This window comes from Helianthus annuus, chromosome 3 (assembly GCF_002127325.2).
Source record: "Helianthus annuus cultivar XRQ/B chromosome 3, HanXRQr2.0-SUNRISE, whole genome shotgun sequence".
Taxonomy (NCBI): Eukaryota; Viridiplantae; Streptophyta; class Magnoliopsida; order Asterales; family Asteraceae; genus Helianthus; species Helianthus annuus.
This window is the reverse complement of record NC_035435.2, coordinates 138,970,922-139,043,010: the sequence shown is the minus strand read 5'-3', so window position 1 is coordinate 139,043,010 and position 72,089 is coordinate 138,970,922. Positions and strand designations below refer to the sequence as shown.

Genomic DNA, 72,089 nt, shown 5'->3' with positions numbered 1-72,089 from the left:
TAGGTATCAAAACCGTTTGTTTTGATACCAAACCTGTTTTCTAAACTTAGTTAAGCATGTTTTAACATGCTTAGCTCGTCACTTTTAGTTTAGTGCTTATATAGGGTCGTAAGGTAAGCGATCTAAACAATCGCTTATACTTTCGAACCCGACCCATTTGGTCGATCTTTAGGATCTGACTAAACACATTAGGTGACCATAGTATATAGGGAATAACCTTCCGAGGTTATACCTTATGGTCACGACGTTTGTTTAGTTGTATGATAAGTAGTTTATATGCCTTAGGTAAATTACCAAAATGCCCTTTTTATGCCAAAATTCATATTAAGCATATGTAACATAACTTTTGATATCTAAACTGATTTGGCAACAATATTAGACATGTTAAGGCATATTTTACTTATCATAGGGCTAGTTAGGCGTTCCGAACGCGTTTTACGCGAACGACGCGTTAAAGTAGCATAAGCTACCTAAACGGGTCGTAATGGGTCGTAAGCACTTAGGTTAGGTTTCATTTTGGTATGTAGGCTTTGTTAAACCATATTACACGAGTCTCCATACTCGTTTGGTTTACGAACCCTCATTCTATCCAATCCTCCGATTTAGGTCCGGTATATTAACATAGTTACCTATATTAAGGTGCCATTTGATATCCGTGATCTCTAGCATTGTTTGGCTGTTACACAAGGACTTCTAAGCAATCTCAAGTGAGTACATATACCCCTCCCTTACTGTTTTCCAAACTATTTCGGGGTGTGACACAACAGATCTTCGTCTTCCACTTGTGCATCCATGTACTTTATGATTGTGCTGCCTTGTTGTCTATCATTTACATATTCTATGCATCTCAATGTTGGACCTTGTGTTGTTTCATATTCTTCTATGCATCTCAATGTTGGACATTGTGTTGTTTCAGTTGTGTACCATTCATAAAAAAGACACGTATATGTATATGTTACTGTAGTTAACTAGTTAAGAACCTACAACAAATGTTATATATAGTAAATTAGTAAATTACTAATTTTGCCCAACATTGAGATGCATTGTGTATAACAACTAGATTTTGCCCAGCCCACGTTGCGAGGTACTAAGCCGAATATTTATTACTCGTAACACGATCTCAAAAAAATTACATTTAGTCAACCAACTAAAATAAAACATTATCATACTTTTGCTAAAAAAACAAAAACAATGAAAAAACTATAATTTTAAACTGTGGGCAAAATTGTAATTTTTCAGGACAAATGGGTGTGTGTCGGGCATTAAAAGTCAAAGATGACTTGTTTATATGAAGTAGCTAAGGTTTACTTGATATCCTCCTATTTGATGCATTATAATGCAAGTATTAGCATCAGTGGCAAAGCTTGAGATTTCCGATCGGAGGGCGAAGTCACCGGACCTAAAAGTTTCTATAAAACCAGAGGGTCGAAAACGTATATACCCAAAAATTTCTATGCGGAAACTACATACTGTCCACTACTGAGCGAAAAGTTCGAGGGGTCGGCCACCCCCTCCCGCAGGGGCGGACTTAAAGTGTTAGTATGTGTAGCACGGGCTACCCCTCAACCCCGTCTACGTAGTGTAAAAATACCCTTTAACTTTATTTCCGTAGTGTAAAAATACCACTCAACTTCGTTTACTTTATATAAATGATACTCCTGATCCTAAAAAAAATTAGGATACCCCTAACCTTTTGGGCTACTTCCGCCACTGCCCTCCCGCCCCTTAAAAGTTTCGCACATGATTAGCATAGCCGACAAGACCAGTCCAGAGGTTTTCCTGGTGTATCATTCCCAAATGCAGCATAGCATATATACCTGAAATGAAACATCCACATCCAAGGGAAAAAACTCGTCACAAGAATCGCGATTGCTAAAGCCTTGTTTTCTGGTGGTACACTGAGTTCACATTATCCTTTAATACACCAAAAACTAAACTTTATACATGTGTATAACACAATTATAAAGCAACTGATCCTGAACGTAACGAATAACGATTTAACACAATTATGCGCATGCTACGTCTATAACTTATGAGCTACACTAATAGCTGGGAATCCTGTATGCTCCCAGCAATCTTTCCTTTTTTTCTGCAGTTTTTAAATGAGCCAGATCACACACGGTAACTAGAGAGTAATTGTGATATGAAAAAACTGTAACCAGATAATCACTTTCAAAAGGCCAAACACCCACTAAAACCCAAGCGGGGATAAAAATATAAAGGGGTTTGTACCGATAAGTTGAGTGAAACAGAGACCAAAACCAATAGAAGAGTAACAAGACGACATTACAGCTGCAACAATTGACACCAAAACCATGCTATGGAAACTGGTATCTGTGACATAAAAATCTGCACTACTCCTGTTGGATAGGATGTTCAATTGTCGATTAAGATTCAACGTTACCGTAAAGGTACGACCCAAAGAGTTACACTTTGGGCAACGAACATGTAACGGTGTTTTAATCGTTAATCACCGGATCACGAAATAATAAGCGTAATAAAAGAAACGTGTAATTATTTGGAATAATTACGTAGAGCTGGATAAATATTATAATTAATTTGTTAATTATAATTAATATCAGATAATTAAATATGTATATCCATATTGTTAGTTATTAGATAATTAATAAAATAAGGAGAGTTATTGTTTGACTATTAGATAGTTATGAAGGAGTTGTGATTAGATTACAATTCTTAATCCTTGTTTTGAAATGAGTTAATTACACAAATGCGTCCTGTGGTTTATACCTAATTTCGCCTTTGGGTACTAACTTTATTTTTTAACAGGTTTAGGTTCTATTGTTTCAATTTTGTAACACCTTTGGGTACTAACACCAAAATTAGTTAATTAATGACTAAAATACCCTTGCATTTTTTTAAGTTTATCAATGTAACACATTTGAGTACTAACACCTAATTTTATTTAAGTTTAAATCAATTTTACAAAATCTATTTTTTTTTATTTTCATCTTTTCATTATATCTCTTAATTAACATAAACTCTATTTATTTTTTTTATTTTCATATTTTTATTAAATTTCTTATTTAACATAAAATCTATATGTAAATTAAATTTCTTACTCATTTTAAATAATGTAAACCTTACTCGTTTTCAATTTTAGATTGAAATGATTGATAATAATAAATATCTTTCATGTAAAAAAAATTAAGCCTTTTTTAACTCGTTTTTTTTTTTCATTTACATTTTACTATTTTAGAAAGATATTTAATTTACATAAAACAATATAGTTAGGTATTTTAGATAAAACTATATAGCTAGGTATTTTAGATAAAACTAAAAAAAATTAAGCCTTTTTTTAACTCGTTTTTTTTTTGTAAAAAAGATATTTAATTTACATAAAACTATATAGCTAGTAGATTTTACTGGTGCAACTAGTAGATTTTATGTAAATTAAATATCTTTCTAAAATAGTAAAATGTAAATGAATAAAAAAACAAGTTAAAAATGGCTTAATTCTTTTTTACATGAAAGATATTTATTATTATTATTATCAATTATATATATCCAAAATTGAAAACGAGTAAGGTTTACATTATTTAAAACTAGTAAGAAATTTAATTTACATAAAACTATATAGCTAGTAGATTTTATTTAAAAAATCTATTTAAAAAAAATACTGGTGTAACAAGTAGATTTTATGTTAAATAAGAAATTTAATAAAAATATGAAAATAAAAAAAATAAATAGAGTTTATGTTAATTAAGAGATATAATAAAAAGATGAAAATAAAAAAATAAATAGATTTTGTAAAATTGATTTAAACTTAAATAAAATTAGGTGTTAGTACCCAAATGTGTTACATTGATAAACTTAAAAAAATGCAAGGGTATTTTAGTCATTAATAATTTTGGTGTTAGTACCCAAAGGTGTTACAAAATTGAAATCATAGAACCTAAATCTGTTAAAAAATAAAGTTAGTACCCAAAGGCGAAATTAGGTATAAACCACAGAACCCATTTGTGTAATTAACTCTTTTGAAATAAAAGATATATGTATATCTTTTAACAATAAAAAAGGGACTCTCTACCCATGACTCTCAAGGAATTGCTTCTGCTTGTTGCTTTTCAAGAGTGACAAAAATTGAAGGCAAAAAGGAACTCTTATTAAAATCAAGAGATAGAGATTTTGTTTTGGTTTTTTCCACTTGTGGACCACTCACGCAACAAGAACAAGAACAAGTTATTTCTACTTGCAATTTTTCAAGGGTCGCAACAAGTGTAGCTATTGTTTCATTTGAAATCATTTCAAACGAACAAATATGATTTTGTGGTTAACGATCATCTAGCGAGATCGTTCGTTGAACCAAGGTATCTTTCTTGGATGTCACGATTCTTTAATTTTATATAACATATTTTGATTGTAATGAGATCACTGGTGGAAACGGCCGAACCTCGTGTACATGTTTTCCGTTGCGTTCGGTTTGTTCGGTTACGCATACGGTAAAGTTTTGAACTTTTCTTTATAGATTAAGGCTTCGTTTGAAATCGTTTCAAAGGAAGAAATATGATTTCGTGGTTAACGATCATCTAGCGAGATTGTTCGTTGAACCAAGGTGTCTTTCTTGGATGTCACGATTCTTTAATTTTATATAACCTATTTTGATTGTAATGAGATCACTGGTGGAAACGGTTTAGAATCGAACCTCGTGTACATGTTTTTCACTGCGTTCGGTTTGTTTGACAAACTGACAAATAATTATTTTTCTAAAGTTACACGAAATTCCTGTTAGACTAATCTTGCATATTACGTGTAAGTTCGGGTTAAAAGTGACCGACTTACAAAGTTCGGGTAAAAAGTGACCGGGTTATAAACTTGGGGTTTTTTTTAGATAGTTTTTTAATCCTAGTTTGAGTCAAATAGATTTACTTGTTTAACAAGTTATTAGGCTTATAAATAGAAGGATTTATTTGTAGCCACCAATTATCAATAAACGAGTTTTGATTCAATACGTTCTTTGGTATCCAATTCTAACAAATTGGTATCAGAGCTTGCTTCTTGGGAGAACGATCGAGAGGGAGACGAGTCCGGCGAGAAGAGATCAATCAGCGAAGGTCAGCGATTGAAGTATCTTGCGACGGGTTCCGACGATCACAGAAGGCGGCGTTCGAAGAGAAGTGGTGCACAAGTGTTTGAAAAATCGATTGAGGAGAAGGTGCGCAATCAGGAACGAAATCAGTTTGGTTGATTCCGGGCTGCAATCGATTGGAGAATTGTTGATAGAACGTTCCACGTCTTCTCAAGGTTGTGTTTCTAAGATAAAGAACGAGAGAGACGACAGGAGCGATCAAAGAAAAAAGGGGAACATAAGGACCTGTAACCTACAATCAATTTTCTTTGCGGAGGCTGTGTTGACTTTTGTGTGAACAAAGCTCAAAGGGCGGTTGGTTTCTTAAAGTAATAAAAAAAGGATGTTGGGTTTTGTTTCTGTTTGAATTCTACTTGAAGCCACCGAAGAAACAGAGTTCTTTGGAGCAACAATTAGAAAATACTAACAAAAGGGGTTTGTTATTTATTTTAAAAGCTAGCTACGTTTAAACAAAAAAAAAAAGTTTTTATTTCTTCTTTTGTAAGCTGCCATTGAAAGAAATAAAAGGGACCTTGTTTCTTCCTTGAGCCACGATCAAAAGAAAGAAATCACAAAAGTCAACAAGAGTTGATTTTGTGTGTTGTAGTTAAAAACATTTATAAAAAAAACAGCAGAAGGATTTGTTGTTACTTCTTAAACCTGCGATTAGAAGGAAGTAGCAGGATTATTATTCGAGGGAATCAATTTGAGGAAAGAAAATTGATTTAAGTCCGAGCACTCCGTTAACATACAGTAGAAGAAATCAAAGGATGGGTGATAACGCGAACCGTGTTCCTCCAACGAAGGAACCAATGCCTAGTCTTCCATGCCCAATGCTTACGGATACAAACTACACCGTTTGGGCTATGAAGATGAAGGTAATCTTCAAGGTTTACAAGGTATGGGATGTGATTGACCCAGGAACGACCATCGATACTCACAAAGATTCTATAGCAATCGCTTTGCTATTCCAAGGGTTACCCGAAGAGCTAGTGTTGCAGATTGGGAACAATGATTCAGCAAAAGAGATGTGGGAAGCGGTGAAATCTCGCAATCAAGGTGCTGAACGTGTGAAAGAAGCAAGACTTCAAACCTTAATGTCGGAATTTGAGGGTTTGAAGATGAAGGAACTAAGTACGATCGCTGAGTTCGCAGGAAAGATTTCAGGGATTGCTTCTAGATCTGCTTCTCTTGGAACAGTGATTAAAGAAGAGAAACTGGTCAAAAGGTTTCTACATGGTTTGCCAAAAAGGTTTATTCACATGATTGCCTCTCTTGAGCAATCCATTGACCTTAAGACAGTTGGATTTGATGAGTCATAGGTCGTCTTATAGCCTATGAGGAATGCGTCAACCTTGAAGATAAGGAGCAACCGGTTAGAAGTGATCAGTTACTGTTGACTTATGAGGAGTGGGAAGCTAGAAAAAAGGAAGGGTACGATCGAGGCAAAGGAACGACCGAGTCTAGTCAAAGAGGTCGGGGTCGCGGTCGAGGAAAAACCGGGGGTCAAGATAAAGACAAGGAACCGGATCAAAAACCAAAGAAGGACCGTTCTAAGATAAGGTGCTTTCGATGTGATGAATTAGGGCATTTTTCTTCGGATTGTCCTACACGTAAAAAGGACGATGACGAGGAAAACAATCTTATTCAAAGGGTTGAACCGGTTCTTTACTTGCAAACACACGTTGAAGAGGCTAATGATGTGTTTCTAGACGAGGAAATGATTATTCCAAGGATGTATGCTTCGAGCCCAAGTGAACTCAATACATGGTTTCTTGACAACGGGGCGAGTAACCACATGACAGGTAAAAAAGAGTGGTTCACTAATCTCGATCACAACATCAAGGGAAAAGTGAAGTTTGGAGACGGGTCATGCGTAGAGATTAAAGGACAAGGGATGGTCGTCTTAGAAAGAAAATCTGGGGAACAAAGGGTGTTGCGAGATGTTTACTATATTCCAGCATTTGAAAGTAATATAATAAGCATTGGTCAGTTGGACGAGAAAGGGTACAAGATCGCAATCCAAGACGGTATACTTTGGATGTTTGAGCAAGGCGGAACTTTGCTAATGAAGGTACCTCGTTCACCTAATCGCATTTACAAGATTAATCTTGAGGTTGTATCTCCAGTTTGCATACCAACTAAAGATGACAAGGCTGAAATTAGCAACCAACCAGTCTCTATTGTGACAGAAGTTAGCGACCAAACAGATCAGTCAGCAACAGGAATTAGCGACCAATCTGGGCAGTCAGCGACACAGCAGACATATAGCGACCAGACTGACCAGTTAGCGACAGAATCTGACCGGTCAGCGACAGAATCTGATCAGCCAGTGACAGCTTTTAGCGACGAGTCTGCGACAGATCAGTTTTTCAGCACTTTAATACTTAAATGGATGCTCGGTTTATCAAATGAAGAGACAAGTTTGAAAGTCGAGAACTTATTGCAAGAGAAAGAAAAAGTGGAACGTATTAGCGGGGATTTGCAACGGACTGACATCCTCACAAAAGTCGTGCCACGAATGAAGATTATCAAGATGAGATATCTTCCCGGTATTGCAAGATTAGGGGGGGGTGATTGTTATACTAATCTTGCATATTACGTGTAAGTTCGGGTTAAAAGTGACCGACTTACAAAGTTCGGGTAAAAAGTGACCGGGTTATAAACTTGGGGTTTTTTTTGAGATAGTTTTTTAATCCTAGTTTGAGTCAAATAGATTTACTTGTTTAACAAGTTATTAGGCTTATAAATAGAAGGATTTATTTGTAGCCCTAATAGTACCAATTATCAATAAACGAGTTTTGATTCAATACGTTCTTTGGTATCCAATTCTAACAATTCCAACAGTGGTATCAGAGCCACCCTACAAATCAAAGTAGGTTATTTTATAGATGTGTTTGTAGATCTATGAAATAGTTATAGGATTGTATGCTTAAAATCGAGTAGATTTGGCATAGGAACCTTTCACGTATAATAGTTATAGGCTAGTTTGTATTAAGGCCAAAAACGAACACTTGTCAAAGTCCTCTTTGACAAAATACTTGGCCTTAATCTATTTCGTTTAGCTTAATGATCGTACTATGCAAATCCGGGTCTAGAATCGTTTTGTTTCATAACACGCGTACTAAATTAGTTTTTGGAGCTACGCGCGTTAAACACACAAAAAAAAAACGGATATATTAAAATAATGTTTTTTAATGTAAGCCAAACTAAAATATTAAACAAAAAAAAACGTAACTAAAGACTTTATTTTGAAAATAAAGTTAAAATTTTCTTAAGTCTTTTCGTTACAATATCTAAAGGAAATTTAGGTTTTCTTTTATGTTAAAGTTTAGGGTAAATTACTTTTTGAGTCCCTGTTTTTTATGTGTTTTAACTAGTTGAGTCCAAAAACAAAAAGTTTAACGACCTAAGTCCCTATAAGCATTTTCTTTAACCATTTGAGTCCAAATTTCTAACACTGTTAGAATTTTTTGGTTAAACATTGTTAAATGACCAAATTAGCCCTATAATTAAAAAATAAATAAAAAACTAATTTATTTTTAATTTTCTATTTCTCCTTCTCTCTCTTATAAACACCATGTCTCTGCATTTCTCTCAGTCTCTCTCATCTTTCCTTCTCTCTCTCTCTATAAACCTAAATCACCTCCATCCCATCACCACACCTCCACTGTTAACACCACCGTCGCCACTTCACCTCCACAGTCACCACCACCACTACACCGCCACCACCACAACACCTACCACCGCTACACCTCCATCGTTACGATCATCACCACTGCACCTCCATCACCACCACCACACCAGATCGGGAGCGAGAGAGGGATGAGAGATGGTTGTCAGCGGCGGCAGACATGGGCGGAGGCCGTTCTGAGCTCCAATGTTTCGGTCAGCGGCTAGGGTTCGATTTCGACCACGGTAAGTCTTGAGTTCCGACCACACTTGCCGGACGAATCAATCAAACACGTGTGCATGCTAATTATTGTGAATATGTGCTCTGATCATAGTGTTGAATAGATGGACGTTGGGGTCATTGACTTGGTGGAAGACTTTGACGGCGGAGGGAGTAAGAGGTGAGTAATTTGGGGATGATGAAGGGGTCTTGGTGGAGATTGTGTTTGTAAATTAGGGCATGAAGTTGGGTTAAGTGGTGTGGGTTACTGGCTACTGCAACATAAAAACAGTTGCTATAATTTGCTTTGTATTTGATTAGTAACTTACTTTATTCCTTTGCAGGGAACAAAATGGATACAAATCTTCTCTCTCGGAAAGACTGCCATTAAAAGATGCTGTAAGAACAAGTGTGTTATCTAGCAAATGTAAGAGCTTCAATTTGATGATAACTGTGTATCAGACGCCCATTACAGAGCACCTGCATAGACCAACTTGATAATCCGACGATGGTAGTGGGAGGCTGTGGTTAGTGGTGAGACAGGGATGGTGTTAGATCTGAAATCAATTTGGGGGTTAGGGTTCATCGATAGTGAAGATGGAGGGTAAGAGGGGAAGTGGTTTGTGTGTGCATGTGTATTTATTTACTTTTTTTAATAATAAGGGTATTTTGGTCATTTAACAATATTTAACCAAAAAATTCTAACAATGTTAGAAATTTGGACTCAAATGGTTAAAGAAAATGCTTATAGGGACTCAGGTCGTTAAACTTTTTGCTTTTGGACTCAAGTAGTTAAACCCCATAAAACACAGGGACTCAAAAAGTAATTTACCCTAAAGTTTATTTCTTTAATTGGATTAGATCTAAAATTAAGTGGGAGCACAAAAGGGTTTGTGCTACACTTAATGGGCTCGGTTCATGTTCTTGGGCTCGAACGAACCAAACATATTCTGAAACCGGAATTGCATATTTATTTATTTTATTATGCGTTTTGCCATGAGATGTTTGTATTAATAATTAATACACGATCATTAAAACGAAAATTTTAATAAAAGGTTTATTAAGTATTGGATAGGTAATTAAAATAAATAGTTTATTTTAAAATACAAAAATCAAAATTGGTTTTTCAAAAACTAAAAGTTAATTTGAAAACCGTAATTAATAAACGTTATTAATTAAAATAAATTTGCGACAAGACCAACTTAGATTAAATAGGGTATTTAAAATTAATCGATCGAGTGACTGAAAGGTGTTTCAAGTCATCACAAATTAAAACGTAAAATTGAATTTTACAAAGGAATTGTATAGCCTATGTTCATGTCATAGGCCGTACAAGTATTTTAAAACAACCCGTACTGGTAATTTTAAAATATAACCCAAATAAAATCGATATTCTACGCCACCCTAAATTAAGAACACCCGAACTGATCTATCCGAACCCCTGGTGCTAGTGTTTACCCTGCATCCAGGCCTACGGTTTTGGTTAGGGGTAGTTCCGCGATTTCCATGCTTACATGGGTCGGGCTACAATTCTGATTTGAGGACAAATATCACTTTTGCGACACGAGAGCGAATGTTAGTGTTTACCCTGCATTCGTCTTCTACGGTTGTGAAAGTGAGTGTAGTTGGGGTTAACGTGCCAATGCTTGACAACACTCGTCATGCGACCCCAAACCGAGAATTGTGTAGCTGACACAATTGGTGATCGTCACCTACCCTTTAATCTATGCCAGTGAAGAGTGCTAAGTCCATTCACTGAGTTATGGGGAGATGGGATCTCATCCTAATTCCTAAAATTTTGTAAATCTTGGGTCAAAATTGAATTAGGTTAATGCATGAAAATTACTAATAAAAATTTTCTTCTAAATTCTACAGATGTCTACAAACAATTCTGATAACACCAAATTCTCGCTTAAGTCCATCCTTGAAAATGCTAAACTTGATAATTCTAACTTCATGGATTGGTACCGCAACCTGAAAATTGTTCTCAGGGCGGAGAAAAAGGCTTATGTCCTTGAAGGACCAATTCCCGAAGCACATGCTGCTAATACGGGTGCAGCCCGTAGGACATGGGAAAACATGTTGATGATTCCCAAGATGTGACATGTCTTATGCTTGCTATGATGATTCCAGAACTTCAGAAGAATCTGGAAAACTTAGGAGCATATGAGATGAGTCAGCAGCTGAGAGACATGTTTTAGCAACAAGCTCGTCATGAGCGTTTTGAGGTGATGAGATCTCTCATTACATGTCGCATGCAGGAAGGTACTTCGGTCAGTGCTCATGTACTGAAAATGAAGTCTTTCGTTGATCAGTTGATCAACTGGAGCGTCTGAACGCACCCCTTAGTAATGAGTTAGCTACGGATGTGATCCTTAACTTGCTACCCAATTCATATCATCAGTTAGTTTTGAACTATAACATGAATGGGTGGGAAAGAATGATCCCATAGTTGCATCAGATGCTAAAAACTGCTGAGACAAACATCCCAACTAAGGGCAATCCAGTGCTGGCGATCAGGGAAGGAAGAATTACCAAGAAGAAGTCATCCAAGAGAAAAGGCAAGGCGAGTAAGCAAGACAAGGGCAAAGGCAAAAAGGTTGCCACTCCGAAGGCAAAGCCTCATAAAGATGCCAAGTGTTTTCACTGTGATGAGATCGGGCATTGGAAGAGGAATTGTCCCAAGTACCTGGCTGAGTTGAAGCTTAAGAAACTGCAAATAGGAGATCCTCAGGTATACATGTTATTGACCTATTTTCCTTTTCGAGCAAATCTTGGATGTTTGACACTGGATGTGGTTTTCACATTTGTAATAATTTGCAGGGACTAAAAAGGATTATGAAGCTAAAGCAGGGTGACTTAGAGCTGCACGTTGGGAACGGGCAGAATGTTGCTGTGAAGGCAGTTGGAGAATTTATTCTTGAATTACCTTCTGGATTGTTTATTACTTTAGACAATGTTTTTTGTGTTCCTAGTTTGACTAAGAATATTATTTCTGTTTCTGCTTTAAGAGAACAAGGTTTTAGTTATGCTTTTGATATTGTTAATGGTAGCATTTCTTCATTTTTAAATGGTGTGTTCTATTTTGAGGCTAAGCCTCACAATGGTGTCTATGAAATAGATACTTCTAACAATAGATCAAATAATATGGTATTCTCTCTTTCCTCTAAACGTGTTAAAACTAGCTTTAATCAAACATATCGTTGGCATTGTCGTCTTGGCCATATTAACATCAATCGCATGAGGAAGCTCCAGACCGCAGGGATTCTAGAATCCACGGGTCAAGAGACTTATGATTTATGAGAATGTTGTCTAAGTGGCAAGATGACTAAGGCCCCTTTTACCGGAACTAGTGAAAGGGCCAAAGACCTGTTAGGACTCATACATACTGATGTATGTGGTCCATTCAGGACTATGTCAAGGAACAGGGAAAGATACTTCGTTACATTTACTGATGATTATAAAGGCAGTTGGAGAATTTATTCTTGAATTACCTTCTGGATTGTTTATTACTTTAGACAATGTTTTTTGCGTTCCTAGTTTGACTAAGAATATTATTTCTGTTTCTGCTTTAAGAGAACAAGGTTTTAGTTATGCTTTTGATATTGTTAATGGTAGCATTTCTTCATTTTTAAATGGTGTGTTCTATTTTGAGGCTAAGCCTCACAATGGTGTCTATGAAATAGATACTTCTAACAATAGATCAAATAATATGGTATTCTCTCTTTCCTCTAAACGTGTTAAAACTAGCTTTAATCAAACATATCGTTGGCATTGTCGTCTTGGCCATATTAACATCAATCGCATGAGGAAGCTCCAGACCGCAGGGATTCTAGAATCCACGGGTCAAGAGACTTATGATTTATGAGAATGTTGTCTAAGTGGCAAGATGACTAAGGCCCCTTTTACCGGAACTAGTGAAAGGGCCAAAGACCTGTTAGGACTCATACATACTGATGTATGTGGTCCATTCAGGACTATGTCAAGGAACGGGGAAAGATACTTCGTTACATTTACTGATGATTATAGTAGATATGGATATGTTTATCTTATGAAGTTTAAACATGAAACCTTTGAAAAGTTCAAAGAATTCCAAAATGAAGTACAAAATCAACTAGGGAAAACGATTAAGGCACTTCGATCCGATCAAGGTGGTGAATACATTAACCAAGAGTTTGATGAACATCTCAAGAAGTGTGGGATTATATCCCAACTAACTCCACCCGGAACACCACAACTCAATGGTGTGTCTGAGAGGAGAAATCAAACCTTATTAGATATGGTTCGATCAATGATGTGTCGTACAAACTTACCACACTCCTTTTGGAGTTATGCTCTTGAAACTGCTACGTGTCATGTTAATATTGCTCCTACTAAAAAGGTAGAAAAGACACCATATGAGATGTGGCATGGTAAACCACCTAAAGTCTCTTACCTTCGCATATGGGGATGTAACGCTTATGTTACCAGTGAGTCTTCGGACAAACTTGATCCTCGTGGTGAAAAAGTTGTTTTCATTGGATATGCATATCTGGTTGGTTATTATTTCTATAATCCTGCTGAAAATAGAGTTTTCACTAAGCGTCGAGGAACATTCCTAGAGGATGAGCTTATGGCGCGAGGAATTAGAGATAATCTTGTGGATCTTGAGGAAATTCGAGAACCACAAATTGATCAACCAATAGTCGAATCTGCCTCTCAACAAAATATTGTTGAACCTGAACCTGAGAGGATTCAGGAATATGATGTAACACTAGGCGTCCGCAGAAGTATGAGGGATCATCATAGACCTGATAGGTATTCACCTGACGTCTTGATGATTGATCAAGAAGAGCCCTCAACCTACAAAGCTGCGATTTCAGGTAACGAATCTGAAAAATGGCTCGAAGCCATGGGCGTCGAGATGCAATCCATGTATGACAACCAAGTCTGGGATTTGGTTGAACTTCCTCCCGAATGTCGGACTGTAGGAAGTAAATGGGTTTTCAAGTTGAAAACAGACATGGATGGAAATGTGCAAACCTATAAGGCTCGTTTGGTTGCTAAAGGTTTTACTCAGACTCAAGGAGTTGATTATGAGGAAACCTTCTCGCCGGTAGCCATGCTTAAGTCTATTAGGATTCTACTTGCCATAGCCACGTATTATGACTACGAGATATGGCAAATGGATGTCAAAACCGCGTTCCTAAATGGACACCTAACAGAAGATGTCTACATGGAGCAGCCTGAAGGTTTTGTAGATCCTAAATATCCTAAGAAAGTTTGCAAGTTGAATAAATCCATTTATGGATTGAAACAAGCATCTCGAAGCTGGAATCTTCGTTTTGATCAGAAAATCAAACAATTTGGTTTTATAAAAAATGAAGATGAGCCGTGTGTTTACAAGAAGGCAAGTGGGAGTTCTATTACTTTTCTAATCCTGTATGTAGATGACATACTTCTCATTGGAAACAATATCCCGATGTTGCAGGACGTTAAATCCTGGCTTGGTAAATGTTTCTGAATGAAGGATCTTGGAGAGGCTGCTTATATTATAGGAATAAAGATTTATAGAGATAGATCTAAGCGGCTACTTGGACTTAGTCAAAGTACGTATATCGATAAGGTCATTCGACGCTTTTCGATGCAAGATTCCAAGAAGGGTCTCTTGCCAATGGCAAGTGGAACCGTACTGAATAGTCATCAGTGTCCTAAGTTGGACAAAGAGAAAGAGGATATGAAAAAGATTCCATATGCCTCTGCTATCGGTTCTATCATGTATGCCATGTTATGTACTAGACCGGACGTATCATATGCTCTGACCTTGACTAGCAGATATCAACAGAATCCTGGTAAAAGTCACTGGATTGCTGTGAAAAATATCCTAAAGTACTTAAAAAGAACTAAGGATATGTTTCTGATATTTGGCGGTTTGGAATAAGAGATGAAAGTAAAGTGTTACACTGACGCAAGCTTCCAAACAGATCATGACGATTCACGATCTCAGACAGGCTATGTTTTTACTTTAAATGGTGGAGCTATAACTTGGAAGAGTTCTAAGCAAAGCGTGATGGCCCAGTCGACCACTGAATCAGAATATATAGCGGCTTCAGAAGCTGCTAAGGAGGCTGTTTGGATGAAAAAGTGCATTGCTGATCTCGGAGTTATACCAAGCATACAGAAGCCTATCGAGATATTTTGCGACAATACAGGTGCAATTGCTCAGGCAAAGGAACCAAGGTCGCATCACAGCACGAAACATACTCTCAGAAAATTCCAATACATACGGGAAGTTTTGGAAAGAGGAGACGTCGTAGTAGAGAAAATTGATACTGATCAGAATCTAGCGGACCCGTTTACTAAGCCTATACCTCAAGTGAGACACGAGAAGCATGCTGATTGTATAGGTCTTAGATATGCTAGACAGTGGGTCTGATTTTGTAATTTAGTAATTTGGTGCATTTTGAACTGTAAACAGTATTTTATGTTTATTTGAATTTAATGGTTGAATGTCTTTTAAACTATTGTATCTGTGTTCAAATATTAGTACGTTAAGTATCTATGAATATTGTATTCTAAAATGTCTGTAGTCTATCAGATTCGTGAGAACCAATCTGGTAAAAGACTATTGTGAATTAGATGGTTGATCCATATACTGGATACTCAAAGTGTTGAGAACCATATTCACTGATATGATTAGTTGAATCATATCGGGCGTAACTCGTTTCAAAATGATCTTCATGGAACTTAGTCATAAGACATATTGAATAGGTACGATCGTTGTATCCTTAGACCTGCGGTACATACTAGAACTAACTTAAATGAATGGTTGCTCTTTGATTCTATCTAACGCTGTACGTAACTGGCAGTAATAAGGATAGTTTTGGGAATGATCAGAAATTTAGTGGGAGTTGTTTGTAGCCAAAGGGATCTGTGCTTCTATACTTAGAAGAGGAACACTCTGGCGCCTTTCATTGGTTTGAACTGGTGTTAAACGCGTGGCCACGCTCGAACTAGTAGTAGTTTGATAAACCACTTCAAATCAGCAACGAAATTAGAAATGGTTGAATAATATATGAGAATGAATAGGATCCATGTCTCATGTTCAACAAGTGTTCAATACAGAGGGATAAATGAGTCGATAACGGGGGCTATAGTATTTGCATAACCAAAGAATTGATTAGTGCAAAGAATTAGTTGACAAAATTTGTCATACCATGCTGGGGCCAATATGATGCAGCTAGGCACCCACTATTGTCTACATTGAAACTTAATCGGCTAATCGACCAAGTGGGAGATTGTTGGATAGGATGTTCAATTGTCGATTAAGATTCAACGTTACCGTAAAGGTACGACCCAAAGAGTTACACTTTGGGCAACGAACATGTAACGGTGTTTTAATCGTTAATCATCGGATCACGAAATAATAAGCGTAATAAAAGAAACGTGTAATTATTTAGAATAATTACGTAGAGCTGGATAAATATTATAATTAATTTGTTAATTATAATTAATATCAGATAATTAAATATGTATATCCATATTGTTAGTTATTAGACAATTAATAAAATAAGGAGAGTTATTGTTTGATTATTAGATAGTTATGAAGGAGTTGTGATTAGATTACAATTCTTAATCCTTGTTTTGAAATGAGTTAATTACACAAATGCGTCCTGTGGTTTATACCTAATTTCGCCTTTGGGTACTAACTTTATTTTTTAACAGGTTTAGGTTCTATTGTTTCAATTTTGTAACACCTTTGGGTACTAACACCAAAATTAGTTAATTAATGACTAAAATACCCTTGCATTTTTTTAAGTTTATCAATGTAACACATTTGGGTACTAACACCTAATTTTATTTAAGTTTAAATCAATTTTACAAAATCTATTTATTTTTTTTTATTTTCATCTTTTTATTATATCTCTTAATTAACATAAACTCTATTTATTTTTTTTATTTTCATATTTTTATTAAATTTCTTATTTAACATAAAATCTATATGTAAATTAAATTTCTTACTCGTTTTAAATAATGTAAACCTTACTCGTTTTCAATTTTAGATTGAAATGATTGATAATAATAAATATCTTTCATGTAAAAAAATTAAGCCTTTTTTAACTCGTTTTTTTTTTCATTTACATTTTACTATTTTAGAAAGATATTTAATTTACATAAAACAATATAGTTAGGTATTTTAGATAAAACTATATAGCTAGGTATTTTAGATAAAACTAAAAAAAAATTAAGCCTTTTTTTAACTCGTTTTTTTGTAAAAAAGATATTTAATTTACATAAAACTATATAGCTAGTAGATTTTACTAGTGCAACTAGTAGATTTTATGTAAATTAAATATCTTTCTAAAATAGTAAAATGTAAATGAATAAAAAAACAAGTTAAAAATGGCTTAATTCTTTTTTACATGAAAGATATTTATTATTATTATTATCAATTATATATATCCAAAATTGAAAACGAGTAAGGTTTACATTATTTAAAACTAGTAAGAAATTTAATTTACATAAAACTATATAGCTAGTAGATTTTATTTAAAAAATCTATTTAAAAAAAATACTAGTGTAACAAGTAGATTTTATGTTAAATAAGAAATTTAATAAAAATATGAAAATAAAAAAAATAAATAGAGTTTATGTTAATTAAGAGATATAATAAAAAGATGAAAATAAAAAAAATAAATAGATTTTGTAAAATTGATTTAAACTTAAATAAAATTAGGTGTTAGTACCCAAATGTGTTACATTGATAAACTTAAAAAAATGCAAGGGTATTTTAGTCATTAATTAACTAATTTTGGTGTTAGTACCCAAAGGTGTTATAAAATTGAAATCATAGAACCTAAATCTGTTAAAAAATAAAGTTAGTACCCAAAGGCGAAATTAGGTATAAACCACAGAACCCATTTGTGTAATTAACTCTTTTGAAATAAAAGATATATGTATATCTTTTAACAATAAAAAAGGGACTCTCTACCCATGACTCTCAAGGAATTGCTTCTGCTCTCGTTGCTTTTCAAGAGTGACAAAAATTGAAGGCAAAAAGGAACTCTTATTAAAATCAAGAGATAGAGATTTTGTTTTGGTTTTTTCCACTTGTGGACCACTCACGCAACAAGAACAAGAACAAGTTATTTCTACTTGCAATTTTTCAAGGGTCGCAACAAGTGTAGCTATTGTTTCATTTGAAATCATTTCAAACGAACAAATATGATTTCGTGGTTAACGATCATCTAGCGAGATCGTTCGTTGAACCAAGGTATCTTTCTTGGATGTCACGATTCTTTAATTTTATATAACCTATTTTGATTGTAATGAGATCACTGGTGGAAACGGCCGAACCTCGTGTACATGTTTTCCGTTGCGTTCGGTTTGTTTGACAAACTGACAAATAATTATTTTTCTGAAGTTACACGAAATTCCAACAACTCCAAACGACAACATGTCAACATATAAATGTTGCTGTCGTATCGCGTCCTTTTATATGGTCACAGTTGGCTTTGTGCATCACCCTGATGGATTATCAAGAACCGTAAACTCACCATTTATCATGAAAACATGAAACAATATTTCATATTTGAGACCCATTAGTAACCTTAACTAGTGAGTTTAACTACCTCATACAAGTTGAAGTTGTTAGATCCACACAAAACATTAATTAAATTTCAAATGTAATGGTCATGAAAGTTGATAAATTCCTTGTTGGTTTCAATTTTATAAGACATGGATTTGACATGAATGTTAAGATTGTTCTTAACGAACATACAGTTTGACTTAAAAGGTCAAACAAAAATGTAGAAAATTCATTATTTGATGATTTTTATAGTCTTTTAAAAGAATATTGATGAATACCCAGAACATCAATACAAAGAAAACTATTTAAAGACAATTTTGGTCAGGAAATTTTGATAAAAACCCATTTGAAATTTCAATGTGAAAAGTTGTAGCTTTGACCTGGAAAGTCATATAGTAAAAGACAGTTTGACTTTTTAGGTCAAACCAGCAGCTAGAAATTTCACAATCATAACGAGCCTCACAATCATTTAGAAAAAAATAGTATATTGTCAATGGGATCTTTATCAAAAGCCGTCTCAATTTCAACTTGAAAGCCATTAATTTGACCATAAAAGTCAAAGAGTGACATGTTTATGTGAAGGACTGAAGGTATACTTGATATACTTCTATTAGATGCATTATAATGCATGCGTTAGCAAAGGCGACAAGCCAATAAGGTTCATAAAACCCAAAGCCCGTCAAGAGGTTTCCCAGTGAATTATTCCCAAATGCAGCATACTCGAAGCATCCACATCCAAGGTAGAAAAAACTCGTCACATGAATCGTGATTTCTAAAACCCGTTTTGTAACCTTGTTTTCTGGTGATGGTGACTTCGCAGTATCCTTTATTTGGAGACCCATTTGTAACCTTAATTAATGAGTTTAACTACCTCATACAAGACGAAATTGTTACCGCCTAAGCAACCACCATTTCATAGAAACTCACATACTAAAGCAAACCACATATCCAGGCATGTTTTTTTTGCCTGAAAACACACCATCACTTACAAACATACAAAAGGTCAAAGATTGCTAGATGTTTGATCAAATCTTGGTACCTAGGATAACTCATTCCACTGGTTCCAAGCATCTCTGCTTACATCGTCAATAAAAACAGTATGGGAAAGTGACAAGTTTTTTTATACTCAGGATTTTATGATGTATATATATCTCCTAAAAGGCTGTCCAGTTCTCTTGCCTTCGCATTGTGGTAGTGGAACCTTTTAACATCTAAATTTTCATTAGAAAAAACTGGAAATAGAACCCAAGTTTTCTAGATTAGGGATTGTAACAAAACATTCGCAAACAAGACATGCTTAAAGTAACCAGCTTACAGCAAATTTACAGTCTTGAAGTTCCTCTAAAATACATTTATCTAGCTCTAATTCAAAATGCACATCCAATATCCTATTTGGAAATATTAACCGATAAAAGCATGAAGAAGAGATCTTCACTTTCTACAATAAGGTAGCGTTCGTTTCATGGAATGGAATGGAATGGAATTAGGAAGTTTTTCTTTGTAAAATTGATCTTGGTTGGGGGAGGGAGGAATTTGAAATCCCATGAATTTCTTTAATCAATGAAATTTGTGACTATTTCAACATTCCATTCCATTCCTTCATTAGAGTGAAGGATTTCTAAGGAATGTTGAAATAGTCACAAATTTCATTAGAGTGAAGGATTTCAAATTCCTCCCTCCCCCAACCAAGATCAATTTTACAAAGAAAAACTTCCTAATTCCATTCCATTCCATTCCATGAAACGAACGCTACCTAAGAGTAGTGTAAGGCCATGTTTGGGATTTTCAGTTTAGAATCTCCTTATTAACTTATTGACTTTTCTAAAAAGTTAATAATGAGAAATGATGTTTGGATAACTCAAAAGGACTTTTGTAAACTGAATTACACTGCCTCGGTACAAAACTGTCAACTGAATATTGCTTCGATTTTCTAAGAACCTTATTAACCTAACTAATACCAGCTATGTTCAGCTTAAACTGATAATCTCTATAAGTCATTACATCCAAATCATGATGTTAAGTCATATACGTTGGTAATATACCCACTTGAATCCAAAAGGATTGTAAGAAACTACATGGGTTTTATAGTGACTTCTCTATATTTTAGTTTTTGTCGTTTCCTTCAAGTTCTAGAAAATATCAAACATGGTTAAGAAAAACATAACATACCTATTTGACGTGCAAGTTCCAATGACAACACCTGCATGTTAAGCATTTATACAACCAGTTTAAGTTACTTTGATAAATTTCTTTCATGTTTCTAGTTCCAATGTCGACTCGATTATAACAATTTGTAACTCGAATTAACAGTACCTCCTCCAAATATTCTGGTAGTTCTTCATATATTTGCCTCAGCTCTTCGAGCTGCACTTTATTATGAAGAAAAGTTGTGTCAAGAGAATGGAACCAATTAATTATGTCCCTAACCTCATCACAGATACCATCTTTCACGGTTCATCTCGTAACCATTGTCTTTACTTCAGAAAATATTACAGTATTAAACTAATACTTACAGAAGGAAGAAACAATGTCTTTCTGTTTCACTGCAATTGAACCTAACTTGGAGCAAATTATGATATGAGGGATGTCCATTTACGTAAGCTAATAACAAAGTCATATTATGTATAAGCAACATAAGTTGTCATTTAACATACCTGTAGATAATCAACTACAACAGATGCATAAAAAGCAATCGATTGTTTATATCATTCATACATTGAAGATAGTAAACATGATGTAACTACTCAACTGCCTCAGTACAAAACCATGAGCCTGATAATCTTCTAAGAACCCTTATCTACCCGACTAACTCCAGAGATGCTTAAGTTAAACAGATAGCCTCTATTAGTGAGTACATTCCAATCATGATTCTAACTTAATACCTATTCGATTTATGTAAACAACTTGTGTAAGCAATTTGTCTCTAGACATGTAAGAAAGATGTGCAAGTTCCAATGAAATAATCATGTAAGCGCAACAGATACACCAAGTTACTTGATAATTTTGTTTCAAGTTACAACGCTAACCCGGATAAAAAAAAATTGTAACAAGAAATAGTAGCACCTCATCCAAAATTCTGGCAATTCTTCATATGTTGCCTCTGTTCATCCAGCTGCAATATAGTATGACGAAAAATTCTGTCAAAAAAAATGAACACACATAAAGAACTAGAAGTAATGCGGGTGGTTACAGAAGCCACTAACTAATAATGCCCTTAACCTAATCACAAAAACCATCTTTCACAGTTGTCTCATAACCTTTACATCAATAACACCTACTACCTACAAAAATAATATTAAATAAAGAATTTACATACTCATTCCACTAGTTCCAACCATCTGTTTATAAGTTCATTCTAACAGGCTGTCCAGATCTCATGAGCATTGTAGAAAATTCTTAACTAAACAAAAAATTCTTAACTAAAGTTTGGAGGGGTGCGCCAGGCCAAGGCAGTAGTGCAACGCCAAGGCGACGCTCAAAGACCCCAATAGCAAGCTATTGTGATGGGCCTTCCCCCATAAAAAATTAGATTAATATCAAGTGGACCGATGGCCCACATATCAGATATTAAACTGATAAGAACAGATACTACACTTGATCTTAGCCAAAAGGCCGAGAAAGGTATGCTTATTCCTTTATTGGGCCGCTGTTTATATAGGCAGTTCTTCATATATGTATTCTTCACTCAGCCGATGTGGGACTGTGAGTGACTTATATCAAGTGTTTCTGCCCTAACTCAGTGACTTATATCAAGTGTTTCTGTACCATGTCCTATTACAGAATAACCAATCATCCAACACCGACAGTATGAACTTGTAGGCAAAGTTCTAAAATTACTGAAGTTAAACTTGGTATCCATGTTTACCTTAAAAGAAGTTTACCCGTAGGTGTCACATACTAAAATAGAAAACATCTATTAGATATAAATTTGAAAGCAAAGCAGACTTAAAAGAAAAATGCAATCTCTACACCATATTCATCATACCAAAAAACAGAGAACCAGCAAATAAGCAGATGTTAAAACTTAACTTTCGAGACACTAAAACAGAATAAAGAAAAAAATATTACCCTTCTTTTGCTCTACCAATACCTACGTGGCTTGGATGCTTGTCAGTTTGGAAAATCTGCAATGCTTCGTGAGCTGCAGAGTCAGCTTTAAGAAATTTGTTTCTGCATTTTAAACAGGAAAAGCATTAACAGAAACCAGTAGATTCTGGTTCTAGTATGAATAAAGGATATACTATGATCAGATACAATATAATTTGCAGGACAGAATCGATTGCAATTGATACACTCCCAGACTCATTTAGCACAAACTTGAACGTCACTCTCAATATCCATCATTTAACTTTAGCTACACTACAGTTAAACAAAAGTAGAATGATAATTCAGATCATTATACAATCCATGTGAGTTCATCAGCTTATTAAAGATATCATAATAATACATACGGAAGATATGATATGTACTATCTTTTATGACTAAAAAAATCAACTACAAGCAAGTTTATAATGTCAGTGGCTTAAAGAGATGTGCCAAACAAACAATAAAGCTATGGAGGAGTAGAACTTGGCAAAAATATGTGATAAATTACAAAGCAAATTTCTTCTCTGACGTTTAACCCGTCATCCATTCCAGTTACCCGAATATATATTAATCTGTATTACCAATGAAAAAGAGACCAACTCAAAGAAGACCATCATAACTGCAAATTCCAACACATGGAGTTCCAACTCTGAGTCTGACTACATGATTTTCATAACGGGGAAATTACTACATGATATTACAGAAGACTTTAGCTGCAGGATATTGTAATGTTTAAGAATCTTATTTAAACTTCAATTCAATGATGATAACAAGCTGAAATTTCATCAAGATGATAGTCTCAACAGTTGGAGCACACATGCACATTATTCCTGGTAACTAAATGAAATAGGATTATTACATCACTATAGTGTGATTATGCATATACCATAGCAATAGGTTTACCAAATGCTAATGTTTGTTCACCTAAGAAGCTTACCTATGACTGCGCATGAGACCTGTCATGTAGACATGCATGGAAAAGCCATATTAGTGCCAAACAAGCTGAGACATAATATTGTACTATTAAATTTTAGGCAAAATAACATGTGTAGTCAAAGTTATTTAATGTATTTCCTACTTGACTTTGATGGCAGTATTATATAGTTTTTTGAGGGAATCCCTAGATTAAGCACATTTAATAGTTTTTAAAAGTTAGTTAAAAGTTTTAGTGTTCTCTCATCTTCTTCTTTTGAAATTACAGTACAATAAATCAAACATCAGCACAAAAAACGTCTAAATAACCAATAATTAACAAGCAGATTAGAAACAATCAAGAAATCACCAAGCAATAACATGACAAAAGGAACAGAGGGAAAATTTAGGTTAAAGAATATGCAAATGCAAGTAAGAAACAACCTGGTCAATTGAATATTATACCGATTACGAGTAAGAACTCCTGAATGTCGAACGCGCCTGTAATTGGCGTGTAATACCGACTTGCAATAATGTGTCCGGTAAATTACAACACACTGTCAATAAATCAAACATAAGCACCAAAAACACCTAAATAATCTAGTAATTGATGAGAAGCAATTAAGAAATCAACAAGAAAAAAGGAATAGAGAAAAATTAGGTTAAAAAATATCAGAATAGGCAAATGCATGTAAGAAACGAGAATAGCATACTGATACGAGTTAGATCTACTGAATGTCGTCGAACACATATGATGCACATTCCTGTTTCCTCCATAGCATCATGCAAGATTGAGCGTGAAACTCTGTGTGTGTGTGATTGTGATAGAGAGAGTGGTAACCGTGTGTGTTGGGATGATGGAGTGGGGTACCGTTGGGTTTTAAAGAGGGAAAGTGAGTCGCTTTATTTATTTTGTGTCATTTTTGACTTCAAAGTTACGCCACTTAATTTAAATTTTGATACATAATCACATACGAGAGATCTTATCTATACGATTTAAAATTGTAACAAAACGAGTTTACGTTACCCACACTGATACACAATCACATACGAGAGATCTGATGAAACAATGGTTAACCGGGCAGGGTTAACTCACTGGTCTCGTCAAGAAGGGTTAATCCCTTCCTCTCGAGGATCGCTGGCTGGATCACCGGTGGGTTGATCTCCTGCACAAGGAAACAAACCGTGACTCGTAACAAGGAGAATGGGGTGGGGGTGCTCCTTGTTACCACTCTCCGGCGTGAGAATCATAGGAAATTTTATTGCATTTCATAGGGAAGAGGCAGACCCAAACTGACATGGGATGAGCAGATTAGGCTTGATTTACTAGAGTTGCATCTTTCTGAGGACATGGTCCAAGATAGGACTTCGTGGAGGCGTATGATTAGGGTTAAGGACTTCTAGAGGATATTGCAGTATGGTCTTAGGTGTATTTTAGGAACGTAGGTTTTTCTTATTCTTTAAGTGACTTTACCAGTGATTGTCTTCTTGTGTTTATGCCCAAATGATGTTGTATGCTATTATACATTATTTACATTATATTGTGTCACTCTGATCACTTTCTTAGTATTGGTGACTTCTTATTTCTATATTATTTGACTTGGTGTGTTGGTATGTTGTTCGTTTTGGAGCCGAGGGTCTCTCTAGAAGCAGCATCTCTATCCCTAGGGATAGAGGCAGGGTCTATCTATATCCCACCCTCCCAGACCCTATAAGTAGCTTTTCTATTTGTGGGATTTACTGGGTACGGTTGTTGTTGTGTGTATATATATGAAGGGTTGCGACTTTTGTAATGGGCGTGATAATTTTTAAAGTAGTTTAAAAGTTTGCTACTTTTTGAAGGGGTGTGATATATTAAGAGTTGTGACTTTTTGTAAGAGGTGATATATTTAAAATTATTTTGAAGTGTTGTGATTTTTCGTATGTATATATAAAAGGGGTTTTTTATTGTAAGGGACGTGATATGTTTAAAAGTAGTTTATAGAGTGTGACTTTTTGAAAGGGTGTGATATATTTAAAAGTTGTGACTTTTTGTAACGGGTGTGATATACTTAAAACTTATGATTTTTTGTTTGGGGTGTGATATATTTAAAAGTAGTTTGAAAGGTTGTGACTTTTTTGAAGGGGTGTGATATATTAAAACCTTTCATCCAAACAATTGTGTCTATATCCAAACCATTGGGTATATATGTGGTTTTTTTAAAAGTCGCAATCTTTCATTCTAGAGAGGCAACCCAAGTTGCTTTTTGTAGGGTTATATAATATTCATTATAACGGTATTATACTGATAAGCCACTGTACCGTTGGATTTAGAAAAAGAAAGTGAATATGTAATAAATAGAAAAGGGATTAGAGAAGGGTTATAATATTGGCACACTTTGCCAAATTAAATCGATACCATTAGGGTAACTTCAGTTTCCAAGGTCAGTTAAACGTTAACACTGTCTTCACATGCTCTTCTAATACGCATCGTATAGGGCTATACGATGCGTATTGGTAAACGGTTGTCTATTAACTCTGACAAGTAAAATGCCTAGATGGTCCCTGTGATTTTGTATAGTGACCTATAGTCCCCAACTTTTTGAAATTACACTGTGGTTCAACAGTTTGTTACTCGGATAGTCCCTGGAGTGGATGGGGGTTAGTTTTCTCTGTTAAGTTCATCTGAAATTACTTATTTACCCCTCCCTATAAGAAATAAAAAACCAACATGGATTATTAAAAGTGTGGGCCAACCTTATTCACCCATCCCTTATAAACAACCGGCCACCATCACCGTAGCCACCCAAGAACTCCGATCACCACCGCCCAAGAACTTCGGTCACCCTCTCCGATCAACTCCTCCACCACGGCCAAAGAACTCCGATCACCACCACCCAAGAACTTCTATCCCCACCTTTGACAACACCGTCAACCACTTCTGTGCGAGAAATACGAAAACCGGACCACCATTTTCATTGCCCACAATTGTCTCCTTAAACCATCATTCAACACCACCACAACAATCCAAAAGAACATAGGTTATCAGGTTTACCATTATTGCCCGAAAATGATGATCTGAATACTATAACCTTCGCCAGAATCTTAGTTGACCGAAGTTTACTAAGACCCGTCATCCACGACTAGTCCGACGGTTCACCACTGTCAACAGTCATCATCATCATCACTACCACTCCGACGTTTCAGTCGCCGAAAAACCATCATCATCCCCTTTCATCGTCGTTACTATCAACATAACCCATGACCACCGTTGTCACCCGGCCCCTTCTTCTGTCATCTATCTCTCTTTCATCGGTTCCTCTCTCTAACAGAGATCTTCAACCTTGTGGGTTTTAATTACATTGGGGGTTTTAATTACAATGGTGGAGGCGGTAGGTGGTGGTGGCAGTGGTGATGCTGGTGATGGGAGGTGGTGGTGGGGCTTTTCCTGAGAGAGAGAGAGATAGAGATAGAGAGTGAGTTAGAGCGTGCGTGTTTTAGATAGAGTGAGTGTTTATATATATATATATGTGTGTGTGATTTTTTTTATATTTTAATAAAATCAAGGGGTAAATAAGTAATTTGAAATGGACTTAACAGAGAAAACTTGTGACAACCCTCACATTTACAGGTATCCGTACACTTAGGTTCTGTTTGTTTTTTGGCCAGAAGTACTTCTGGCCACTTATGTCTGCGCCGCGCAGACGCGGGCAGACGTTTGGAGTCCGCAGATTGTTTGTTTTCTCGCAGACCTTTTATTAAAAAAGGTCTGCGAGACCTCTTCTTGGCACAGACATTGACATATGTCTTCTAACCTCTTCTCACCTTCTCCTCTTCTCCCTCCAGACACCACCTCCCCTGCCACCACCTTCACCTCCGCCGCCCACCTCCACTCCGCCACCACCTCCCACCCCTGCTCCGCCACCAAATCGAATAAAACCCCCCAAATCGAAACCCCCAAATCCACAAACTAAAACCCCCAAATCCACAAACTAAAACCCCCAAATCGAATCAATGAACATTAACAGCAACTTACCGGTGAGACTCGAACCCGCTGCTCATCAGCAACTTACCAGTGAGGGTTGTGTCGGAGATGAAAAATCAGGGGCCGACTCCCTTTCTTGGTCGCTGGAACAGATGATCGACAGAGAGAGAAGAGTGGTGACGGTGGTGGCTGTGGTGTAGTGGTTGTTGGTTGTGGTGTAAGGCAGTGGTGGTTGTTGGTTTGCGGTGGTGCTTGGTGGTGGTGATGAAGGCAGAGAGAGAGATCGAGGGAGGAGAGAGAGATCTGTGAGAGGAGAGAGAGAGACGGTGAAGGGCAGTGGTGTAGTGGTGACGGTGGTGGCGGTGGTGAAGTGGTGGCGGTGGTGACGGTGGTGGCGGTGGTGAAAGCAGAGAAGTCTGGTGTGTGTGTGTTGTGTGTGTAATGTGTGTGTGAAGAGGTTTTATATAAAAAAAAACAAACCCTCTTCTCCTTGCAGACTGCAGACATTTGGTCCACCTCTTCTCCTGCAGATGCCTGCAGATGTGGTCCGCAGACTGCAGACCTTTTCCAACAGAAAAAACAAACAGCACCTTAATTAATAATTAATTTATGCGTAATGACTGTGCTTGATTACAACTGTGATTAAACTGCTTTCTATTTTCTGTTACATACATACATATGCATCCCATTTCATACTGTCACTACATTTATTACACACAAACCTTAGTGACAACCTTGATGCACAAAGCACAGTTAGCACACTGAACGGATAACCCAAAAAGCATGCTGACAATGCCAGCACCTAGACATACAATGTTTTTGAGGCCAGTGTGAGCCAGAGATAGAATACTACACTAGTAGGGAGTGTAGGGAAGTGAGGACCATAAAACTGCGTCACTAGGTGATAGTTATAGTGCCCGGAAGTGCCTAAAACACACTTTAAATGCAGAATTCTGCACTAAATAACCAAAATTCAGCATTTAATAATGCTAGTAAAGTGCAAAAACTTGGCAAAATAGTCCTAGATACTTTCCAAAGTATTGGGAATTTAATGTGTCACTAAAAGTAACATAAAAGACACTTTAAAGATTAATTTAGCACTTTAACGGATCAACATCCAACCGAACAACCGGACTTTACCCGGAATACAAAAATATTGTCAAACACATTGTTTTTACTTTTCTAGGCTAGTTAGGGTCCCCGAACACCCTAACACACCTTATATTATATTACACATCATAACACACTAACTTAACCTTTAAATCCTAACTAGATTAGTAAACATCCATTGAAAACCAACCCCATACCCCCCCCTCGAACCGGTTGAAGAAAGTGGGGACACCCCCCACAATTCTTTCCATTATTTTATTTGTAGATGTTGGTGGATTAGAAGCATAATACATGTTGGTTAATGGTAAAATCGGTTTATAAATAAGCACAAGGGATAACCCATTTCATTTCACAAACTCAAACACTTGCAAACTTCTCTCCTTCCTTCTCCTTGTTCGGCCGCCACCATACCACCACCATCAAGCTTCATTCATACAATCTAAGGATATCCAAAGGTGTAAGTGATCATACAAGTAAGCTTGGTGTGTTCGGAAGCTCAAGGACCGCTCTCGTTTTCTTTTATCCATCACTTTTATGCTCTTGAACTCCCCTAGCCTTGTGCTAGTAGTAAGTGCCTTAGATCTTCATACTCTTCACATTTTTGTTGGTTAATTGTAAGAAGAATGGTGAAATATTAAGAAACTCTAAGAACATAAACAAGTCTTGACATAAAACTAACTATGAGATAAAGTAGTGATAAAATGAAGATAAAATCATGTTGTTCTTGTGTTGTTATGATTATTGTTGTTGTTTGCTAGTTAAAATGATATAGTTTACCATATGATCTTGCTAGATCATGTTTAAAGACATGAACTAGCAAGATGTGAAAGTTAAAGATGTGTAGGATGATGAAATTATCCACACATAAACTATGAACTTGAATAAATACATGTTTTCTTGAAAAATAAAGATCAAAATAAGTTGTAATCTTGTAGATCTATGAGTGGTTTTTCGAAAGAACCAAGTGAAAGGTATAAGTTTTGTTAAAACTTGGATCTTACATAAACTAAACACACTTTTAATGGGTAAACAAGTGTAGAAACACTTGTGTAAAAAGAAAATTTCACAAAGAAATATTTTTAGAAATTATGACTATAAGTTATGAAAATACAAACTCTTTAAAAATAAAGTTTTTAAAGAACCAATCACATTTTTAAAGGTAACAAGACTTACTAAGCATACTAGTAAGTTACTATATGTTTTTATAAATTTTTCAAGTTCATAAGTTTATAGTTCATGCTTATTTTTGTCAAGATTGGTGATTAAAGATTGTAGATTGTTGGTTGTTAATTGTTTGAATGATTTTACAAAAGAAAATGATATGCTAGTAAGCATGAACGCCTCCATTTACAAAGGAAACTCTGGCGAAATTTTTCTAAAATCTCAACACATAGAAAATATTTTTCTAACAAGTGTTACAAATATAATTTTTAACTTTGTTTTCAAAATAAACATCGCCATGATTTTTATTACAAAAATACTAAGTGCCGGAGGTTGATTTTCGTAAGTAAAATTTGATAAATATATATTTAGAATATATATTTTATACTAAAACGCTTGTGTGATTGTTTGTTTATTATGTGCACTAGGTATATTATTTTTAGGGTAAAAATAATATAACTATTATATACCATGAAAATTACGACTTCAAAATAATACCAAAATTCTCACAAAATAAATATTTAAGTTAAGAAATTATTATTGCGATACGACACGCTAAAACGTCACTTATGTATATTTCAGAAAAATACTCTTATACGTATATTTTGATAAAGTATTATTATTTTGGAAAGTTTATGAAGTAAAATATAATATTTTTGGGAAAAATATGTATATTTTGGAATTAAGATGTTTTAGACAAGTAAATTTAATATATTTTCTAAGTGGGACTTAAAATATACTTTTCGGAATTACAAGTGTACATGTATAAATACCCCCATCCTTGGGAAGGAAATGCACTTATAAAATAATTAAGAAGTGTGAATACGAAATAGTTACCTAACTATTTTCCTAAATACAAAAGTTAAGTTAAAATAATTATTATTATTTTAACAAGTATAATATCAAAGTAACGCAACTCAAAACACTAAATCCTAAGCCAAGGCACGGCTCATCCGTCTAATAGACATTAGTACGTGTAGGTCGTCACGCAGCAGATCGAGTTTGAGATTGACGTTACAGGCTACGCACTTCTGTGAGTTCATGTCCCCCTTTTCTCTTTACTGTTTTCTGTTTTATACCTCGGGGGTGAAATACATGCGACAATTATTACAAACATTTATTTACACGGTATGGTTAGCGTAGGGAGGGTTCATACTACTAGATCATGTGAGGGGTGGGTACAACACTTGAGGCCATTAATCCTCGTTGTTAGGACCGAGGGACACAAGAGTGATAGATCTATTTGGGTGTAGCGAGCCCACACCCGTGAGGCCGGGGTGGCCCATAGAGGTGACTGTGTCTTACAGCCGAAGCCCGGTGACAAATTTGTTAGGTTTGAGTTTCCCTGCACTTTCTCACACATACAAGTGGCTTTGCAACCCGTTGGTGATCTCTTTTTCCTTATTGCTACATACCAGGGACTTTTATTTATACATGAAAGGTTTATACATACTCACTTTTACATGAACTCACTCAACTTTTTGTTGATTTTTCAAACTACATGTATTTCAGGAAATTAATGGATCTGGCGATGTGTGCAATAGTGGCAAGCTGCGTAGGAATTAATGATGTCATCCAGGTTTAGGAGGTGTGACCCTTGCCTGGACGGGCTACAAGTCTTAAACCGTATTTTTAGTCATGTCTTTTGTTATGTCGTATGAACATGTTTTCATTATGTCATCGTTGTAGTTCTTTTTATGTGTCAACTTTTTTTAAAACAATGTTGTTGTAGTAACTTTTAAAACTTGATGGATGGATGACTATCATGTGTTTTATTTTCATATAGCATTGTTGTGATTGTGCTATGGTATTAAGAAGTCACACCAAATAAACCCACGCTTCCGCAAAAGCCAGGGTGTGACAAAACTAACCCCCATCCACTCTAGGGACTATCCGAGTAACAAACTGTGAACCACAGGGACCACAGTGTAATTTCCAAAGGTTAGGGACTATAGGTGTTACTTTACAAAATCGCAGGGACCATCCGAGCATTTTACTCTAACTCTGACAGGGAGGGTTCACATGCAAACCCTATACGGGTCGTATAGGCCTATACGATCCGTATCAAGTACGAGGTGTGACACCCGGCTATTTTAAGCCTGTACCGTACTAGTATGACACGTGTATTGGATAAATAAAGGCAATAAATTATTAAATATGATGTTAATATATAGTATTTGAACTGTTGGTAAATCCAAACTTAGTTAAAAATTAAGTTGGCAATAATAAGATAAACACTTATCGCGTAACGAACAAAATGCGAAACGAACGTCGGCGACCGCCCGGTTAATGTTAAAATCCTAAAAATTTTTCGTTATGATTAAAATTCTATTTTAATCATATTCGTGAAGCAAAATTAATTAAAACGCTTAAAATCCCTACTTTGCGAATTTAAGCGCGTACTGCGCAATACCGCGCGTACACTACAAAATACAGACAATGCAGCCAGTCTAGGCAAACAAAATATTTTTCAACAATATTATGGCGAGTTAATTTTTATAGAATGATAAAAATAATTTTAAACGCCTTAAAACACACTAAAAACACGAAATAAAATACCCGGTGGTCAGTTAAATACCTGTTTTTGCTTGAATATGTATATATAGGTGCATGAAAGTGTCACACCCCGATTTCCACGTGTCTCACCGGTGGGCCCGGTGGGGGATTATCGTGACGTAGTTGGCAACATTATAGTCAAACCACACAATATAATTGAATGCACAGCGGAAGCATAAATATAAATATATTTCAACGTTTAAGTGTAATATCAATGTATCACCATTGTTGAAATAATAATCCACAGGGGATCAATAAAATAACAAAAAGTATTGTTCAACAGACTTCAGGCATCTTAAGCTTGCGAGACTTCTAATGATGCTAAGGAGAAATCCCAGCCAATTACGCCTAGTACCTGCATTTAGTCTTTTTGGGGAAAATACGTCAGTTTACACTGGTAAATACATCCAACTGACACTTTTGTAAAAATGATTAATAAAATTGGTTTGAATGCTCAAGGCACAAACTCTTTATAACTTGGGATAATTTATAATCAAATCTTGTAAAGAATTACATGTTACTATGCGTTCGGTTGCCCGAGTCGTATCGGGTTAAAGTTTAATAGACACACCACATAGTATAAAACCGTGGCGGGTAACCAACGGCTACACTTTTATAATTATGGACATAATGCCGGGTGTACGCCTACACCGGGATGTCAAGGTCGTGGCCATTCGTAAATGCTGCCAAGGATATCCGGGACATGGTCATTAAGCCCCCAAAGGCGTCAAGCCAACAAAACAAGTTTTTAAACGGGTCACATTGATAATACCCAACTACTAATGAGTTGGGGTCAATTGCCCGACCAAGCGGTATTTTAGATACCGTAACCCAAGTCCGTATAACGGAAAATAAGTTAAAAGTATTTACCTTTGCAAGTATAATCCTTAATTGAATAAATCACAGATAGCTTTTACTGGTCTCCTATTCTGGAACGAAGGTTTTAAAATAACCTATTAGAATCCTAACGGGTCTTTATATTTGCCGTAGCTTAGACCGGTCAGTTTCAAAGTATAGTTACGGTTTAATCGCGTGAAAGGCGAAAAACCGTGAATGGAGTGTGATTTTGACCCAACAAGTTTGAAGACTTGTTTTATATGGGTATAATAATCATACTCTGGATTTTGGGGTCCAAACATTATGGTTTGACCCGTTTCGGCTAACTTATGTAAACTAGTTACATAAGCCGAACCGTGCGCGCTAAAGGCGCAACGGGTAACCGTAGGAGTCCTACACTGATTTCCTAAGTCAATATGCCCTAAAGAGGTTGTGGTATCAGTAGGATACTGTAACAACTGCCACTAAAATCCATAATTAGGATGGTAATTAATTATTAAAGAAACCCTAATTGAGAAACCCAAGTGATTCCGCATAAACCCTAAAATTTTCGTAACGATCGGAATCAGGATCAGGGCCCCTAAAACTCAGGGGGGGGTTAAACCCTAGTGATGTTTATCTTCTAAATTGCTGTAGAAACGAAATTGATTCGTTTAACTTGCTCACCAAGGCTAATAGGGACACGAAACAACCTAGGCTAAGAAATAGACCCGTCGCGCCACGCGACGGGTATGTATGTCTTCTTCGCGTGGCGCGAGGGAGGACAATTTTCAGGTATAAATAAGGGACGTTGGCACTTGAACTTTGGTACAAAATCGACGTCCAAATTCTCTGTAACCATCGAGTTATAGCGAATATCGTTCACACAAAACACACACTGATCACGAAGTGCTGCCGCAATCAGGGTAATAACTCGATCGCTATTACGATTCAACGTCCGATCGATTATAACTATCCAACGATTGTCCGAGTGCTGCTCAAATTGAGCTTGTACTTTGATTATTCGTCGTGATTTCGACTTGAATATTAGAGTGTTGTTCGAATTCGGACTACGCTCTGTTATTCGTTGTGAATCCGATTGAATTATTAAGTATTGCACTTGTTAATCATTGTGAGGGTTTGATCTCGTGAATTGACGTAACTGCTGAATTAGTTACTAACCTATTGTGTGTGCATTATTATTAAATTAGGTTAAATCAAGGCAAATCAGTAGGCTTATACCTTGCCCGCTAAATCTGCAATGTGAGTCATTCTTCTTTTTAAATTATTTTCTCACAGTTTGTGAGTAAGTATTACAATACCTCAAATTATTTTCAAAGTATTATAATTACAGGGATTAAGTCGTGGTTATCTTAACCGCTGGTTAGTGGGGTATTGTGCACATTACTAATTTCTCACGGTTAGGCAATAAGCCCTAACATGGGTTAGGCTAATAAGACCTAACAGTGACAAAAACGTCACTAATTGGGTGACTGGACCCAATAGTGATATGACCATCGTCACACGGGTGGCAAGACCAGATATTAATTAAGATACTGCCATAGTAATCGCTCTTATGCTGTAATTTATAACTATGTGTCATTTTTATCAAAATGAATGATTCACTCAGTATTTCCCCGCTGACCAAAAACCTTTTTACAACATGTTTCAGGTGACCTCCTGAATTAAGAACACGTGCTACGGAGCACTATCAAGCTTGAAGTGGTGGCTCAAATAAAATAAATAAACATGTTTGTAAAATAATGAAATTTTGATATTTACGGGGTTTATCCTAAATGTAAATAAATAATACTCGGGCAAATTTTCTAAATTTAAAACGATCCTGTTAAGACTTCCGCTATAAAAATAAGTACCACGGGATTTTCTGTCCCGCGGCTCCCGAAACGGGTCAAACCGGGTCGGGGGCCGTGACAGAAAAAGGTGGTATCAGAGCCACTGATCAAGCCACTGATTTAAGCCTATTAAGTATTTAGAAAATACTTAAATTTTATTAATTACTATTCTGTGATTATGTGTTTCATTATCTGATTAATCGCATATAGCATGGAACAAATTTTATATAGAAAACTAAAACTTTAGTGTCTTTACAAGTCTAGAAGCCTTATTCCAGTAAATAAATAAATTTTTAACCTAGGATGCTTTAAAATTCTAGTTGTTCGGATAATTACACCCGTATTTCTATCAAAAGTATTACAAATACTGACCTAGTAATTGTGTGTGTATTTTCAAACAGCATGAGTAATTTGTCTGATACCCTTCAGAATTTAAATCTCTATCCAGTAAGAGTAGAAGTTTCCAGAGATTTTAATAGGTATATACCAGATATGGAGGAACCTATAGAATTTAATGTTTTACCTCTCGAGCCTAAGAAACCGGAAATTGAAGAAAGTTCTAGGCAAATTAAGGGGTTACCATCTCAAGAAGAAATAGATCTTACAATAACAGACTATAGTATTATCAAGACTATTAATGAAACACAACTATCTATGAACTTAGAACCAGCTATTCCAAACCTTTCAGTATACTCGCGACCTTTCGACATAAACGAATGGTTGACTCATGAAAGACAGTTACAGAACAATCCCTATAAGCTTTTTCCTCAGTTCAATCTAGAACCTTTACCGAATCTACCAAAGAGTAACAAGAATACAGCTAGACTTCACCACTTGGGTCAAAAACTAATGAATGTTGGGAATAGGATCCAAGAGATTGGGAAACAAATCTCCTGGAATTACAATCCAAGGAAACACCGTTATTAGACTATTATCTAACGAAAGGATAAAGGAGTTATGCAATTTCGATTATGTAATAGTAATAAGTAAAATCAGTATAAGTAAATAAATAAAACGGTTGTATATAAAAGCATGATATAAAGGAAATCTTAGAAAATTTACAGAATTGGGTTTGTTTACATGATTATGTGCAATTAAATGTAACATTGAATTATTTCTTATATACTAATTATTGATTCATAAATTAGTTATCCAATGGAAAATGCTAATAACGAACCAGTTAACGAGGGTAATCAATCTGAGCAACAGTCAGGGGGTCAATATATGACTAGGCAGAATATAGAAAATATCGTTGCTCAAGGGATAGCCAATACTATTCCAACAATGATTGCTCAGGGGATAGCCAACGCTATTCCAGCAATTGTCACTGCTGTTAAAAATCCCGTAGAACCGCAGCAAATTATTCCTAGCAAACGTATTTCTGAAGATAACTTCAGTAATAGCGTAAATGGAGGCAATGATCATGCTAATCATGATAAGGAACTAGGACAAGTTCCACTCCCTAAGAAAAAGAAAACTGCAACGCCTGGTTGCACTTATAAGGAGTTCCTTGCCTGTAAACCCGTAGAGTTCGCAGGCAATGAAGGGGCAACTACGGCACTGCGTTGGTTAGAGAAAACCGAGGCAGTAATCAGAATAAGTAAATGTGTTGAGGAAGATAAGGTTATGTACGCTTCGCACCTTTTTAAGGAAGAAGCATTAGAATGGTGGAATACAGTATTACAAGCCAAAGGAAGTGACGTAGCCTATGCCATGGGGTGGGAAGAATTTAAGCGATTAATAGAAAGGAAATTCTGTCCCGAATATGAAAAAGAGCAAATGGCAAATAAGTTTTTAAGTCACCGAATGGTGGACGTAGATTGCCGAGGGTATACTTCAAAATTCTTTGAGTATGCCAGAATTGTACCTACTCTGGCTTCGCCAGAACCGGTACTTATCTCTCGCTATATCTGGGGTTTGATTAGTGAGATTCGTGACATTGTCAAAGCTGCGAGACCCCGCACAATTGACGATGCGGTAGAATTAGCTAACACTCTAACTGACGGATTGGTACGCACACGGGAAGAAAATAGGAGGAAGGATTTAGCCCAGAAAATTTCCCAAGAATTTCATATAGGTAATAGTAACAATTTTAAGAAAAGAGAAAACGGGCGATTTTCCACTATTCCATTTTGCGATATCTGCAAAGGAAAGCATTTTGGAAAATGTAAAGGATGCTGCAATTTTTGCAAAATTCCAGGACATCGAGAAGAGGATTGCAGGAAAAAGAAGGCAATCACTTGCTACAATTGTGGAGAACCCGGACACTTCAGAACAAGCTGCCCGAAATTAGGCAATCCAGCAAACGAAAAGACGAAACCTGCAGAAGGGACTACCAAGAAAAACGCAAGAGCTTTTCAATTAACTACTCAGGAAGCTGAACTCATTCCTGACATCATAGTTGGTACGAGTATTATTTGACTCTGGTACAAACCAAGGTTTTATAAATACTTCATTCTGTCAAACTCTTAACCTATCATTAATCAAACTTAGGCAAATCTTTTCAGTCGAAATAGGCAAAAAGGAAAATATAGAACTCTCAGGTCATAGAATTTTTCGCCAATCTAATTCCTATAAAATTAGCCGAGTTTGATGTGTGTTAGAAATAGATTGAGTAGTAACCAACCCTGCTCGAATTTTCCGTAATAAGAACTTTATAGAAAATCCAGGCACCCGCCGGAGAAGTATTTATGATTACAGGAAATAAACTACGTAAGGTCACATGATGAATCATGAAGATATTCACTTAGATCCTGCTAAGATAGCAGCAAATCACTAAAATGGAAGATTTCGTAATTCTTAAATGGAAATTAGGAATCTTGTAAATTTAGCCAGATACTATAGGCAGTCTATTAAGGATTCTCTTAGATAGATATATCCTTAACTAAGCTAAAACAGTTAATCCTAAATAAAAACTTAAACAAAAAGAAGCCTCTAGCATAAATTAACAAACATTCCAATCCTAGCCTTACTAGAAAGAACAGAAGATTTTAAAGGTATACGGTGATGCTTCAAAGCTAGAAATTGGGTGTATGGTAATGCAACACAAAAAGGTAATTGTGTATGCATCAAGGCAATTGCAAAAGCACGAAGAAAGCCTTACCCCTTGTAAGCTTAAAAATTTAGAAACTACAAGTTACCCTTAAAATTAGGAAACATTATCTAAGTAAGTTTACTATCCATATGGGTCATAAGAATTTAAGATATATATTGGAGCAAAGATTAAACATGAGGATAAGGAAGTCCTCAGTAACTACACCTGTGATATTCAGTATCACGAAGAAAAGACTGAAGACGGTTAGAAGAATTATACAAATAATAAACAAGAGCCGTCGAAGTTCGAGTTGGAGACAAAATGCTATTGAAAGTATTTTCTTAGAAAGGAATTTATAAATTCGGTAAGAAAAGAAGCTATACGTAAAGCCATTCCCAGTGATCCAACGGATAGGACCAGTAGCTTATCGTTTACAACTACCAGAAGAATTAGCTGGAGTACATGATATGTTCATGTATCCAACCTCAAGAAATGTTTATCTGACAAATCCCTGGTAGTACCTCTTCAAGATGTAGAGGTAAATAAAAAGCTGAATCTGTAGAGAAACCACTACAAATTGAAGATAGATAGATCAAGTTTCTCAAAACCCAAACGACTAGTGCTAATAGGAATCCAGGAAAGGACCAGAGTACACTTAGGAACTGGAATCAAAGATGAAGCGAAAATACCCTCATCTATTTTAGTAAATCTCGAGGACGAGATTTTTCTTAAGGTGGGGAGGATGTAACAACTGCCACTAAAATCCATAATTAGGATGGTAATTAATTATTAAGGAAACCCTAATTGAGAAACCCAAGTGATTCCGCATAAACCCTAAAATTTTCGTAACGATCGGAATCAGGATCAGGGCCCCTAAAACTCAGGGGGGGGGTTAAACCCTAGTGATGTTTATCTTCTAAATTGCTGTAGAAACGAAATTGATTCGTTTAACTTGCTCACCAAGGCTAATAGGGACACGAAACAACCTAGGCTAAGAAATAGACCCGTCGCGCCACGCGACGGGTATGTATGTCTTCTTCGCGTGGCGCGAGGGAGGACAATTTTCAGGTATAAATAAGGGACGTTGGCACTTGAACTTTGGTACAAAATCGACGTCCAAATTCTCTGTAACCATCGAGTTATAGCGAATATCGTTCACACAAAACACACACTGATCACGAAGTGCTGCCGCAATCAGGGTAATAACTCGATCGCTATTACGATTCAACGTCCGATCGATTATAACTATCCAACGATTGTCCGAGTGCTGCTCAAATTGAGCTTGTACTTTGATTATTCGTCGTGATTTCGACTTGAATATTAGAGTGTTGTTCGAATTCGGACTACGCTCTGTTATTCGTTGTGAATCCGATTGAATTATTAAGTATTGCACTTGTTAATCATTGTGAGGGTTTGATCTCGTGAATTGACGTAACTGCTGAATTAGTTACTAACCTATTGTGTGTGCATTATTATTAAATTAGGTTAAATCAAGGCAAATCAGTAGGCTTATACCTTGCCCGCTAAATCTGCAATGTGAGTCATTCTTCTTTTTAAATTATTTTCTCACAGTTTGTGAGTAAGTATTACAATACCTCAAATTATTTTCAAAGTATTATAATTACAGGGATTAAGTCGTGGTTATCTTAACCGCTGGTTAGTGGGGTATTGTGCACATTACTAATTTCTCACGGTTAGGCAATAAGCCCTAACATGGGTTAGGCTAATAAGACCTAACAGTGACAAAAACGTCACTAATTGGGTGACTGGACCCAATAGTGATATGACCATCGTCACACGGGTGGCAAGACCAGATATTAATTAAGATACTGCCATAGTAATCGCTCTTATGCTGTAATTTATAACTATGTGTCATTTTTATCAAAATGAATGATTCACTCAGTATTTCCCCGCTGACCAAAAACCTTTTTACAACATGTTTCAGGTGACCTCCTGAATTAAGAACACGTGCTACGGAGCACTATCAAGCTTGAAGTGGTGGCTCAAATAAAATAAATAAACATGTTTGTAAAATAATGAAATTTTGATATTTACGGGGTTTATCCTAAATGTAAATAAATAATACTCGGGCAAATTTTCTAAATTTAAAACGATCCTGTTAAGACTTCCGCTATAAAAATAAGTACCACGGGATTTTCTGTCCCGCGGCTCCCGAAACGGGTCAAACCGGGTCGGGGGCCGTGACAGATACCTTCCATAATGCCCGTAACGAGTTTAAGTTAGTATTATGCCCCGTAGGGGTATTTTGGTCTTTTTAAAGATTATAAAAGAGGTTTCTGAGTTATACAGGAAATCTGAGTTTCCCAAACAGTTTATAAAGTCTAAAATACTTTATTTATCATTTAAAATCAGTAGCAACTGGAATCGGGTCAAAAGACCTTGTAGAACTCAAGTTATGGCCGAAAAGGGCATATTCGGTATTTACCGAACCGTTGCCATAACCGCAGGTTATGAGCAGGTTAAAAATCTTTAAAAATCCCAAAATATTATTTTACAACAGTGAGCAAAAGGTTTGGTGTCGAAATCCGGGTTTAGATAGGCGTTATGCTAATTGCGCTATTTAATTACTAAAATTTCGCAATTTGCGCTATTTAGCATAACTCCTATTCTGGACCTCGGATTGACATGAAATTTTAGGGACATGCTTAGAAATCAGTAACCAAGGTCATGATCCTTTCACGTGTCCGAAATTCTCGTTTTAAATTAAAAAGGGCGTTACGGTCAACTTTTAAGCATTTAACGGAAATGTGTAAAAGTCTCGGACAAACAACGAACCAGTCACAGAGGGTTATACCATCATGTAACCTGGTCCTAAGAGAGTCCTAAGGCATATCTAAATCAAACTTTAACGGGTCAGAACTGAAGTCAAAGCAAAAGTCAAACTTTTGCGACTTTTGGTTCCGAACCGGGTCTAAACAGAAAATGGTCGGATCAAACAAGCTTAGACTAGTTTATATACTTATTATCATGTTTTATGAGTGTTCAAACAGGTTACATATCATCTACATTACAGGTTATTCAAGAAATTGCAAAATGACATTTCTGTTGACTTTTTCTAAGCACGTTTGACTCGATATTTGAACTAGTTAGAGTGGGAATCAGAGGGTGCCCTTTTTGGGGTTTAATGCCCACATGATTACCATCATATAACTATCTTTAATTCGACAAACCACTGGACCATTCGTGATTTACCGCAAAGTCAATCGTTAATTACGACGGATTGACTTTTAGGCTAAACTAAGCAAAAACTAAGCCATAAAAGGGTTGGCATACTTACAGAAGCTTGGTGCACGATTTAGAATGTTAGAAGAGTGCTTGAGAGCTCCAGAGATGGTTTAGAATGCAGGTTTGAGTGTGATTTCACTTATGTGCAATGTATGTCCATTTATAGTGAAATTTTGAGCTTAAGATCATTACACATCACCCTACAATGGACCATGGATGATCAGCAGGTGGCCCTTGGTGCTAGGAGGCAAGTAGAGGGCGCCCATGCTTCATTTATTGCAGCAATGATCGTTCACAAGCTCAAACAATGCATCTGTCCAAAGTTTCTGCATCTGGGTGGTTCACGCGGCCCGCATTAGGATCAAGCAACTCACACGCGGGCTGCATGGATCCTAATGTCAGAAAACAGATCTACAGGTGGCTTGCGGCCCGCGTTATCTTACATGTTTCACTCAGGCGGGCCGCCTAAGGCCTGTTTTCAAAGATTTTCAAATCTTTTGTAATGATTAAACTGACCTTTCGGTTTCGAAGGGGTAACTTTGCGATTTGGCCCTCGATTATTTACCGTTAAGGGCCTCGTGCCTTTTACCACATTGTTAAGTCCCCGGTTAGTTTAATTATCATCCGAAAAGCCTTAACTTTTATTGTTGATGCTTTTAACCCCTCTCGTACGAATTTGATCATAACTTTCTTGTTTTAAAACGGAACTTCGCGAAATTTATATAGTGCATTCTAGTGAGCGTATTTTACTGTTACAAGGCCTCGGGTTCGTCAAAGGGTCACTCAGAGGTATAATTAAACATGTTGACACAGTTAACCCCTGTAGCTTTGTAATCTCTCACTTTCTTCCGCGTTTCGCTCCGTACGATCCATGATTTATTCGTTTGAAGGTACGAGCATCGTTTAGGGTTACTATATAGTATATTTACCCTTGGTTGACATTTATAACCCTCCAATTTACATATTTTCAAGGTTTGTCAACTTTAGTCCTTTATTTAATATCTAATGCCACGTGTAAACTCATGACACGTGTTAACACATTATTGGACACAAAATTTCGAGGTGTTACATCCTCACCCCCTTAAAATAAATCTCGACCCGAGATTTACTCAAACAAATAGGGGTATTTCTCTTTCATCGTGGCTTCAACCTCCCACGTGAATTCGGGACCTCGACGGGCATCCCACTTGACCTTTACTATAGGTACATGTTTCCTTCGAAGCTTCTTTACCTGTCGATCTTCAATCGACAAAGGCTTCTCCACAAATTTCAAGCTCTCATCTATATGCACATCTGTGTGTGGGATCACTAATGATTCATCAGCGAAGCACTTCTTTAGATTGCAGATGTGGAACACATTGTGAATTCCATTGAGCTCCTCCGGTAAGTTTAGCTTATAGGCAATGGACCCGACATGTTCGATAACCTCGAAAGGTCCTACGTATCTCGGGCTTAGTTTGCCTTTCTTACTGAAACGCATCACCCCCTTCCAGGGTGACACTTTAAGTAACACTTTTTCACCTACTTCGAAGTGAAAATCTTTACGCTTTGGATCTGCGTAACTCTTCTGCCTATCTCGGGCAGCTTTGAGACGGTCTCGAATCTGGACAATCTTGTCCGTCGTCTCGAAAACTATCTCTGGTCCTTATAATTGGACATCTCCAACTTCCGCCCAACAAACAGGCGATCTACACTTTCTACCGTATAATGCCTCGAAAGTAGGAGAATTCGATTAGTGGTAGGTTCTTATCCCAACTACCACCCAAATCGATAGCACATGCGCGTAGCATGTCTTCCAACGTTTGAATAGTACGCTCACTCTGACCGTCTGTCTGGGGATGGTAAGCCGTACTAAAATTCAAACGTGTGCCCAAAGATTGCTGGAAGCTCTTCCAGAAATGAGACGTGTATCTAGTATCCCGGTCAGAGATAATAGACACAGGTATGCCATGCAGGGCTACAATCTTATCAACGTATAACTGGGCTAACATGTCGGAGCTATAAGTCTCCTTGATGGGTAAGAAATGCGCTGACTTAGTCAGTCTGTCGACTATAACCCATATTGTGTCATTTCCTTTCCTTGTCTTGGGTAACTTGGTAATAAAATCTATAGTTACACATTCCCACTTCCATTCGGGAAGTTCAGGCTGTTGTAGCAAGCCAGATGGCTTTTGATGCTCAGCCTTGACTTGCGCACAAGTTAAGCATTTGGCTACATAAGCGGCTACAGACTTTTTCAAGCCTATCCACCAATAATTTGCCTTTAGATCCTGATACATCTTATCAGCTCCCGGGTGAACAGAATATTTGGAACTATGGGCTTCCTGGAGGATAACATCTCGTAGTCCTCCATAAATCGGAACCCATATTCGTCCATTCAAGCGTAAAATTCCGTCCTTGCTAAGAGTTAACTGCTCCTCAGTTACTCCTAACTTCTCTTTAGGATAGTTAGCTTCCAACACAGCTTCTCTCTGTGCAGCTAACACCCTTTCAATCAAATTATTCTTGACTTCAATGCTCTTGGCATTGATTCGGATGGGTTTCACCCTTTCCTTTCTACTCTGGGCATCAACGACTACATTCGCTTTGCCGGGATGATATCTGATTTCACAATCATAATCATTTAAAGTCTCCATCCAACGGCGTTGCCTCATAGTTAGCTCCTTCTAATTAAACAGATGTTGAAGGCTCTTGTGATCCGAATAGATCACAAACTTGATACCATACAGGTAATGCCTCCACAGTTTTAGTGCGAACACAACAGCACCCAGCTCCAAGTCATGGGTGGTGTAATTCTTCTCGTGCACCTTAAACTGTCTCGAAGCATAGGCAATAACCTTGCCTTTCTGCATGAGCACACACCCCATGCCAGTGTGTGAAGCGTCGCAGTAAACTATGAACTCTTCGGTACCTTCAGGTAATGTCAGCACAGGAGCGTTGCTCAGCTTTTGTTTCAGAATATCAAAGGATTCTTGCTGCTTAGGACCCCAAACAAATTTTATCTTCTTCTTGGTCAGGGAAGTTAAGGGCGCAGCAATCCTTGAGAAATTTTCAATGAATCGCCTGTAGTATCCTGCCAATCCCAGGAAACTACGAATCTCTGTAGGCGTCTTCGGCTCTTGCCAGTTCATAACTGTTTCAACCTTAGCGGGATCCACTTGGATGCCATGCTCGCTGACGACATGTCCAAGAAATTGGACTGCTCGTAGCCAGAATTCGCACTTAGAGAATTTGGCATAGAGTTTCTCACGATGTAGCAGTTTGAGAATACAGCGAAGGTGTTTCTCATGGTCAGCTCGGTTCTTCGAGTATATAAGAATGTCGTCGATGAAAACGATGACGAATTTATCTAAGTACGGCTTGCAGACGCGATTCATGAGATCCATGAACGCAGCCGGTGCATTTGTGAGCCTAAAAGGCATCACTAGGAACTCGTAGTGACCGTAACGTGTCCTAAATGCGATTTTATGTACGTCTTCATCTCTGACTTTCAGTTGATGGTAGCCTGACCTCAAGTCAATCTTTGAAAAATAACTTGCCCCTTGTAACTGATCGAACAAATCGTCGATCCTCGGCAAGGGATATCTATTCTTTATCGTGACCTTATTAAGTTCGCGATAATCGATACACAGACGCATCGATCCGTCCTTCTTCTTAACAAACAGGACAGGTGCTCCCCAGGGAGACGAACTAGGTTTGATGAAACCTTTAGTTAGCAGTTCATCCAGCTGGGTCCTCAACTCCTTCATTTCGGTTGGTGCTAGCCTGTAAGGCGCTCTGGCAATAGGTGCTGCTCCAGGGATGATATCGATCCTGAATTCCACTTGCCTATCTGGTGGCAAACCAGGTAGATCTTCAGGGAAAACTTCTGGATATTCCGAAATGACGGAAATGTCTTCTATCTTTGGTTTAGGCTCTTCAATAATCACCTGTGCCATGTAAATGACACAACCCTTCTTTAGACATTTTGAAGCTTTGAGCGTAGTCACTTGCTCAGGCAATCCGTACTGGGTATCTCCCCGAATGGTAAGCGATTCACCAGACGGAGTCTTTATCACCACTTGCTTTCTGTTGCAGACGATTTGGGCCTGGTTGTGAGATAACCAGTCCATACCCAAAACTAGGTCAAAACCGGCCAATTTGAAGGGAAGTAGAGATAGAGGAAAAGAGTGGTTCTTAATGGATATCACACATCCATCTAACACAGTGGAGACGGTTTCTATGGTTCCATCTGCTAGCTCTACCTCGTAATTCACATTTAAGGTTTTGACAGGCATATTCAACAATTTGCAAAATTTATGATCTACGAAAGACTTATCAGCGCCTGAATCAAAAAGTACTCTTGCAAAGATATCATTTACGAGAAAAGTACCTGTGATCACGTTATCATCCAGCACTGCTTCTTTTGCCTCCATCCTGAAGACTCTAGCATTGTTCTTCTTGGCCTATTCAGGCTTCTTGGCATATTTAGGGCAGTTGCTTTTAATGTGCCCCTTCTCATTGCAGTTATAGCAGGTTGCATCTTTTATCTTCTTGCAGTCCACGGTCTTGTGGTCCTTGGACTTGCACAACCCGCAAGCATACGACTTCGACTGAGTCTGCGAGTTTGACTCGAGCCTACACTTTCCAAAGTGATGTCTCTTGTAAGTCTTGCACTTGGGCTTCTCACCAGTCTGTTGCCCATCTTTCCTTGACTCCGACCCTCTCTTGTTATCACCGTTTCCACGGTGTTTCTTGCTCGACCTCCGTGAAGTTTCATCTTCACGCTTTCTCTTTTCAGCTTCTTTGTTCCTTAGCGATCTTTGTCGGACCGCATCCAGAGTAAGGGACAAAGATATATCAGCTACAGATCGAAAGGTCGCTGGCCGAGAGGCCTTCACGCTTGCCTTTATTTCGGGGGGGCTAACCCACCGATGAAACGAGCGATTCTCTTTGGCTCCGGGGTTACCAGATATGGAACCAACCGAGACATCGTGTTGAAGCTCGTTAGGTAAGCTTGGCAGTCATGGTTTGTCATCACCAATGATAGAAAATCGGATTCTATCTTTTCCACCTCATGTTGAGGGCAGTAATTCTCCTTAATGAGAGAAACGAATTCCTCCCATGTCATGCTGTATAGAACAGCCTTTCCCGAGGCCTGAACCAGCGACCTCCACCAAGCCAGGGCCTCGCCCTTGAATGATTGAGACACAAACTTTACCACGTCTCTTTCCGCACAGCCGCTGATGTCCACTACGGTGTCCATCTCGTCAAGCCACGTCATACAATCGACCGCTCCTTTCTCCCCATTGAAGTCCCGAGGTTTGCATGATACAAAGTACTTGTAGGTGCAGCCTCTGGCACGAGATGCGTCAGTATATACTCTTTCTTGACGGACACTGTTTTCATTGGACGAATGATTATCATCGTCCTTTTTAGGCTTGGACAGCGGTTTGCTGTGAGATTTTGTGTGGGTTTTCGGCTTGGAGTGTGGTTTGGATATGGTTCGACTCCGAGATTCAGTATATTCCTCATATTGTCGATCCAGAGCTGCCTTGACAGCGTTATCGACAAGAGCTTTCAACTCTGCGCCCGTCAGATGTACTTGGGCGTTATCATATTCGTCTTCCTTCGAGTGGCTATTTTCTCCACTAGGATCAGCCATGGTAACTTGAATCTGTTACAGAAGATAACGAAAATTTTATTTAGGAGTTTATTATGGAATTGTCTTTTATGACAATTCATTAACCATGGTAACAGAGACCATATCTGGTTAATTTGTTACTCACTTTTATTTAGGATTTGAACATACTTATCCTAATTACAAATAATATTGTTATTGGCACAAAAGCCTAGTCACGAGGACGTTATTATAATATTAGCCGAGATTACAGAGAATCAAGGTATGAAGGTTTGAACCGTAGTCCTTTTACCTTTTCTGACAGGGAGTCATAGACCACCACTGTCTTTTGTCTTATATGACAATCATTATGGCCCATAGGCACTACATCACTAATGGATGCTTAATAATTCAGCCCGTAGGCACTACATCGCTAATGGATGTTTAATAAATGATCATCTTTATTGATGATTTAACCCATGATTTATTATATCATTTATTTGGGCTTTGGAATCCTTAGAAGGATTCTTATATAAGAATGACGCGTGCGATTTTTAACGAATCACATCTGTCATGAACGTTAACATGATTACAGAGGTTAACTGGAATTCTGAATCTTTTAATCAGGTCTTACCATCTTGGCCGGGTCTAAAAAGACACCTGGCTAGGTTTCACTCTTAAGATTCTTTATTTAGGCAGATTAAATTAAAAGGAATGATTTTGATTTATTTCATATATAGTAATAACAAAAAATGAAATTTATAACATAACATTCCATAAACTTCAAATACGATTACACGCTGCCCTAAACGGGACTTTTAATTAAATAAGTACCTACACAGAGGTTTGTAGAAAGACAAGTCCACGCAGGGACCAATATAAGATAGATGTCCACGCAGGGACTAAAAGATAGGTCCATGTAAGGACTGAAATACGATAAATGTCCACGCAGGGACTAAATTGCAAATACAACATTACATAAGGAGACTAATGGTCTCGTTTCTTCCTTCCCTTCAGTAGGTTTGCTAAGCCCTTGAGAAATCCGCGATTACTCTTGCGTTCTTGTTCGAAGTCTCGTTCCACACGGTTTAAACGGTGGAGTATTTCTTCTTGCTCCGGTGGAGAAAAACGTGGCTGCTGCGACGGTTGCGGAACCGGAGGTCTAGAGGGTATTGGGTACCCATGAGCTGAGTAATCGGCTCTCCAAGAGGTTCCATGAAGCGCATTATAATTTGCCGCTACCACATATGGATCGGCATCATAGTTATAGTTGTAGTGCGTGTGAGTCGGCTGCTCAAACGGATTGTACGCCGTGGAAGCGCCGTACGCTGGTATTGGATTGTCATATCCGAATGGTGGCGGAGGTGGTGCAACTGGTGCAGAATTCACCTCTGTAGGGTGACCAGAAGGTTCCCCTAATTGTGGTTCTTCTTCAGGTACTGACGGAAAGTGACTAGCACTCGAGTGGCGAGGGGTGCTGAAATGAAATTCCCCTCCTGGGGTAGACATCCGTGCTCCTGATCTTCTATGCCTTGGCGGATCTGGAATTACTGGTTGAACCGGTGGCAGTGGTGGTGGCGTAACTGCCACAAACCGCGAATCCTCAGAAGGATCCTGTTGTTGCTGTTGATCATGAGGCGAGTAATGATGTGAAGGTGTAAAGTACCAATTACATTGGTCAAACCTCTCCTGGTAGCTATCGGGACCTTGATAGGGCGTTCCATGGAAGGATGACCCATCAGAGATCTCGATTGGATAATTGGGAGTACCCCTTGCAGGTTCGACGGGGTCTGTATCCTCGTCCATATCCACTGCATTGTCTTCAGAAAATTGATCCTCTGGTCCTAGAGGGTTATACCCTATTGGCTCTTGGACATAATCCGCCAGATTAAACTGTCCTATGAAGAAAGGTGATGGATCGCCGTAAGAATGGTGCGAAGCAGATCGCTGCGAAGCAGATCGCCGTAGAGGTAAAAAGGATGGTTGAGGGTTATTGGGATTATTTTCTGAATCTGGTCCAAATGAATGACGGTATGAGGGTGTTGAGCTATGCGAGGTAGAATGTCTCGCAGGTTCAAAAAGGTTTCTTCGTCTCTGTGGTTCTTCACTCCTTGTACTGGAAGGAGCTCGCGTGTTCGAAGGTCCAGCTTCGTGATCATTGTGAGTAATGATCGTTCCTCTGCCTCTTCTTCCTCTTCCTCGTCTGATTGCAGGTGGCATATTCCTGCTTTCAAAACTTTAAATAACAATAAACAATAAAAAGACAAACTGGAATAACAATTCGAATTTGTCCTATGTTCTTGTCTAGACTCAAGTATGTGCAATTGTGTAACTGAGATTAAACACAAAGGCTAGTGTTTAATTCACTCAGTGTTGGCTCTGATATCAACCTGTCACACCCCGATTTCCAAGTGTCTCACCGGTGGGCCCGGTGGGGATTACCGTGACGTAGTTGGCAACATTATAGTCAAACCACACAATATAATTGAATGCACAGCGGAAGCATAAAGATAAATATATTTCAACGTTTAAGTGTAATATCAATGTATCACCATTGTTGAAATAATAATCCACAGGGGATCAATAAAATAACAAAAAGTATTGTTCAACAGACTTCAGGCATCTTAAGCTTGCGAGACTTCTAATGATGCTAAGGAGAAATCCCAGCCAATTACGCCTAGTACCTGCATTTAGTCTTTTTGGGGAAAATACGTCAGTTTACACTGGTAAATACATCCAACTGACACTTTTGTAAAAATGATTAATAAAATTGGTTTGAATGCTCAAGGCACAAACTCTTTATAACTTGGGATAATTTATAATCAAATCTTGTAAAGAATTACATGTTACTATGCGTTCGGTCGCCCGAGTCGTATCGGGTTAAAGTTTAATAGACACACCACATAGTATAAAACCGTGGCGGGTAACCAACGGCTACACTTTTATAATTATGGACATAATGCCGGGTGTACGCCTACATCGGGATGTCAAGGTCGTGGCCATTCGTAAATGCTGCCAAGGATATCCGGGACATGGTCATTAAGCCCCCAAAGGCGTCAAGCCAACAAAACAAGTTTTTAAACGAGTCACATTGATAATACCCAACTACTAATGAGTTGGGGTCAATTGCCCGACCAAGCGGTATTTTAGATACCGTAACCCAAGCCCGTATAACGGAAAATAAGTTAAAAGTATTTACCTTTGCAAGTATAATCCTTAATTGAATAAATCACAGATAGCTTTTACTGGTCTCCTATTCTGGAACGAAGGTTTTAAAATAACCTATTAGAATCCTAACGGGTCTTTATATTTGTCGTAGCTTAGACCGGTCAGTTTTAAAGTATAGTTACGGTTTAATCGCGTGAAAGGCGAAAAACCGTGAATGGAGTGTGATTTTGACCCAACAAGTTTGAAGACTTGTTTTATATGGGTATAATAATCATACTCTGGATTTTGGGGTCCAAACATTATGGTTTGACCCGTTTCGGCTAACTTATGTAAACTAGTTACATAAGCCGAACCGTGCGCGCTAAAGGCGCAACGGGTAACCGTAGGAGTCCTACACTGATTTCCTAAGTCAATATGCCCTAAATAGGTTGTGGTATCAGTAGGATACCTTCCACAATGCCCGTAACGAGTTTAAGTTAGTATTATGCCCTGTAGGGGTATTTTGGTCTTTTTAAAGATTATAAAAGAGGTTTCTGAGTTCTACAGGAAATCTGAGTTTCCCGAACAGTTTATAAAGTCTAAAATACTTTATTTATCATTTAAAATCAGTAGCAACTGGAATCGGGTCAAAAGACCTTGTAGAACTCAAGTTATGGCCGAAAAGGGCATATTCGGTATTTACCGAACCGTTGCCATAACCGCAGGTTATGAGCAGGTTAAAAATAATTAAAAATATTTAAAAATCCCAAAATATTATTTTACAACAGTGAGCAAAAGGTTTGGTGTCGAAATCCGGGTTTAGATAGGCGTTATGCTAATTGCGCTATTTAATTACTAAAGTTTCGCAATTTGCGCTATTTAGCATAACTCCTATTCTGGACCTCGGATTGACATGAAATTGTAGGGACATGCTTAGAAATCAGTAACCAAGGTCATGATCCTTTCACGTGTCCGAAATTCTCGTTTTAAATTAAAAAGGGTGTTACGGTCAACTTTTAAGCATTTAACGGAAATGTGTAAAAGTCTCGGACAAACAACGAACCGGTCACAGAGGGTTATACCATCATGTAACCTGGTCCTAAGAGAGTCCTAAGGCATATCTAAATCAAACTTTAACGGGTCAGAACTGAAGTCAAAGCAAAAGTCAAACTTTTGCGACTTTTGGTTCCGAACCGGGTCTAAACAGAAAATGGTCGGATCAAACAAGCTTAGACTAGTTTATATACTTATTATCATGTTTTATGAGTGTTCAAACAGGTTACATATCATCTACATTACAGGTTATGCAAGAAATCGCAAAATGACATTTCTGTTGACTTTTTCTAAGCACGTTTGACTCGATATTTGAACTAGTTAGACTGGGAATCAGAGGGTGCCCTTTTTGGGGTTTAATGCCCACATGATTACCATCATATAACTATCTTTGATTCGACAAACCACTGGACCATTCGTGATTTATCGCAAAGTCAATCGTTAAATACGACGGATTGACTTTTAGGCTAAACTAAGCAAAAACTAAGCCATAAAAGGGTTGGCATACTTACAGAAGCTTGGTGCACGATTTAGAATGTTAGAAGAGTGCTTGAGAGCTCCAGAGATGGTTTAGAATGCAGGTTTGAGTGTGATTTCACTTATGTGCAATGTATGTCCTTTTATAGTGAAATTTTGAGCTTAGGATCATTACACATCACCCTACAATGGACCATGGATGATCAGCAGGTGGCCCTTGGTGCTAGGAGGCAAGTAGAGGGCGCCCATGCTTCATTTATTGCAGCAATGATCGTTCACAAGCTCATACAATGCATTTGTCCAAAGTTTCTGCATCTGGGTGGTTCACGCGGCCCGCATTAGGATCAAGCAACTCACACGCGGGCCGCATGGATCCTAATGTCAGAAAACATATCTACAGGTGGCTCGCGGCCCGCGTTATCTTACATGTTTCACTCAGGCGGGCCGCCTGAGGCCTGTTTTCAAAGATTTTCAAATCTTTTGTAATGATTAACCTGACCTTTCGGTTTCGAAGGGGCAACTTTGCGATTCGGCCCTCGATTATTTACCGTTAAGGGCCTCGTGCCTTTTACCCGCATTGTTAAGTCCCCGGTTAGTTTAATTATCATCCGAAAAGCCTTAACTTTTATTGTTGACGCTTTTAACCCCTCTCGTACGAATTTGATCATAACTTTCTTGTTTTAAAACGGAACTTCGCAAAATTTATATAGTGCATTCTAGTGAGCGTATTTTACTGTTACAAGGCCTCGGGTTCGTCAAAGGGTCACTCAGAGGTATAATTAAACATGTTGACACAGTTAACCCCTGTAGCTTTGTAATCTCTCACTTTCTTCTGCGGTTCGCTCCGTACGATCCATGATTTATTCGTTTGAAGGTACGAGCATCGTTTAGGGTTACTATACAGTATATTTACCCTTGGTTGACATTTATAACCTTCGAATTTACATATTTTCAAGGTTCGTCAACTTTAGTCCTTTATTTAATATCTAATGCCACGTGTAAACTCATGACACGTGTTAACACATTATTGGACACAAAATTTCGAGGTGTTACAGAATGAGAAAGTCTGTGTGTGCAAGTCTAAGGTGGCGGATCCTTATGGTGTCCACCATATCCCTTTTGTGCCGAGTGTTGGCTATATAGAAAACTCAATCATAACTAAAATCCCCACACTCAACATTTAACAAATTTCCAAGACACAAAAACTTTTCATCTCTTCCTCTCTCTCTCTCTTAACTCTCGGCCGAACACCCCCATCATCATCACCATTTTCAAATTTTGATCAAGTTATGAAGAACCATGTATAATACAAGTTAGTTTCAAGTTTGTTTGAAGATCCAAGAAGGTTTCCAAGGTGAATCGAAAGAAGAACAAGCTCCATCTCATCGATTTTCATCAAAACCCATCAAACTTTTGGGAGGTATAATCTTATTTTTAACAATCTTGTTCTTGAATTCTTGATGAAGATGATGATGGAAAGTTTCATATAAACTTTGAATTCTTCTCAAACTTTGAAATCTAAATAAGAAAATGGTTTTAATCAAACTAAAAATAGAAGTATGTGTGTGTATGTATGTATGGCCGAAGGTATGTGCTTGTGTGTATGTTTAATGGTATTTTGATAATATGTTAAGTATTGAAAGAAGGAATGCTTGAAAAGTTCATGTTTACATGATTGAAAGTGATTAACAAGTGATTGTGATTTAAGTGGGTTGATGAAAAATTTAGGATAAAGTATGTAATAGTGGTCGTGAGTATGTGTATACATGTGTTAATAATTTTGTTTTGATTGTTAGTTAGTTTGTGATTGATGTGATTCTTGGAAGGTTAATGCATGTTTAATCAAAAAGGGTCAAAGGGGCGGCAGCCCCTGGCGGGGTCCAAGGGGCAGAGCCCCTGGCTGGGGTCGAGAAAAATTTTATTTTAAATAAATTACTTTATTAAAACTGCATCAGAAAATATTTTCTAGAAATTGTCACATTTTCGAAATGTTTAGACAATGGCAGTTTTAAGACAGTTTTTGTCTTAAAAATAAGATAACTGCCATTAGGCAGTTAATCACCCCGAACCCAAAATTTCGTATACAGTTTTTGATCAAGTTTCTTCCTGGTTCAGAGAAAATTCGCAGACATACAAAACATACACCGGTTCATTTCTTGAAAAACCAGAGTTGTATCCGATTGGATTATTCGGGTGAACCACCGAAATAATTTGATCTGAGAGTGACATCACGCCTCTCTGATCATCCGACAATCATAAAATTCCCCAACACCTCCATCTTAAACCGTCAACATTGAAAGAAGGAATGCTTGAAAAGTTCATGTTTACATGATTGAAAGTGATTAACAAGTGATTGTGATTTAAGTGGGTTGATGAAAAATTTAGGATAAAGTATGTAATAGTGGTCGTGAGTATGTGTATACATGTGTTAATAATTTTGTTTTGATTGTTAGTTAGTTTGTGATTGATGTGATTCTTGGAAGGTTAATGCATGTTTAATCAAAAAGGGTCAAAGGGGCGGCAGCCCCTGGCGGGGTCCAAGGGGCAGAGCCCCTGGCTGGGGTCGAGAAAAATTTTATTTTAAATAAATTACTTTATTAAAACTGCATCAGAAAATATTTTCTAGAAATTGTCACATTTTCGAAATGTTTAGACAATGGCAGTTTTAAGACAGTTTTTGTCTTAAAAATAAGATAACTGCCATTAGGCAGTTAATCACCCCGAACCCAAAATTTCGTATACAGTTTTTGATCAAGTTTCTTCCTGGTTCAGAGAAAATTCGCAGACATACAAAACATACACCGGTTCATTTCTTGAAAAACCAGAGTTGTATCCGATTGGATTATTCGGGTGAACCACCGAAATAATTTGATCTGAGAGTGACATCACGCCTCTCTGATCATCCGACAATCATAAAATTCCCCAACACCTCCATCTTAAACCGTCAACAAATCTGCTCTTCAAATGGGCTCTCTCTCTTTCTTCGTCTTCTCTCTCTACATCACCACCAGTCCCCACCATCGTTAGGATTTGGGTAGTTGCAACAGATCTTCGTCTTCCACTTGTGCATCCATGTACTTTATGATTGTGCTGCCTTGTTGTCCACCATTTACATATTCCACCATTTACATATTCTATGCATCTCAATGTTGGACCTTGTGTTGTTTCATATTCTTCTATGCATCTCAATGTTGGACCTTGTGTTGTTTCAGTTGTGTACCATTCATAAAAAAGACACGTATATGTTACTGTAGTTAAGAACCTACAACAACTGTTATATACTAGTTGGTGACTCCCGCGAGTTGCGGGGAGATGTTAACGTTATTAAGTACGTTAAAAAACGTATCGATTCGTAAATAAAAAAAATCATAATGGTATATCACGAGATAACAAAAAGTTACATCGTTAAAAAAATAAGCGTTGAAGTAAAAAAGTTCATATGAAAATGTACATGTATAAAGGAATTAAAATAGTAAAGATAATATATATTAAATAAAAATAATACATATAGGTTGTATTTCCTACATTAAAAATAAGAATTCTATTTTTTCTAAAATAATTTGTAGTTGTTAATGGGTCAAAGCAAAGCACCTATTTTGCCTATGACATGTGTACAATGAATTATTAGATTATAAGGAACATGGCAATCTGTAAATAAGTCCAAAAGTTTGGTCAATTATTCCACTGTTCCTAAGGTTCTACGTCAATTTTGCCCAACATTGAGATGCATTGTGTATAACAACTAGATTTTGCCCAGCCCGCGTTGCGAGGCACTAAGCCGAATATTTATTACTCATAACACGATCTCAAAAAAATTACATTTAGTCAACCAATTAAAACAAAACATTATCATACTTTTGCTAAAAAACAAAAACAATGAAAAAACTATAATTTTAAACTGTGGGCGAAATTGTAATTTTTCAGTACAAATGAGCGTGTGTCGGACATTAAAAGTCAAAGATGACTTGTTTATATGAAGTAGCTAAGGTTTACTTGATATCCTCCTATTTGATGCATTATAATGCAAGTATTAGCATCAGTGGCGAAGCTTGAGATTTCCGACTGGAGAGGCAGAAGTCACCGGACCTAAAAATTTCTATAAAACCAGAGGGTCGAAAACGTATATAAGCAAAATTTCTATACGAAAACTACATACTCTCCACTACTGAGCGAAAAGTTCGAGAGCTCGGCCACCCCCTCCCGCCCCTTAAAAGTTTCGCCCATGATTAGCATTGCCGACAAGACCAGTCCAGAGGTTTCCTGGTGTATCATTCCCAAATGCAGCATAGCATATATACCTGAAATGAAACATCCACATCCATTAATTTGACTTAAAAGGTCAAACAAAAATGTAGAAAATTCATTATTTGATGATTTTGATAGTCTTCTAAAAGACTATTGATGAATACCCAAAACATCAATACAAAGAAATATTTAAAGACAATTTTGGTCCGAAATTTTGATAAATAACCCATTTGAAATTTCAATGTGAAAAGTTGTAGCTTTGACCTGGACAGTCATATAGTAAAAGAGAGTTTGACTTTTTAGGTCAAACCAGCAGCTAGAAATTTCACAATCATAACGAGCCTCACAATCATTTAGAAAAAAAAATAGTATATTTGTCAATGGGATCTTTATCAAAAGCCGTATCAATTTCAACTTGAAAGACATTAAATTGACCATAAAAGTCAAAGAGTGACATGTTTATGTGAAGGAGTGAAGGTATACTTGATATACTTCTATTAGATGCATTATAATGCATGCGTGAGTAAAGGCGACAAGCCAATAAGGTTCATAAAACCCAAAGCCCGTCAAGAGGTTTCCCAGTGAATTATTCCCAAATGCAGCATACTCGAAGCATCCACATCCAAGGTAGAAAAAACTCGTCACATGAATCACGATTTCTAAAATCCGTTTTGTAACCTTGTTTTCTGGTGATGGTGACTTCGCAGTATCCTTTATTTGGAGACCCATTTGTAACCTTAATTAATGAGTTTAACTACCTCATACAAGACGAAATTGTTACCGCCTAAGCAACCACCATTTCATAGAAACTCACATACTAAAGCAAACCGCATATCCAGGCATGTTTTTTTTGCCTGAAAACACACCATCACTTACAAACATACAAAAGGTCAAAGATTGCTAGATGTTTGATCAAATCTTGGTACCTAGGATAACTCATTCCAAGCATCTGCTTACAACGTCAATAAAAACAATACCGAAAAGTGACGGGTTTTTTTTATACCTTGGCTTTTATGATACATATCTCCTAAAAGGCTGTCTAGTTCTCATGTCTTTGCATTGCGGTAGTGGAATGTTTTGGCATCTCTATCTTCATTAGAAACTAGAAATCGAACCTGAGTTTTCGAGATTAGGGATTCTAACAAAAATGCATTCATCTAGCTTCTGTTCAAAATGCACATCCAAAATTCTCTTTGGAAACATTACCCAAAAAAGCATGAAGATGTCTTCACTTTCTACAATGAGAGTGGTCAACCTAACTCTAAACTCGTAATAAACCCACTTGTAATTGTAAGGCATAATAGGAAAAAGATGCAAGCAAAACTTCAAACTATGGTTTGGAGGGGTGCGCCAGGCCAAGGCAGTAGTGCAACACCAAGGCGACGCTCAAAGGCCCCAATAGCAAGCTATTGTGATGGGTCTTTCCCCATAAAAAATAAGATTAATATCAAGTGGACCGATGGCCCACATATCAGATATTAAACTGATAAGAACAGATACTACACTTGATCTTAGCCAAAAGGCCGAGAAAGGTATGCTTTTCCTCTTCTTGGGCCTCTGTTTAAATAGGCTGTCCCTCATCTTTGTATAGTTCACTCAGCCAATGTGGGACTGTATATGACTTTTGCCCTTTGGGTGTTTTATATCTCAGAATTTAATACCATAAGTAATCCAGATTAATATCTAGTAAAACTAAACTCTGTCAGCAAGTACATCCCAATCCATTGAAGGATTTTTAAGTGGGATTCTAACTTAAATCTGTTGGTCCAAACATGGTTAAAAAAACATACGGTTATAAAAAAGACTAAAATTTGAGGGTTGCCATGGTCGGGAAAATAATTCAGCAGTACCTTCTCAACGATATTCACATTAAATAGTTGGCATGTTCCTGAAGATTATCAGAAATTCCTAGCTCAAATATCTTGTTGATATGTAGAAGTGCAGAAAGGCGCTAAAAGATAAAAAGACTGTACGGTTACAAAAAAGTACTGCTAAGTGGAACTTAAAAAGAAGGATGAAACAAAGAGCAAAGGCTACCTTCAGAAACGTTGTCCAATCACCACAGGTACATACTGAAATTGGGGGATTGAATTCTTCTTCTGTTATTAATACATCAACTTGAACTTCACTCTCAATATCCATCGATGAACTTAGCTACATATGAACAAAAGGAGAACGATGACTCAGATCATAATACAACCCATGTGATTTCATCAACTGAATATTGCTTTGATTTTCTAAGAACCCTTATTTACCTGACTAATACCAGCTATGTTTAGCATAAACTGATATGATAATCTCTATAAGACTATAAGTCAGTCAGTACATCAAAAGAAAAGGTGGAAAATTCAATATGATGAACTATGTAATGTAGTCTTTTAGAAAAATCTAGATGACTACACCAAACTTCAATATAAAGAAAAATATGTAAGGGAATTTCGGTCAGGAAAATTTCCAACAGAATTTCAGTGTGAAAAGTTGTTGCTTTGACCTGAAAATTCAGATAGTAAAAAACAGTTTGACTTCTGAGGTCAAACTAGTAGCTTGATATTTCAAAATTTATAATGAACCTCGTAATCGTTTTAATGAAAATTACTTATCAAAATTGAAACCCATTAATTTGATCTAAAAAGTCAAAGGGTGACTTGTTTATGTGAAGTAAAGAAAGTATACTTGATATCCTGCACGCGTTAGCAAAGGCGATGAGCCAATAAGGTTCATAAAATCCAAAGCCTGTCAAGAGGTTCCGGTGTATCATTCCCAAATGCAGTATACCCGAAACGTCCACATCACCACATGCAAGGTTGAAAAAAATCGTCACACAAATCGTGATTGCTGAAGCCCGCTTTGTAACTTTGTTTTCTGGTTGTGATGACTTCACAGTATCCTTTGTTTGAGACCCATTAGTAACCTTGATTGATGTGTTTAACTACCTCATACACGTTGAGGATTTTCAATAATATTTACACAAAATAGTTGGCATGCTCCTGCAGATTTTCATAATATCCTAGTTCAAATATATTGTCAATATGCAGAAGTGCAGAAAGGCTCTACAGATAAAATCATATATGGTTGCATAAAAGTTGTTAGCAAGTTAATAACAAAGTCATATTATGTATAAGCAACATAAATTGTCATTCAACATACCTGTAAATAATCAACTACAACAGATGCATAAAAAGCAATAGATTGTTTATATCATTCATACATTGAAGATAGTAAACATGATGTAAATACTCAACTGCCTCAGTACAAAACAATGAGCCTGATAATTTTCTAAGAACCCTTATCTACCCGACTAACTCCAGAGATGCTTAAGTTAAACAGATAGCCTCTATTAGTGAGTACATGTAAGAAAGATGTGCAAGTTCCAATGAAATAATCATGTAAGCGCAACAGATACACGAAGTTACTTGATAATTTTGTTTCAAGTTACAACGCTAACCCGGATAAAATAATTGTAACAAGAATTAGTAGCACCTCATCCAAAATTCTGGCAATTCTTCATATGTTGCCTATGTTCATCCAGCTGCAATTTAGTATGACGAAAAATTATGTCAAACAAATGAACACACACATAAAGAACTAGAAGTAATGCGGGTGGTTACAGAAGCCACTAACTAATAATGCCCTTAACCTAATCACAAAAACCATCTTTCACAGTTGTCTCATAACCTTTACATCAATAACACCTACTACCTACAAAAATAATATTAAATAAAGGATTTACATACTCATTCCACTAGTTCCAACCATCTGTTTATAAGTTCATTCTAACAGGCTGTCCAGATCTCATGAGCATTGTAGAAAACTCTTAACTAAACAAAAATTTATTAACTAAAGTTTGGAGGGGTGCGCCAAGCCAAGAATTTATTAACTAAAGTTTGGAGGGGTGCGCAGTTTGGAGGGGTGCGCCAAGCCAAGGCAGTAGTGCAACGCCAAGGCGACGCTTAAAGACCCCAATAGCAAGCTATTGTGATGGGTCTTTCCCCATAAAAAATAAGATTAATATCGAGTGGGCCGATGGCCCACATATCAGATATTAAACTGATAAGAACAGATACTACACTTGATCTTAGCCAAAAGGCCGAGAAAGGTATGCTTTTCCTCTTCTTGGGCCGCTGTTTATATAGGATGTCTCTTCATCTTTGTGTTCTTCACTCTGCCGATGTGGGACTGCGATAGACTTTGAATTTGCTGTATAGAAGTACAGCCCAATTAAACCCATGCGGTGTTGGCTCGTAAGATCTGAATCAGGTTTACTCAAAGTTTACCTTATCATAAAAGTTGATTGTTCAGCAATCATACGCTTGCTACCACCCATAGCACAGAAAATTGTACAATCTGTCATCATAGTGATCAAGTTGTCAGCACAAAAGTTCCAATGTGGAAAATTAATGCATTTAAAGTTCCAATGTGGGAAATAAAAACTATCAGTGCTACCTATGTTGTAAATGATGATGTCATTCATCATTGATGCATGGAAATTAATAAATTTTGATAACAAGTTGCTACATTATTTTTTAATAAATCTGTGACATGCATGGTTCAGCAGGCTTTTATCGTATTCAATAGACAAATTTGTGATAAAAGTAAAGTTACAAAAGAAACTTACTAATTAGAAGGAGCAACCTGATTTACATCTATGCTTTTGCCAGAATCATCAGGTCCTTGAATGACATGGAAACCAGTAAAAGAATTAGCAAGATGTTTAAAGCAAACTCATAAGGCAGGTAAAATCAAGAAACAACAAAAAAAACTGAAAGTCCATAATCTCTGTATTACTAGGCAGAAATGTGTCAGCTGCCATTCATGTACAACATGTCTGCTCACATAATAGGCTAAATGTTACTGCCTACTTAAACATATGTTAAAAGTCCTAGATAAATGATTAGAACCAAAATGTGTTTGAACCAAAATATGGGGCTTAAGTGGTGCCATTAAAGTCACTCAATTAACTTGATATGCTATTTGGTCTGTAATTGGCCTAAATGGTTAAAGCTGAGCTTTAAGGTAAGACTCATAGAGCTAAATGGGATAAGGGGCTCTAAACCGACTATATAAGTTAAATTGATGAAAACTGAATCTTAACAACCTAAAAAGGTGTATTAGAGGTTAATTAGAGATGGGATTAGCTGAATTGATAAAAACATGGAAGTTGGAGCCTTTGTGTCTGTCCAAATGAAGTCCCTTGTCATGAATCTCTCCATCTCTTTGTAAGGATTCTATCAAAGTTTATTAAGAGATATACAACATACAAGATGGCACCTTATATTTCTCATCTTTTCATCAGATGCTCAGTCCACATGTATGCTTTAGTGGTGTGCGCAGTATAAATGACGCTCTTCTAAATACTTGTTGATACATAATATAGCAAGCCTGGTCCAATATTAAAGAAAAGTAATGTCCTACAACTAATAATAATTTATAGTTCCACAAAGAGAACAAGGAACAAACAGAAGAAGAATGTATTTGACCAGTCAAGTTTTGCTGCACAATTGACTCCCTTAAGTGGATGCATTGAGAACTCAATAATATGTGGTGATACCTAGTCCCTTTGATATGTCTCAGAAAGGATCTGAGTGAATGCAAAAGGTAAACACTAAATTTTATTAAAACAGAGTCAAAACAAAACTGAGACTCAGTGAGGACCTTAGTGAAAAAATTTCAAGAGTTGCATACTTTATGGGAAAAGGTTATAAAGCAACCAAACATATGTTTATCATATATTATTCAAAAAACGTGAAGGATATTAAGAATTCCTTTGCTTATAATAAAACCGATAAATGGGTTCACGTTTACTTTTTGTCTGGTCAGAAAAGAGAGAAAATCTGTGCTGAAAGTGAAAAAATTAACTATGTTTTGGAGGGGTGCGCCAGGCCTAGGCAGTAGTGCAACACCAAGGCGACGCTCAAAGGCCCCAATAGCAAGCTATTGTGATGGGCCTTTCCCCATAAAAAATAAGATTAATATCAAGTGGGCCGATGACCCACATATCAGATATTAAACTGATAAGAACAGATACTACACTTGATCTTAGCCAAAAGGCCGAGAAAGGTATGCTTAATCCTTTATTGGGCCACTGTTTATATAGACAGTTCTTCATATATGTATTCTTCACTCAGCCGATGTGGGACTGTGAGTGACTTATTTTTCCCTAATTATATCAAGTGTTTCTGCCCTAACTCAGTGACTTATATCAAGTGTTTCTGTGGATATGGAATAAAGACAATAAAGCACAGAGTAACGAATACAAGTCATCCGTAAACTTCGATATGTTACACAAAAGACAGGGTACAACATTATGACGACTATTCAAGTTGTGAAGGTCTAGTGTGGGCCTGAGAAACCATGTCCTATTACGGAATAACCAATCATCCAACACCGACAGTATGAACTTGTACGCAAAGTTCTAAAATTACTGAAGTTAAACTTGGTATCCATGTTTACCTTAAAAGAAGTTTACCCGTAGGTGTCACACACTAAAATAGAAAACATCTATTAGATATAAATTTGAAAGCAAAGCAGACTTAAAAGAAAAATGCAATCTCTACACCATATTCATCATACCAAAAACAGAGAACCAGCAACTAAGCAGATATTAAAACTTTACTTTCGAGACATTAAAACAGAATGAAGAAAAAAATATTACCCTTCTTTTGCTCTACCATTACCTATGTGGCTTGGATGTTTGTCAGTTGGAAAATCTGCAATGCTTCGTGAGCTACAGAGTCAGCTTCAAGAAATTTGTTTCTGCATTTTAAACAGGAAAAGCATTAACAAAAACCAGTAGATTCAAGTTCTAGTATGAATAAAGGAAATACTATGATCAGATACAATATAATTTGCCGGACAGAATCGATTGCAATTGATACACTCCCAGACTCATTTAGCACAAACTTGAACGTCACTCTCAATATCCATCATTTAGCTTTAGCTACAGTAAAACAAAAGTAGAATGATAATTCAGATCATTATACAATCCATGTGAGTTCATCAGTTTATTAAAGATATCATAATAAAACATACTGAAGACATGATATGTACTATCTTTTATGACTAAAAAAAATCAACTACAAGCAAGTTTATAATGTCAGTGGCTTAAAGAGATGTGCCAAACAAACAATAAAGCTATGGAGGAGTAGAACTTGGCAAAAATATGTGATAAATTACAAAGCAAATTTCTTCTCTGACGTTTAACCCATCATCCATTCCAGTTACCCGAATATATATTAATCTGTGTTACGAATGAAAAGGAGAAAAAATCAAAGAAGACCATCATATCGGAAAATTCCAACACATGGAGTTCACATGTAAGACTATAATAACAGGAAATTCCAACTCTGAGTCTGACTACATGATATTGAAGAAGACTTTAGCTGCAGGATATTGTAATATTTAAGTATCTTATTCAAATTTCAATTCAATGATACAAGCTGAAATTTCATCAAGATGATAGTCTCAACAGTTGGAGCACACATGCACATTATTCCTGGTAACTAAATGAAATAGGATTGCTACATCACTATAGCGCGATTATGCATACACCATAGCAATAGGTTTACCAAATACTAATGTTTGTTCACCTAAGAAGCTTACCTATGACTGCGCATGAGACATGCCATGTAGACATGCATGGAAAAGCCATATTAGTGCCAAACAAGTTGAGGCATAATATTGTACTATTAAATTTTAGGCAAAATAAAATGTGTAGTCAAAGATATTTAATGTATTTCCTACTTGACTTTGATGGCAGTATTATATAGTTTTTGGAGGGAATCAAGAGATTAAGCACATTTAATAGTTCTTAAAAGTTAGTTAAAACTTTTAGTGTTGTCCATTTGAGAGAGTATCCAGTACACTTTTAGTGTTCTCTCATCTTCTTCTTTTAAATACAGTCCAGTAAATCAAACATCAGCACAAAAAACGCCTAAATAACTAACAAGCAGATTAGAAAGAATCAAGAAATCACCAAACAATAACATGACAAAAGGAACAGAGGGAAAATTTAGGTTAAAGAATATGCAAATGAAAGTAAGAAACAACCTGATCAATTGAATATTATACCGATTACGAGTAACAACTCCTGAATGTCGAAGGCGCCTGTAATTGGCGTGTGATACCGACTTGCAATAATCTGTCCGGTAAATTACAACACACTGTCAATAAATCAAACATCAGCACCAAAAACACCTAAATAATCTAGTGATTGATGAGAGGCAATTAACAAAAAATAACAAGAAAAAAGGAATAGAGAACAATTAGGTTAAAAATAACAGAATCGGCAAATGCATGTAAGAAACGAACCTGATCGACTGAATAACATACTGATACGAGTTAGATCTACTGAATGTCGTCGAACACATATGATGCACATTTCTGTTTCCTCGATCTTCTCCATAGCATCATGCGATTGAGCGTGAAACTGATGATTGAAAGGATCGTTGAGTCATGAAGAAGTGTGTGTCAGACTGTGTGTGTGTGAGAGAGAGAGAGAGAGTGGTAATCGTGTGTTTGGGATGATGGAGTGATACCGTTGGGTTTTAAAGAGGGAAACGCTTCATTTTTTTTGTTTGCGGTTTTTTACTTTAAAGTTATGCCACTTTATTTATTTTGATACACAATTAGATACGTGAGATCTTGTCGATACGGTATAAAATTATAACAAGACTTAAATGTTTAGGTGGTTGGTTTGTCATTTTTGCTGGCTTGGTGCCAAAGATTCAATAATTATATATGTGATCTTGGTGATTGCAATTTTTGCACTCGTATGATTCTTACCACTAACTCATGTTAGATTTCTCAGTTAGTTAAGTATGTATGAAATAAGATGGTTGCCACTAAACAACTAAAAGAGATAAATGGCCCACCACTCATTTTTTTCTTCCTTCTTTCCCTCTTAAGACCACTCGTAGTTGTGAAGTGTTTGGACGCTTTTTGGTTTAACAACGCCCCTCCACGCCCATTTCTTTGCCCTCTTGGGTGTTGTTTTGCATATTTTGGCATGAAGCGTTCTTTATTCAATGCCCAACTTCCATTTCTTTGGCCAATCCCATATATTCTTGTTTTCTTGCCCAATCACATGCATTCTTCCTTTTAACATAATGCCCACATCCCCACTACACCCATTTTAGAAAAAACGCCCCATAAAGCCCCTTGCTGACTGGATCGCCACATGGCGCAAAACGCCCATGGGCGGGGTTTCTTCCACTACGCATGGTCTAAGAACCCTGCCACCAAACCTTATTCATTCCCCACATGAGTTGTGCAGTGAAAACTGACACACTCCCAACTTCTTGTTATTATCAATTTGAAACCTTCTCTCCATAGTCCATATCTGAAATCGCAGGCTTAAGAAATCGAAACCACGCCTCGTTCAATTCGTAGGTTGAAATAAATTCAACGAGGTTCAAAACTGGGAACAATTCTAATTTGAAATTGCAATTGTTAAACCTTGTTCTGTCAATCAGTTGTTCCCCTTAATCTGATGCCTGATAGATAAAATTTCTTGCTACAGGTTCAGGGCTCCATCAGTCAGTTGAAATCATAGGTTCAGTTAAATTGCAAGTTGTTCTATTGTTTGTAATTGCAGTGTATATGGAGTTGGTTGTGGTGGTTGACGGTGGAGGTGGTGGTTAAATGGTGTTTGTGGTCGGAGGTGGTTTGTGTTTGAGCGGGGAGACGATGTTGTTTGTGGTTGTGATTTACGGTGGTTCGTTAGTGTTATAACATCAGTGATGATGGTGGTGGTGGTTATGCGTGTTGGTGGTGATGGTGATGGTGGTGGAAGAAGATGAATTTTTCTAGTAAAAGTCTGGTTGCATGTTTGAAGGAAGAGATGAGTTAAAGGGGTGGGCCTCGTACACATATATAAAATACTTGTTTAATAAATAATAAGGTATTTGTTTATTATATTATTAAAAAGGGTAAAATAAAGTCAGTTTAGATAGACTTAAGGGCTGTTTGACAACTTCTGAATGGTTAAGTGCTGAACCAGTAAGAGGTCTGAACCATTAAGTGCTAAACCATTAAGAGGTCTGAACCATTAAGAAGCAGTTAATGCTTAACTGTTTAGAGACAAATGTCTGACCAATTCAAATTAGAGGTCTTAACCATTCAGACTTAGTATAATGCTGAACCATTCAGAGGCAAATGCCTTAACCATTCAGACATGTGCTCATGAAACAAACAGTATGAACCATTAAGTGTTGAATCAGTAAGAGGTCTGAACCATTAAGAGCCCCATTAAGAGGTAAACAAACAGCCCATTAGCTAGAAAATATAACGGTCATCCATAGCAAGGACCACCCGAGTTTAAAAGTTACAATCACTGGGATCAACTCTGTAATTATTGAACCCTTATGACCAAATCTACAAAAATGACAAACCATAGGGACCAACCAATATTCCTGGAAGGAATACCATCACTTAAATACTATAGTTTAATTTCGTGTCTATAGTGAACTAAACGAACATCTATCTTGAAAGTCCCTACCTTTATATCGATCAGTTACCAGGTGGCAAATGGGGTATTAGTTGATAGCGTTATTAGGTTTGACAAACATCACACCGTGCATGGAGCCAGACTTGAACTTTTGACCTTTACCTTGCATCAATGCCGATAGAACATTGATGTGGGGCACAAAAACTTACACTGTCAGTATACAGTACCACCAGTTTAGTTGTTTAACAGTGGGTTAGCTACCCATGACATGCCTTTATAACTTTTGTATTTAAACTTACTTTTCGTTGAACTAAAACTGTGAACTCGCTAACTTTTTGTTAGTACACTTTAGCATGCTTTGCAGGACACTAGGTACGACACACATGGAAACTTGCATCTTGGAGTGTCATTGCTTCATTAAACCATTTTATTTTATTATGTAAAACAATTGTGGGTTTTTGCCATGTCTGGGTTTTTATATTTTAGATTCTGCTGTCAAACTTAAACTTTCCATTTGAAACATTTAAAATATTATCACTATTCGTGTTGAATGTGGTAGTTAAGTATTTATCTATTATTATTGAATGGTTCAACATGGTTAGTGCCTTGATCATGGTTTGTCACGCGAGCCTCGCGGTAAAACCAGGTATGTAGAATTTGAGGGTGTGACAAGAAACTTGTTTACTACATAGATTAAATAAATAAAATATTAAATAATTATTAATTAGTAATTTAAGATAATATATTATGTTTTATTGCCAACATGTTTTAATTAACTTTCTTAAATTCAAGAAAATACATAAAGCGAATGGATGAAATATAATAGTTAGTAATATACAATTGTGACACGTGGTGTAAATAATTACATTTTTTTCTTTTTGTTAAACGACAACCAGTTACTTATTATTAGGTATGGAATAATAGATGAACTGGTAATTATTTATGGTTACTCATCAACTAATATAAAGTTTACAAAGAAGGTGTTTATGAATGATGTTACTAAATATTAGCTTTACAAATAAAAGTTATTGTTCTATAAGATTTGTATATGGTTGAATTGTATTTTTCTATTCTAGAGATTCAGACGCATATGTATGTGTTTGTGTGTTTTCTAGATGGGGGTGTGTGTTAATTTAGCATTATCTATACTACTTTAATAAGCATATTGGAAGGGCAAGAATGGTCATTGGCCATTGTACAACCATTTAAAGCCCATTGTACAACTATTTAAGCACAAAGTGTTGAAAATGCCTTTTAACACGCGGCCAATAAAAAAACGGGTCATCAAAATTAGGGTTTGCTGGAACAAAACAATCGCCGCTCTCATCTCTCTCTTTCTCTCTCTGGCGATCTCACTCTCAGCCGCTCTAATCTCTCTCTCTAGCGATCTCATTCTCAGCCGCTCTCCCAGTAGATCTGCTTCATTTTCCAGAAATCAGAAAGATGAAGCTTGGTGTAGTTGCAATCGGTGGAACTCGGGTCATCAAAAATAGGGTTTGCTGGACAAAACAATCACCGCTCCTCTCCTCTCCTCATCTTCTCTCTTTTTCCCTGGCGATTCTAGGGTTTCACTAAGAAACCAGTCGCTCCAACACCAAGATCGACTTCCTCAGTGATGAATCTCTCTAGATTCGACACCAGATCGACTGGTTTGACTTCTCGGTTCCTTTCTTTTTACCATATCTTTTTTTTTTTGTTATTTGAATCGGATCTGTGTAATATTTCGGTCTACGGTTTGGTTGTGGGTGGAAGATGATGAAGATGACACAGATCTGCGCTGGGTTCATCAACGATGGTGGTTGTGGGTGGAAGATGATGACGATGTCACAGATCTAGCATCTTGTTACGCGTTGTTGGTGATTCGTAAGCTTAAAGTTTTACTTAACTGTGAATGGGTCAGCAATCCCTTCATATTTTAATGTAACACCCAGTTTATAATATCAGTTTTAATAACATGTAAGCCTTACAGTTTATGCCAAAAGTAGACTTTACAAAAACTTTCAAGATTTGAGACCCATCTAGTTACGACATTCACAAGTTTAACCTACCAAACCATGTTCAAGGTAAAACTACAAGTGTTTATTTTAAAACAAAACAAAAGATCAAGTGCGGAAGCGTAGTATTGTGTGTTCGGTTCGACTCGATTGCTTGATCATCATCCTTTACTTGAGTACCTGAAAACTAATATTTTAAACAGGCGTTAGCATTATGATTCTAAAATTTCACGTAATTAGCCAGATTCGAACGCGTATTCAAGAGATTAAAAACAGAATCACATCAAACTTGGTTCCACCGTAACTTACGGTGATACCGTAAGTTACGGTGGCTTCTGGACAATTTGGAGCCTACCGTAAATCAGTAGGATTCCACCGTAACAGATTTGCAGGCCACCGTAAATTACGGTACCACCGTAATTTACGGTAAGCCCTGCACAAAACTCCCTTGTTTCAAATGCAGTTTTGCTGATTCTTTTATGCGTCAAAACAGCTTTATTTCACATAATTTGTTAAGCGACTGGTCTAATTTCTCCATACTTGTATTTTACTTATGATAATACTCAACTATTCTTATGCGAGCATGTCTACGGAATTAACTTACACACTAAATTACAAGGCTTTTTAGTTAATCATTTGTACTATTGTCATGCATCAAATCTAAACCTTAACTCCTATATTAAGAGCAAAGTTTCTTAATTTGATTATGGTGTTCGCTACACGGCTTACACCTCATGTAATTTACGCATTATATAATAGTGTCTTGCTTCGTGCTTATTACCAAAACTTGTTTGACCCGTTTGGGTGCTAAACTTACACACCATTAAGGATATGCAAGATTTCATGCTTTTCACTTGTTTTAACCCGTTTACTTGTTTAAGAAGCACAATCACTTTCGTGACACAATGTTCTATCCTATTTGCCATGCTTTTCACTATAACATAAGAGCGATAGTTAACCTTAATGTAACGAAGCAATAGTTTCGTACCTTTAGAGCACACCCTTTCCCCGTGGATTCCTTTCGGCTTGTCCGCTTGACGATCCGGACTCTTTGCCTAAAAATTTCAGTTTATAACATGTTTAGAACTCTTTTATGACCACAATCACATCATTATGAGACATGATCAAAATCTGCGTTTACATCAATTCTAACATTTATATTTTTACTTAGGCATTTCAACAAACACCTGATGGGTCAGATTTTTCTACAATCATAAACAAGTTCATGTCTTGCGATTTAACATCTAATTTCACTATAATTAGTAATTTTTGCATGCATCTTGACATCATCTTTTCAGAACTCATTTCCTAATTTCAGACTATGCTTAGAACAAGAGTTATAATTTCGGCATCTAACAAGTTTCTTGAAGTTCACTAATCACCTACAATGGTGATTGTGAAATCCTACAAGTCTTATACAAGGTCATGTCATGAAATCATCTAGGGCTTGTTCCTAATCCTCATAACCCTTCTAATTTCGCACATGCATCAGTAATCAAGCTGAATTTTTCATGTTTCACATTTAACCTAGAATTTGTGATGTAACAAAATTACTAAATTTTACATACCTTTTGATCCTTACAACGAGGTGTTCACTAATATGTGTTTGAAACTCGATTTGGAACGGATTTGAGGCTTCAACTGGGAATTTTTGTGTGAGACTTAGGGTTTTGGAGAACCCCTTGTCGCCCCCTTCCCCTTGTTCGACCAGGCACACCCAAAAATGGTGTGTTTGGTGTATTTTGTTACAATCAGCCTATAACTTTCATTCTTTGGCAACTTTAGTCCCTCACTTATCATTTATTTTTAAATACTAGTGTTTTAACCAAGTGTAAGTTATTTTCAAGACTTGTAATTTTTAACTAGGTTAAAAATTTCTACATGGTTATCTCTTGTTTATGAAATTCTTAAATTTCTAATATAAAAGTTATATTTTCGGGGTGTTACAAGTCCACCCCCCTTAAAAAGGGTTTCGTCCCTGAAACCGAATTACGTACCAAATAAAGTAGGGTATAGCCGTTGCATTTCTTCTTCGGATTCCCATGTGGTATCAGCACCCTTCTTGTGTTCCCATTTGACTCTCACTTGATTGATCTCTTTATTTCTTAGGGTTTTCACCTTGCGATCTAAAATCGCGATAGGTTTTACTGCATAGTTGAGGCTGTTATCCACCTCGATATCATCATAGTGGATATGAGCAGTTTCATCGGCCAAACATTTTCGGAGATGTGACACGTGGAATGTGTTATGTATCCCACTCAACTCTTCATGTAATTCAAGACGATATGCTACTTTACCAACCCGTTCATTGACTCTAAATGGCCCAATAAATCTTGGGCTTAGTTTTCCCCTTTTTCTGAATCTAATAATACCCTTCCATGGGGAAACTTTTAGCATAACCATATCGCCAACCTGAAATTCAATTGGCCTATTTCTTTTATCTGCATATGCCTTTTGCCGGTCTTGAGCCGCTTTCAAGTGTGCCCGAACTATGTCGATTTTCGCATTTGTAGTTCGGATTATATCGGTAGGTGCTAGCCCCCGCGGACCCACTTCTCCCCAACATACCGGAGTCCGACATTTTCTGCCATATAATAGCTCGTACGGGGCCATTTTAATACTCGTGTGATAGCTATTGTTATATGCAAATTCGACCAAGGGTAAATGGACATCCCAACTACCTCCAAAGTCAATAATGCAAGCCCGCAGCATATCTCCCAACGTTTGTATTGTTCTTTCGCTCTGCCCATCCGTTTGTGGATGGTAAGCAGTATTAAGGAACAATTTAGTTCCCATTTGTTCTTGGAATTCATGCCAGAATTTTGAAGTAAACCGAGTATCTCTGTCTGACACAATGGATATCGGTACCCCATGCCTTGCTATGATTTCATTGGTGTATACTTCCGACATTTTCTCAGACGTATAAGTCTCACGAATCGGAATGAAGTAAGCACTTTTAGTTAACCTATCCACGACTACCCATATAGCATCAAAACCACGGCTTGTTTTAGGCAGTTTGGTCAATAGGTCCATCGTAATTTGCTCCCATTTCCAAACCGGGATTTCTAACGGTTGAAGTTTACCATATGGCTTTTGGTGTTCCGCCTTAACTTGTAGGCAAGTCAAACACTTTTCCACGTATTTCACGGTGTCCCGCTTCATTCCGGGCCACCAATAGTTTTGCTTTAAGTCATTATACATCTTGGTCGCTCCCGGATGAATGGAATAGCGGGATTTATGAGCTTCATCAAGTAGAAGCTTCTTAACCTCACATGTGTTAGGGACCCAGATTCTATTAAAACGAGTCTTAGGCCGTGACTGCCTATCTCTAGGTCTTTAACTTGGCCGATAATTCTTTCCTTTTTCCAGTTTTCCGTCTTTACAGCTTCATCCTATGCTTCTCGAATTCGTTCTAGTAGGCTTGAAGTCACAACAAGTTGCATTGATCTTACCCGTATCGGGGTATAATCTGCTTTGCGACTCAGCGCATCGGCCACTACATTGGCCTTCCCAGGGTGGTAATGTATTTCACAATCGAAATCTTTGACTGTTTCCAACCACCGCCTTTGTCTCATGTTTAATTCCTTCTGGTCGAAGAAATATTTCAAGCTTTTATGGTCGGTAAAGATTGTAAATTTTACCCCGTACAAGTAATGCCTCCATATCTTTAAGGCAAACACCACCGCCGCTAATTCTAAGTCGTGAACCAGATATTTATTTTCATGAATCTTCAATTGCCTCGAGGCATAGGCAATGACCTTACCTCGTTGCATTAACACACACCCGAGCCCCAATTGAGAAGCGTCCGAGTAAACCACCATGTCGTCAGTCCCTTCCTGTAACGCC

At 37.0% G+C, this 72,089-nt stretch overlaps 1 protein-coding gene and 4 non-coding genes across 16 annotated transcripts; all 5 read right to left on the bottom strand.

Annotated features, from left to right (window-relative positions):
* Positions 1 to 20,299: 20,299 nt before the first annotated feature.
* On the bottom strand, positions 20,300 to 64,312 carry LOC110928543. Of its 12 annotated transcripts, none has more exons than XR_002586443.2 (11): positions 64,113 to 64,312; positions 63,852 to 63,964; positions 62,643 to 62,742; positions 62,458 to 62,558; positions 60,421 to 60,475; positions 60,080 to 60,149; positions 59,286 to 60,002; positions 58,479 to 58,792; positions 57,843 to 57,959; positions 57,656 to 57,756; positions 55,438 to 55,858 (listed from the first exon to the last, which is right to left on the bottom strand). XR_002586443.2 is itself a non-coding variant. In XM_035988514.1 (5 exons), exons 1-4 carry the CDS (start codon positions 64,204 to 64,206, stop codon positions 21,611 to 21,613), a joined length of 360 nt encoding a protein of 119 aa, XP_035844407.1. In that variant the 5' UTR covers positions 64,207 to 64,312; the 3' UTR covers positions 20,300 to 20,746; positions 20,860 to 21,610. The 12 variants fall into 12 exon arrangements, 2 of the variants coding, with proteins under 2 accessions (XP_035844407.1, XP_022027249.1); XR_004889906.1 differs by having other exon boundaries at positions 62,480 to 62,558; XR_004889907.1 differs by having other exon boundaries at positions 63,852 to 63,942.
* On the bottom strand, positions 21,976 to 22,171 carry LOC118491072. Its single transcript, XR_004890295.1, has one exon. It is a non-coding gene; the product is annotated as a U2 spliceosomal RNA (small nuclear RNA).
* On the bottom strand, positions 57,146 to 57,341 carry LOC118490728. Its single transcript, XR_004889978.1, has one exon. It is a non-coding gene; the product is annotated as a U2 spliceosomal RNA (small nuclear RNA).
* On the bottom strand, positions 59,710 to 59,905 carry LOC118490866. The gene has a single exon (XR_004890091.1). It is a non-coding gene; the product is annotated as a U2 spliceosomal RNA (small nuclear RNA).
* LOC118491032 lies at positions 61,671 to 61,866 on the bottom strand. The gene has a single exon (XR_004890257.1). It is a non-coding gene; the product is annotated as a U2 spliceosomal RNA (small nuclear RNA).
* Positions 64,313 to 72,089: the final 7,777 nt, after the last annotated feature.

Bases quoted from the DNA above. Each gene is read 5' to 3' on its own strand.
- LOC110928543 (XM_035988514.1), bottom strand. From the start codon at position 64,206: ATGGAGAAGATCGAGGAAACAGAAATGTGCATCATATGTGTTCGACGA. The intron at 63,943-64,112 runs GTTCGTTTCTTA...TTTACCGGACAG, and splicing joins TATGTTATTCAGTCGATCAG to ATTATTGCAAGTCGGTATCA. The intron at 21,684-22,614 runs GTAATATTTTTT...TTTTTTTGACAG, and splicing joins ATTGGTAGAGCAAAAGAAGG to AATTTTTCGTCATACTATAT.